Below are 68367 nucleotides of genomic sequence, written 5' to 3' on the forward strand. Positions count from 1 at the left end.
GCAGCTCACATATATCAAAGGAGAAAAAAAAAAACAAAGAGAAGAAAAAAGACAAACAGAATCTTCAAAAATGTACTGTTATTACAGACAATTTTCTATTTAATGCAAAGAAAAAATATGTATAGAAAGACTTTCAGATAGACTGAGGATACATGCTGGTTTTCTAATGGTAAGCACTGTCCTGGGCTGATCTCTCCTTTCAGAGAGATACATTCAAAATTGCACAACAGTCAAAGCATTGCATCAGGAGAGCAAACACACATGGATCATTCATCAAAGAATCTAGGATGCAGGTAAAAATGGTTGAGCTCATATTACAGGCTCCATAAGGGTTATATCTCACTGCACCATCCAAAAACTGGGGTTTTGCCCTCTAGATAACGTCTAAAGAGTAAGCTCGTGACCCTCTGTAAAATCAGTGGGGCTCACTACTCAGGAGCCTAATTTGACCATTCTCAGAGGATCAGGAACTCAGACACATATGATGGCTGTGACTATTGCAGGCCATAGCTACTGCCTCCAACTGAACCATCATCATTGATAGTGGCATCCAGGTTATGAAGATCTACGATTTATTGATTCTCCTCACTTTTTAGTATTGAATATACATAAATGTATGCATAATCTGGGGGGGGGGGGGGGGGAAATGCAAACTTTCCTTTGTAATGTGAGGTGTTTCTCTTAAAAATATTTTTTCTCATATTTGCATGATAAACTACATTTGTGGTCACACATGGGACACGTTTCCTTTCACTTGAACCTAGATAATACTTTAATATGTCCATGCTCACTGCCCATCCTCCCCCACTTTTAGGCTGGTGTTCTGTTGCATGAAACAGAATGCCCTACGCAAAACTCACATTTCTGTTAACAGCTCTCAAGACAGGAGCATGCCCTGTCTTGCCCCCGAGCCTCCTCAGACTTCTTTGTTTCCTCTTCAGTGATCTCACCTTTTTGTGTTTCTTAAGTCCTCATCTGAATCCCCTCCAGAGCAGCTCTAGGGATTGCCTTGTCTGTGCATTCACATGTTAGAACTGGCATCTTATTCCTATGGCTCAGAAAGCCCATTTCTGTTGTCTCTCTTCTGTTGTCTCAGACCACTGCCACAGGCTCTCCACACACCTCTCAAAGGAGGGCAGATGTTGCAGGGACACCAAGCATAGATACAAACAATGAACTCTGAGCTCTGATGCAGAGTATCAATTTCAGTACTGCTCTTAATACAACCTGCAGCAAAGCTCTCACAAAAAATAATCTGTAGGCCCACCAGGACCTTCACAATTCTGTCATGAACACAGAGAAATTGGCAGTGGATATTTGGCATCTGAATCAACAATATGAGTCATTAAAAGCCTGCCGAAGGACCCTTATGAAGGACAGCTTGCATTCACCAAAATTCACTTACCACTCTAACCAAGCACTGCTTTAAATAGGTAAAGCAGAGGAGGAGCATGCTATCCATCTTCTGAAGGCCACTCAAGCACCGCAACATCTTTCTGTCTCTCTTAGTGAGGTCTTGGGGATATATAACCTGCTGGGACATTTTATAAAAGACTACAATCTCCTTTACCTTCTTGCCAAGGTGACTATTGGCTGTAAGATCTTTAAACTGCTTTATGCACTGTGGTCAGTTGCTAGTGGTCAGTTTCTATCTACTGGAAGAAACTCAACTGTTTGGAAACGTTACCTGGCTATCTGACAGCAATTCATGTGGAACAAGTTCTCAGCCATATGGCTTGAGTCAGGCCCACACAGGAGGGAGACAATCCCTTGTTGCAGAAAGCTGCAAACGTACCAAATCTTACCTAAATCATTTATGCCGTTTATTTATGACAAGAGCTATCGGTTTAGGCATTCTGACAAGCTTAAAAGAGAACATTTGGATATTCAGCTCCTGAATTGGTTAGTGTTTTGGAGCTACGTCAGGTAAGTTGCTCCTTCTGTGGTTTACATCTCCCCAGTTTCTCTTGGCCCAGTGATGTTCTTTGTTGGCCAAATCAGTTCTGGTACCAACAATTTCTAAGCCTTCTAGTCTGGAGTTCAAGATTTCTGCCCCTCCTGAAATTGCTGAAATGACACTTCAGTATACTTATGAATCTTACTGTTACCACTTTCCTGGTTATATAACGGCTGTGTGGCTCTCATTCTCTCTTCAGTGAGAATTTGTGATTAGTGATGAAGAAGAAAATAAGTCTCTAGGAAACCAAGCCTGGTCTCTTTCTTACCAAAGTTGTGATTTTGGACCAATGGTCTGCAGATGGAATCCTGTAAGTAATTTAACAGGTTGGTGTGGTTAAAGTGTCACTACATGTGAAAGATCCTGTTCCACAATGGCATTCATCTTAATGCTCTGGACTTCTATCCGACTGCATCTGTCTCTGAAACTCTTTCCTAATTTGCTTTGTATGAAACTAGGAAATATCTAAGACTTATTTTTACTGAGGTTAAATTCTATTTCTACTGACAGACTATCAAAGCAGAGAGTTGGCAAGATGAAAAAAATGCAGATGATCCACCAGCATGGAATTGAGTCCTGTCCACAGGGGACATTACTCTGAACTTGAGATAAATCAGTGGTCTCACTAATAAATATATCTCTGTCCCTAACATCTGCTGAGACACCATCTGGAGCTTTATTCATACCTTCAGCAAGTATTCTGGCTGTTGAAGTCGACAGGTTAGGTTTGTCAGGCCTGAATGAAGAACTTTGCCACCCAGACCCAGTGAGATGGGAATGTGCAGGGAGTAGGGTTTGGTGTGTCACATAGCTGGTAAATGTACTGTGGCTTATTACCTGAAGGTAGAAAAATAACGTGATTCTCACTGAGCCCTTCAAGCTGGCAGCTGGGTAAGAGACAGTACATGGCTATCCCAGAGAAGCACATACGCTGATTACTTGACTAGCTGGGAACGGATAGAAAAGATAATGTCCCTCCCTTCCCAGTTAGGAGAATGAAGAGGCTCTCTCCTTTGCATGACTGTCAATTTCACAGAACTTGTCAGCACTCTATCTGAAGACCTCCCACCCCTCTCAAGTTTGACTGAAATTAGTAGATGGACTCCAAATTTAGGGGGAAGGCTGACAGATGTGGATGAAAAGGCAGAGTGCATTATTCTTCTTTGCCTAAGAAACCAAATTAAAAGTGATGCTGGTTGGAGGGAAGTATAATTTAAAATATAAGCTTGCCTGAAATCAGGGTAGATCTTGAGGATCCCTTGTGGCTCTTGTTTCTCTCAGCAGGCTTTGAACTCTTTGTGACTCTGTAATTACTGCCTGAAAGTAGGAATAGATTTCTTAGAAATACATCAGTAAGTCTCCAGTTCTTTTCCTTCCTTCTTTCTAAAGCTAGGTAGTGTGTTTGCTTTTCTGCATAAATTTGGGAGACAATTTTAGGCAGTCATTTAAGAACCAATACGAACACACTGTGATATTTTATAGTTTGTTCTTTCCTTATTTTTTATTAGCATTCATTGTTTAAGAAATGAATATTAATATACTGTGTATTATATGCATTATATACATACAGAATCATAGAACAGTTAGGGTTGGAAAGGACCTTCAGATCATCAAGTTCCAACCCCCCTGCCATGGGCAGGGACACCTCACACTAAACCTTGTCATTCAAGGCTCTGTCCAGCCCAGCCCTGAACACCACCAGGGATGGCGCATTCACAACCTCCTTGGGCAACCCATTCCAGTGCCTCACCACCCTAACAAGAAAGAATATCTTCCTTATATCCAGTCTAAACTTCCCTTGTTTAAGTTTTAACCCACTACCCCTTGTCCTATCACTACAGTCCCTAAAGAAGTGTCCCTCCCCAGCATCCTATAGGCCCCCTTTCAGATGCTGGAAGCTGCTATGAGGTCTCCATGCAGCCTTCTCTTCTCCAGGCTTAACAGCCCAAACTTTCTCAGCCTATCTTCATATGGGAGGTGCTCCAGTCCCCTGATCATCCTCGTGGCCCTTCTCTGGACCTGTTCCAACAGTTTTATGTCCTTTTTATGTTGAGGACACTAGAACTGCACACAATACTCCAAGTGAGGTCTCACAAGAGCAGTGTGGCAGGATCACCTCCTTCTACCTGCTGGTCACGCTCCTTTTGATGCAGCCCAGGATGCAGCTGGCTTTCTGGGCTGCAAGCGCACACTGAAGCCGGCTCGTGTTAAGTTTCTCATCGACCAACACCCCCAAGTCCTTCTCCGCAGGGCTGTTCTGAATCTCTTCTCTGCCCAACCTGTAGCTGTGCCTGGGATTGCTCCGACCCAGGTGTAGGACCTTGCACTTGGCATGGTTAAACTTCATGAGGTTGGCATCAGCCCACCTCACAAGTATGTCAAGGTCCCTCTGGATGGCATTCCTTACCTCCATCATATCAACTGAACAACACAGCTTGGTGTTATTGGCAAGCTTGCTGAGGGTGCACTCAATACCACTGTTGATATGTATATGTTATATATATATGATAATACTAATAGATATATAAATATATGTTACTCTTCATCCAAGACCAGTACAAAAAGAGGCTTTAGGTGTTTCATCATCCTAATTGAAATCTGTTAGTATATTTCCTTTTCTGTTGAACAGAAAGATAATTTTTTTCTTGATCCCTCTTCTATTACTGAAGCATCTCTAGAGTGAGTTCTCATTACTCTTAATATTTTTTATATTGAATCTCACATTGTGTTGTGGCCTTTCAGATTTTGAATGTATATGCTCACACTTCTCTTTTCTACCCTGACAGCATGTTTCACTGATGCACTGCCAGTTCTCCTTAAGTTATTTTTCCTTTTAGATCCATTTCCCATAAGACTTTAGTTCCTTGAAAAGGTAGAAATCTACCTTTTTTCACTATTCTACTATGTTTCTTTTACAAGTGTCATAAACACTGTCATTCCACAACATTCCTGCCTGAGCTGTATTTCACCTTTTCAAGAAGTTTCTCTCTGTTAATTAGGATAAAATTTAGAAAGACTTTCCCTTCACTAGATTTTGCAGCATCAACAGGATGACACAATCTGATAATCTGCTGGACAACCTACGTTCTGCTGCAATCATTACCCAACCAATTACAAAGAGCTTTCTCTTTTACTTTTTTTTTGTAAAATTCCAGGATCTTCCAAGAACCATAAGGATGTCCAGGTCCCCTTTTCTATATCATGTTTCTTACATTCATGTACTGACAGCCAGCATGCTTGATCCATTCTATTTGGCTTTGTCTGTTCTATGACCCTGTAATGTATAACCCTACATCAAGTAATTTTAGCTCCTCAGCTGAGTGTCTGTTAATACCTTCCTGTGAGCTTTTATGTCAGCTCATTCCTTCAAACTAGTCTAAGGCTTTCCTTCAAACTAGTCTAAGGCTTCCCTAGTATTTTATAAAGCTAGTAGATAAAGAGAGCTTTTTGTGAATAAACCCCTGACAGGGAAGATGGTCTTTTAGATGACATCCTTCAAGTAACCATTCATTTCCAGAACACATCCAGCCTTTGTTTCAGTCTTGAACTTCAATAAGGAGGAAGGATATAAAGAACATTTGAGATTATCTTCATCACCTGTCCTGTAATTACTTTTTCATTTTCACACGGTCATTCATGGCAAGGCCAGTGTTGATAGGCAGGAGAACACAATAATCAGTGTGATGGGACAGATAAAGCTGGTGAAGTTTTGGCAACCTCTTGCATTCAGGGAAGATAGCAGATATCAGAAGACTACGTGCCTTCAGCAGATGAGTCCATCTAAGAGACTCAGAAGGGAGTTACCAGTCATTGTCATCTTTTGATCCTTTTGGGAAGGCTTAATCTTCTGTGTGCTGCTCAGATCAAAGTAAAACTCTTTTTATTAGCATATTTTTAGAATAGGAGTTAAAATCCTAAGATTATCTTCAAGTTTAGGGAGAACTGTAAAACACACTTAGTAAATCTATAAGGTAAGACTGCTGAGTATTTCTGCATTTTGCTTATATGGAAATACATCCTTTAAAATTTGATGAAAATAATTGTTCTAACTTTCGTTTTCATGGGTTATCGTAAATCCATTGCAGATATGAAATAGGTACAAGTGGGATACATTACATGCCCTTTAATTTAAATTCTTTTCTGTCTTTAAAAGCTATTAAATACTTAATTTTTATTTATTTTAATGTCTTATTGATGAAGGTTGTGGTATCTCAACAAGATGAATATGTAGTCTGCATCTATGGACTTTTTATAGGGCCCAAGAAAGAAAGGTATTCTTGTCATTCCTCCAAAGGGAAAAAGTGTGGAAGCAATTTATTTGGAATCCATAAAAAGAGAAAATGTCATAAGAGATATTTTTCCTTTTAAAGTCAATGGAAATATTTTCATTAACTTTTTTCATCTCAGCTTAGCCATCTCACATTAACTGAGGAGGAATTAAAGGACAATGGTGGCTCCTTAGCTGATGTAGAAACTTGGGCTCATTAGAAACTAAGCCTGTGATTTGGAGGTCAAGGATCTCTATTTTCAAAATAAATACTTCAGAGCAATATTAATCAATTTTTTGTTTTGGGTTGTTTGGAGGTTTTTCCCTTTTCTGTAAAGCAAGCAATACATAAGAAATGTTTGCACAATATCATAGAATAGTTAGGGTTGAAAAGGACCTTAAGATCATCAAGTTCCAACCCCCCTGCCATGGGCAGGGACACCTCACACTAAACCATGTCACCCAAGGATTCGTCCAATCTAGCCTTGAACACCACCAGGGATGGAGCATTCACAAATTCTTTGGGCAACCCATTCCAGTGCCTCACCACCCTAACAGGAAAGAATTTCCTCCTTATATCCAATCTAAACTTCCTCTGTTTAAGTTTTAACCCATTACCCCTTGTCCTATCACTACAGTCCCTAAGGAAGTGTCCCTCCTCAGCATCCTATAGCCCCCCCTTCAGATACTGGAAGCTGCTATGAAGTCTCCATGCAGCCTCTTCTCCAGGCTGAGCAGCCCAAACTTTCTCAGCCTATCTTCATACAGGAGGTGCTCCAGCACCCTGACATCCTCATGGCTCTCCTCTGGACTTGTTCCAACAGTTCCATGTCCTTTTTATGTTGAGGACACCAGAACTGCACACAGTACTCCAAGTGAGGTTTCATAAGTGCAGAGCAGAGGGGCAGGATCACCTCCTTCTACCTTCTGGTCACACTCCTTTTGATGCAGCCCAGGATACGGTTGGCTTTCTGGGCTGCAAGTGCACACTGCCAGCTCATGTTTATTTTCTCATTGACCAACACCCCCAAGTCCTTCTCCACAGGCCTTGGAATGTTTTTCTCTCTATATATATAATTAATTATATATATTATATGCTATATTTTATATATATAAGTATTATTATATATTTTATATATATAGGCCTTGGAATCACTATCTCTAACTTGACCAACCTTTCACTTTGTTTTATGGCAAAGAAGTTTCTTCAGTGTCTACTCTTGTTTGTCATTAAAGCAGTCTTCTTCATTATTGCTGATTCAAATGTTTGAAACTACAAAAAATAAGTGACTTGTCTTCATGTACAATCTTTCCATTTTAGAATCAAGCAGATTCTTCAAGCAGAAGCTAAAAAATGTGCCCAGAATAGAACTGTTGATGAAATAATTAGAAGGCTGAAGGACAGTGATACAACAAGCAGCAACTACTAAAGACAGCTTTTTTGCCTGTAACAAGCAATTACATGGGAAAATTAATAACACTGGCTTGCCGAAGGTAAGGAAAGTGTTAGCTATTTTTCTCTCCCATACTTTCCCAGAAAGATACTTCTAGTCTTGGCAAGGTGCTTGCTCACACAGCTAGAGTTGAATCCTCTAGGATTGTTTCTGTTACAGATGAGCTAAACAAGTCTCATGCAGGTTGAATCCTCCAGAAATCATTATCAGTCACTGATGAGCTAAACAAGTCTTATACAAGTTATTGTATCAGCAAGAATCCCAACTTGTCTTTAAAGATTTAAAATTGTCATCCTGTAGCAGCACTACACCTTGAAAGCTTCAACTGCTTCTATTCATTAAAAGGAACACGTATGAATTGGGACTGGCAAGATACAGTTGGGACATTGTCTAATATCAATCAACAACACACCTCTTATGTGAAGTGAGTGGGCGTATCTTAAAGAATCACCTAAGCCTTAACTCAGAGTCCGTAAACTGACTTTGAACCTCTGGAGTGGTAGCTGGTAGGAACTGGGTATAGGTAGGTGAAGCATAAGATTCTTAATAGATACAGCATGATACTTCAGGGAGAATGATTAAAACTAATTTTTATCATCTTTTAGAATGCTGAGCCTTAGCTTCCTCTGGACTGCTCTTGGACTGCAGTGTGGCTCGTAATCACACTGGGTCTAGGGGGTACCCCTTGGGGTCCCCCGCTCTCTTCCTTGCTCGCTCTACTTTCAAAGAAACCTACAGTGATTGTTACAGGGAAATATCCCCCAGACATCCAGTAGCATTTCAGGGCATAAACTGGTCCCCAACAGGAGAGAGAAACTTTCTGTAACTCTTACTTGAATTTAGTGAATTTGATCATGTTGCAAATTTCCAACATAATTATTTGATGTTGGGTAGTTTTTGAAGCTGACTTAGCTGATTTGGGTACAGCATCTCAGTGCTGAGAGGATCCAAATAATACAAATGTATTGAAATTGTATAGTTTTTACTTGCCAAGGCTTCCAATTGAATTTTGTAGGTGCCTTTTTTGAGGTAGGGTTTTCTGAGCTATTCCCAGGGCACACTGCAGACTTGATGGCTTATCTGAGTGCATGTTGTGCTTTGGATGGACTTGTGAGGGCATGGATTTGGGATTGTAGCTGTGATGCTGATGGCACCCAAAAGTACATTTTTTTTTTTTTCACATTTCAAGCAAAATTCTTTGCTGAAAGTTGAGACTGAGCATAAAAAGAGACATGGTGGCAGTAATATTTCCCTAGTCTTCCTCAGTGTGAGAGCTGCTGCTGAATAGTGTTATGACAGTAATGCATACTCCGCCTTTTGTCCAGGTGCTGAAATAAAGGAAGAGTCAGCAAGGATTAAATCAGAACTGTACCTCTGAAAGTGGCCTGCATAGTCCCTTGAGAAAGTTTGTCCTAATCTGTTTTCACTTTGGTTCAGTAATAGACATAATCTCCCCTCCATGTACCATGGACTGTACAAGTTGTCACCAGCTACAGTTGCAGGGCCAAATGTACTGACTGTAAGGAGATGACAAGCTGTTGTCTTCTCCCCTTCTCAACATATTCCCATGAGGTATGCACTCCACATCATATGACAGGACGAAAGCCTTTACTATAGAGCCTTCTCCCACAAACACTATACCTGCATTCAGGCACACATCTTTTTACCCTCAGGTGGATATCTTTCTGCAGTTGGTGCAGGAAGTGAAATTGCTTTGAAATGAAGGAGAGGGTGTCCTGGGTTTAGCAGTAGCAGTCATTTTTTCTCTTTCTTGGTATCTGGTGCAGTGCTGTGTTTTGACTTTCGGGCTGGGAACAGAGCTGATACCAATGATGTTTTGGTTTGGCCAAGGACTTTGTGAGCCTCATGCTCTGCCAGGGAGGAGGGGAAGCTGGGAGGAAGCAGAGACAGGACACCTGACCCAAACTAGCCAAAGAGGTATTCCATACCACAGCACGTCATGCCCAGGATGTAACTGGGAGTTACCCGGAAAGACGGGGGGTCTTCTGTGTCAGACTCAGGTTTTTTTTTGGCAGGTGGTATTGTACTCTCTTCCCTTGTTATTTTCTCTTATCATTGTCGTTGGTGGTAGTGGTGGTGATTTGTGTTGTACATTGGTTGCTGGACTGTTCTTATCTCAACCCGTTGGAGTTGCATTCATTCGATTCTCCTCCCCATCCCTCTGGGAGTGGGGAAGGGGGGGGGAGCCTCCGGTGGGTGTGACGTGGGCCTCGACTGCTTCCAGCCCGGCACCACTCACTGGGAGCGACTGCACAAGCTGTCTGGCTGAGTTTAAACCATGACAGAGGGAAAGATGGAGGACAAAGCACATACAAAATTTTCCATTTTTCTTACAATTTTTTTGTTAACAATATTCTTACTAAGAATGTGTAAAGCTGCAACCCATCTTCCTATAGAGATCTGACATCTGTGGCACCTACCTTTGGGACATTAGCTTTGGTTGCTGCAATTCACACTACAGTGTGATACCTAAGAGGCTTGTATGTTGCCTGCAGCTAATGCACTAACATGCATTTTGTCAGTGTTAGGCAGAAAAAAATCATTCTACCTGCTGCTTTTTCTTCTGCATTGGCTGTCTGTGTACAGCTCACATTTAATGTATTTGTATGGCACCAGAAGCTACTGAACAGTTAGTCTTTGTGATTTCATTGTTCTTTTATTACATTACAGATGATGCATTTCTCAACATTTGGCAATGCACAAAAGATAAAATATCATCATGTATCTGCAGCCAGGTATATGCATCACTGCACTGTGATGTTCTTGGACCCTTCAAGCTCAGCAGAGTCCAGCTGGGTGGAATATTGCCCTGCTGCTGCAGCTTATGATCATTCATAAGGGGCATGCTTCCCTGCTGCAGTCCTCTTCTGCTTCTCCTTGTGCCAAGTGAAATAAGCCTAACCTGGCGTGACTGAGGATGAGAGCTCTTTGCAGATAAGGAGGTTTAAAAGTAATTCTTGATCAGAACTGAAGTGACAGACAACATACGTCTCTGTGAACTGACTGGGCATATATGTTTGCAGGCTGAAACTGGTTATCCGTCACTCATAGTCTATAAAGATCTCTGCACCTTTTGCTAAAGAAAGGGTTTTTCCTCATCATCATATAGGTAGAATTCCAAGTTAGACTTTTCATATTCTTCCTTCTTTGATTTCCATGACAATTCTACAGAGTTGTTCATCAATCCCTGCCCTGGGAGAACAGCTGCTTTTCATCCCAGAGCTGATGGAGTCTCAGTGGTTGATAAAAAACATTTGGAAATGTGGTAGGCATTGTGGAGAATCTACATTGTCTTCCAACTGTTGTTTCAGAAGGAAGTTGGATTCTCTGTATCACATCTGCCAGCTTCATATAGATGTTTTCCGATATATTAGTTATTGCAAATGATGCAGGCAATATGACTCGTCCAAATGCATTTAGGTGGGTAGATTGTGAGGCATACTGGGGTCCCACCGAAGTTAAAGTGAACTACAGTGTTTGGCTGTTCTTTGGATCCTGACTCTGTAGCTGTAGGCAATGTCATTGCCCTCCTTATTGGGACTTTTGAAACTGCTCCTCTGATCTACAGCTTTGTTTAGAGCAGCCAGGTAGCTACCGTACAACTGAGCAGAGTTGCTTGTCCTTAGAGGTGGAATAGGTTACTCAAACAGTAATAGTGTAGTGTGCCAGGGGTAAACATAAAAGCATACTTGATTTCTGATTTGTTATTTCAGGACAACCCATAGAAGTGGGAAAATCTGACTGCTCAACTTGGAACTGGATAAGCTCTGTTTATTTGTAAAACATTATGTTACAACAACAGCATTAGGGGCTGGGCAGAATGCACCCTTTCACTCCTGTGAAGGCTAATTGATCTTGCTGTGCCTGAATAACCAAAAAATGCAAACATAAAATCACCAGCTAACCTTTGCAGGGTTATACTAACACTGCTGGTTCTCTGTGTTTTTCTTTACAGCTTACAGCATAAGGACACCTTTTAGTTGCTTGCCTGTGAAATACCAAAGGTGTGAGGCAGGTTAGTGAAGGGGGATGCTGAACTCCACCTCCTTTAACTCTGGCTTCACTGGCTGGAACAGGGAGAGTAGGTACAAACCCTGCCTTTGCACTTTTGGACTACTTTTTAATTGGACTAATTTTCATGATAGTTCAAAATCAGGAATATGGTAACTGAAGCTCTGTCAGGGGTCTGCAGGTAATATCCAGAATTTGTGTGTGTGCCTTCACTTTTGTGAAGGATTACAATATTTCCTCCATGTAAGGTTGTCATCAATCCTCATCCTTTAAATAAGACTTAGAAACTATGACTTTTGTGAGCCATTCAGCACAGGTCAGTGACCTAGTTGTTCAATTTAATATTACTTAATCTTGAATGCAGTTTTCACAGAGTTTTATCACTTTTTTCTCTAGATGAAAGTGCTAATAATTGAGACTGTAGCCACCAAAATTAGTATTACAACTAATTCTCTCCAGCTTTGATTAGATTTGTGCAGCCAGATTTCCTTATCGCTACTATTAAGCATTTGATCTGATGGTAAATACTTGTTCAACAGAACATAAAATGTACTTGCTTATTCAGAAGCTTTACATTCAGACAAAGGAATAATAATTTCCTAATTATTCTCACTTTTTTAACACTCCTTATGCTGTTCAGCTATTTAATGATTTTTTTCTTTTAATCTCTACAATTAGCTAAAATATAATGGCAAGAGGAATAGCTGTAGGAACACTTGGAAAGTCAGGAGAGAGTGGTGCAGGACAGTTACAAAGAAATACACCCAAATCAGGAGTTACAAAGCAGCTGAAGGAAATGGAAGGTTTGCAGAAGGCCCTCAGAAGCAGCAGGGGCTGCAGCTACAACTGTTCAGGGAAACAGGAGGTGGGAGTAGAAGAAAACGAGGAACCCCTCCTCGGTTGACTGCCAGGTAATGGTAAGAAGGCACAATGTCAGACTGCTGATACTCTGTGGTGCTCCATCTCTTACACACAGTGAGGTTAGAGGGTCTGAAAAAAAACCCAGAAGGGAACATGGGAGTTCCCACGTGGGAAGATCAGAAAGCTCCTTGCCAAAACAGATTACCTAAAATGGATCCCCAAATCTGTTTTGAAGAGCAGCAATGAAGAATGAATTGTGCTTCCACCTTACTGCAGCTGTATGTGGTTCATGGGCCTGAATCCATTCTGTGGCATTTGTTGTTCAGCTGGTAGTTGTGGCAGGCTTCTGGGGAAAAGTGTTAGCAGCAAATTCTACAAACGATAGTTTTCCTCCAGTGTGCTAAATGAGCTAATGTCACTTTTTATTCTCCAGGTGAAGTTTAAGCTTAGCCTGCCATGCAGTGTTTTTGCTTAAAATGTCTCAAAATATAGTCAAATTTTATTCCCTATCTCTTTCAGTATAGAAATGAAGTTGTACGGAATACATCTATATTTAAATGGCTTCCTATAAATATAAGGAAAAGAGATCTATTTTCAGAGTAATTTCAAGTTCAGCCATAGGATAAAACACACAGATATTAACTATGCAAAATAGTATATTAAGCAAGAAAATATGCTATTATATAACTTATTTTATTTCCCTTCTAACAGGTGTTGGAAGATCATGACATGCCAGTGGATGCCAGTCAATTTAATCTACTAACAGAAAAGCTAGGGTTACCAGATGGAGGGTTGAGTTATCTGGATTTTGTGACAATACTGAAACATAAAGGATTCTCAACAGCAATAAAGCATGACAGAAACCTCTCCTGGAAGATCCAGAACTTTTCTCTTCCAAGGAAAGGCTGTTGGTGAAATTAGGAAGAGATCAGTGATAAGATTTTTAGCACCCAGATAAACTTCCTGTATGTAGTGCTTTGATTCCTAATCCAGATAAAATGCCAAGTATCTAACTGGAGAGAAACTGGAATGTGGGGGATGTGAAGTAACTATACACAGGTAGATACCATGGAGTTGTCACTAACAGATTGCAAAAAGTAATTTACTGATTGCTCTGTCTTGAGTAGAACCTTGTCCTCAGCATTTCTCTTATTCACAGTCTTGGAGTTATGCTGTATCCTAGATTACAGTGGGTGATTTTACAGTAGTGGTGTCCAGCAACTTTTTCTGTTGTGAGTAAAAAGCCAGAAGACAGCAACTAGTCCTTTCAGGAAAGACAGATATGTTAGGAAGACATTAGTGATGTGTTTTTGTGGCAGTATATACAACTGGAGCTCTGTGGTGTGGTCTGGTTACTTATTGGTTTGTGGGTTTAATTTAAATTACTGCTTTTGAATGTTAAAGCTGTTAAGGGACATTGCTGCTAGAGAACACTGAAATGTTGTTATCTATAATGTAATTGACATTTTTATTAGAGTATCAAGAATCACAGCGAGAGAGGAAGGTTTACTGTTTGCGTGTCTACCCCAATAATCAGGATGTGGTCTTCAGTGATTTACTATTGTTGAGGAATGAATACCAGAGGAATATATTCATAATTTGGGAGTACAATTTTTTACTGGGCTACTTGCCTTACCCTATTCGTAATTTCACTGATTTCAAGGCACTGTAAGGGGTTTGATTTTCAACTCTTAAAAGTGAAGCTGATGGAATATGAACTGATTGCATAGGGGGGAACCCTGAGTGCAGACTAAAGCTAGTAAGTAATTATTCATTTCTCCTTTCTTTTATACTCATGTTTTAAGTCCAGATTTTACAGGTGAAATTCTGATGCCACTGAAGACAACCGCACTTTTGCCATTGGCTTCAAGGCCTATTTTAACTTCTGTATTATGCTTCTTATTTTTCCTCAGAGGTGCACATTTACCTTTCTCACACTGCTCCTATTATTTTCTGCTGCCATTATTTCTTTTAGAAGTAAGACAAGAGGGAGAGCTGACTTGTGGCTGGCTGACATAATATTCAGTTTTTTTCTGTATTCAGTCCTAGAAGCTTAGAAGTTTGTGAATATAGTCAGCTAATCATCTGTCCACCAAAATATGTGTGCCTTCATCCAATAGCCTAATAAAAGATGTTTAAAACAGGTTAACCTCAGGAGAAATGAGTGTGCCAGCTCTTTGATTTAAATCAAGAATCAACAGTATTTTGGCTGTATTTAAAGTTTTTGCTTTTGCCGATCATGAGAATCACAGCTTTTCTTTCGACACATTACTATATCTCATAGCTGTAAAAGGAAGTGTGACCCACATTTAACATAAAGCAAATCTCCAAAATCAGAAGGCAAAGAAAAAAACTTAACTTCTATTTCCAATGATTCATGGTTCACTGGGGTGGAGGGGTAGTCTGAGACCTGATTTTCTTCTTACAAGCTTTAGTGGGAAGGCAACAGGAGTACAGATTTTCTTGACTAGATTTCAATAGAAATTGAAATTTAAAAAAGGAAAGGACAGTGCATGTCTGTAGGAGGGAATAGGACTTAAAGGGTAAAATCAGGAGGGATTGAAATGATGCAGTGAATACTATTTAGTGATTCTTCACAGTAGTTGCAAAGGCACTCATGTGTCACTATGTAAATCTTAAAAAGAAAATAAATTTTTGTTTAGAACAGGCCATTAGCATTTTTTTTTATCAATCAGCAGTAAGGTGTAGTAAAATGTTAGTGTGTACATTTTTCTTTGGAAGTTTTTCCCATTTTAAAATCTGATGTGAATTTCTTCAGTTTCCTATGGCTTATATGTTGCAGAAAAAAAATCTAAAATGCTCAAGAGACTACAAAAGATGCTTAGTCTCTTTTCCCCAAGAAGCAAGGCAAAATAGGTTCCTAGAGTATCACTGCACAATGAGAAGAAGGAATCAGATCTGTAACAGTGACCAAAATAGCTTTTCTATGGCCTAAAAGTAACTTAGCTCTTCAGGACTGGAAGTATATGATTGCTCTGCTGGGAAGCTATCTCCCTTCCCTGATCCTGCTGGCCTTTGGGACAAGAAACTTGTGACAATATGAAGCTGCCATTTGTGTAGGGCTGAGTCTTGTCAGAACAGAACATCAGGCAAAACAGGTTCAGGGGTGACAGTCTGTTAAGTCAGGAGCGTTTTCATGGCAGATCTCCTGAAATAACTCACATCGGTTCAGACTGGAGGAGGGCTTAGCCAGGATAGAATTGCTCCAGGGAATGTGGTCTAGTGTGCAGTGGTTGTGCTGTAGAGTCAAAGATGTAAAAAACTGCTTTCGTTGACACTGTCTGCAACTCCTGTGTTCCCTCACTGAGACAGACGGGCAATATGACAGCAAGTCGTAGCTTTCACAGGGCTCTTTTTCTCTCCCTCCAGTCTGATGATACCTCCCTTTCTCAAAGCAGTCAGGCACCAAAGAAGGCTAAAGCAAAAGAAAAAGGTGTGTCTTAGCTGTGATTTCTTCAGCTGACATTACCTTCTTCACCTTGTGCTGAGAAAACTATAGCAGCTGAGTCCATTATTGTAAATTCTGTGGACACCACTAATACTGCATACAGCTACTGGGCTTCATCATGTTTGGGCTGTAAAGAAAACAAATGCTTTTTTTGTTGTTGTTTTATTTATGTTATATTACTGTGCTATTTTCAGATATGTTTAATATCGTCTTTTTGATGTTTGCTGTACTTTGATTTCATTATTGTAGATGCCAGTTTAATTGGGCCAGGAGCTGTGCTATGTAACAGCCCAAACCACAGAGTAAACGATGTTAAATTCACTACATGAGTGCTGAAGAATGTCTCAGTCAACTTAATGATAAGCTGATGGAAGTGTATGGGGTAAATACGTCGAGCCACAGTTTGCTTTTGGCAGTGAAGCTGGTTGTCATTTTGATACAAACATTTGCTGGTTTGGAGGAGCTCTCAGGAAAGTTACTCTAAAATTATGTTGGATATCTTGTCTTCTTTTTTCTCAGAAACTTCCAGTTCAAATATATTCAGTTTTCAAGGCAAAAAGTTTGGTTTGTTTTGGGTTGGGTTTTTTTTCACTAATTGTCTTCTCTATAGCCTTCACCAGGAAAATAAGACCTTAGTTATTTTTTTCCCATCCTTTTGTGAGCATAGCTATTAAAGCTTCCACAATTAGAAAATAATAACTGTGTTCTACTCAATGATGGAATGATCCATCTATTCATGAGAATGATCTTTCAAGAAGTTCTTAGTCCCTAAATTTTGCCACACAGTGATATTAATCTAAGTTTGCTCATTATTTTCTGCAATTACTATTAGAATGTACTCCTTGAATTCCCATCATGGATATGTACAGAGTAAAAGAGATCACATTTTACAAAGGAGAGAAGACGCAGTCCTTACCCTTTTGCTCAGTCCATCCCATCCCTATTTCCTGGGAGCAGTGGAAAGATCAGCATTCAGGAATGGGATCCTCTGTGCAAACCAGCTTGGACACCCCTAGCAAAGTTTATCATATTGAGCAATACTACTTCAGATTTGTGAAGAACTACTTTCTTTTTTTTTTTTTTTTTATCATTTTGCAACTATTTCAATGGAAGCAGCTTTGCAGTCGGTGCATCAATAGCTGTGAACTCTCTCTTCATTACAGGTTTTCTAAGGGTGCTCACAGGTTGAAATGAGGTACCTCTTAGTATAGTACTGATGGAAAGTGGAGGTTAATTTGCAAGTTTGCATGAGGGTGGCTTTTTGATGCTCTTTTGCTCAGTTCTGTACGTGCTTGAGATGAAAGCAGAAAGACTGCAGTTTAACATGGACTTTCCCAAGTGTTTAGTAAAGCAGTATTATAAATGTATTCTCAAATGGCATTAAAATACTTGCTTGTTGTCAAAACAAGTCTAGAACAAACATTTGTTATTTATGTTTAAAACCATGTAGTTTACATGTTAAACATATTTAGTTAAATATTCCTTGTTAGGACACCTATTCTGCCTTCCATAAGACAGACAGTACTTATGATGATATCATCAACATGCCTGACTTTCAACAACTCTTGGGCAGCCTTATGCTTCACCTTAGAGATGAGGAATTCCTTTGCCTCCTTGGTGTGTCAGGAATGAACCTGACCTCCATGTTAAATTACCAAGAATTCTGTCAACTGTTCCACAGCCAAGAAACTGTGGAGGAATCTCCTCAGCTCATGCCACCTCACAAGTAAGATAAAGTTGTGTAGTACTTAAAGTAATCTGATGTGTTTACAGAAAAGAATATACTGTGTGAAAATTTCTATTGGGTATAACTGAAAAAAATATAGTATTAAAATATGTCTTTATTAAGCTGGAGTTGGGTGGCTTTACCAAGTTCTCAGTGATTTATGACTCCATTAAGCCAGATATTGAATCCACTACTGGGTTAAAATGCCTGAACTACCTCTGGGGACTGTTTAAGTCTGTAAGTTCAAACATGTATACTGGTTCTGGAGTTGGAGTGTTGGAGCTGGGTTAGCCTCCAAACTGGACAACTTGGTGGCATCTTCCAAGTAGCAGAACTGGGGACGTGGTTTGGGAAATCAGATGACTTTTTGGCTGGAGGAACAGCCAGGGTATTAGGTGTCTAGCACAATATCTGTCAAATCTGAGACTCATGTTGTCAGTATACATTACAGTAGCCCCAAGCTTCATCGTCCAGACCTTTTTACTACCAGGGCACCGAGAGCAGACAGGCTCGGGGGGGTGCATAGTAGCACCAAGATACAGTGAATTGGGTGGAGGATAGAAGAAAAGTGCTGCAGCCTCCCTTCCTGTGAAAGGCGATCCTGCTTAAAATGTCTGGAACTTTAAAGTCTGAGCTCAACTTTAATGATAAACAGTGTTTAGGCACTAAAAAATTCATTATAAAAACTCAGTGTGAAACTCTGTTTAACTATGCAAACAGATAAATTCATAAAAATAATGACAAGATACAGCAGGACTGCAAAAAGCTCCTGATCAGCAACTCATCTCTGCTGTGTCAGTGAAGATGTGATATATACACATAGGATTATTTCCCAGTTTTTATTAGTCTTTTACAGCATTGCTGTTGGCTCTGATGTTGGTAACATTTATCTGCTTGGTTTGTTTTTCTTTTTTCCTAAATTGGACAAGTTGGTGAATCAAGGACATCAGCCCAAAATAAGAAAGGAAACTGATGATGATTGAGTCCTGCTAGCACTTGGAATGTGAGACCAATTACTGTTGCACTCTTGCTTCTGTTTCAGTTTGGACTTAGCAAAAAATTGAAACATTCTGAATACAGTTCCAGAATTTCCTCATTTCAAATATTATTACTTTTTCAGAAGTCCAGCAAATAAAATAAAGTGATTGATGCCTTAAGAACGATTGCATTTCCCTGCTAAGTTTTTAGACTATTTTTGTTGATCAGTTGCTTAGGCTTATGGAATCTTCTGTCCAGCAGTGGGAGTGGGTAAAAATCAGAACACTCCCAGGCACCTATAAAACAACAGTATGGCATTCATGTTTCTAAATCCAAAGGGAGCCCTCAGCAAAACCTTTCAAGGCCCAGAGTCCTAGGGGCTCAGAAGTGCATGATTTTGCAGTGCTGCAGTTCTCCAGGACTTAAGTTCCTGTCTGCACATGCCATGGGTGGTACAGGAGCTCAGTGCGTAGGTCAAATGTAGTTACCACATTTTGCCTGGTCTGCAGACCCAATATTCCTCTGCCTCTTATGTGAGAATCTTTGTCAAGGAAGCATATTCCTGGAGGGTGGCTGAACCAGGCTTTGAAGCCCTATGTCTGCACTGTTTCCTTGCAAATCAATAGCTGGAGTAGAAACAGGTACTAGGATGCAGCATGGTGAGGGTAGCTGTGTGTTAAGAGAAATAACCAGCCTTTCCTCAGTTTTCTAACTGGAAGTGCTTTGAAAAGCTAAAGAGAATTGGGCACCAAAAGAAGGGCTGCTCTTCTCAGGTGAACGTAGGTGTATCATTGAGACGTAAGGTCCCCTTGATTCTCAAGAAGGTGTGTCCTTATGTAGCACATCGTTTTAGTCAGCTTTCTGTGTACTGCAACAGCTATGCTGGATCCTCATTTGAGGCACCCATATTCCTCTGCATGCTTGGACTCAACCAGAAGCACAAGGGCCCCAAAAATTAGGCGCTTGTAATGGTGGCTGCTTTTGAAAATGTAGGTCTTACTCCCCAGACTCACAAGCCATGCCTTGGTGACTCATAAAGAGTTTTGATCTACATTATTGACGTAAATCAAGGATAATCTTGCTGGAGTCACTCCAGGATATAATTGTTTCTGAGATAATTAACATTTCCTTCTATGCGTATAAATGATCCGTGCTGGCTCTTGAGTTTGAGGGAGAATTGAACAACATTGATTTGAAAATAAATAGGGAATTACAAAATTTAAAACAACTTCGCTAACCTGCAGCTAGGGAAATAAGGCAGTATTTAAAGAATTAAGTTTACACAGATGTGAAGTAACAGTCTTTAATGGGTATCTTAGAAACTAGGAAACAAAACCACCACTACTGTGAAGAACAACAAAAGGGAAGAAAACTTGTGGAGATTAAAGATCCCACTAAAGTAAAACATAGTTAGTCGTTATTATATTTTTTCTTTTCTGAGAAAAAGCCAGATGATAACGGATGCAGAGCTAGCTTGTGATCACGCTCATTACTACCTTATTATCAAAGCAAGAACCAGATGGCATGACCTAGCAAGGGTAAGAAGAATGTTTTCTTTATATAAATAAGCAACACTAATAGTTTTCAGAACATTATGCAATGTTGATCTTCAGATTCTATAAATATTCAAAGAAACCCTTGCAAAATAGCTCATTAATGATAAAAAATTACTATGTGATTAAAAAAATCAACAGTTTCAGTAATATTCAAGTTTTGTTAACGATTCTGTTGTATATGTATATTTCTAAAACTTTCTTCATATTTTACTATTGTTGGGTTTATTTAATATTATTATAAAAGTAGTAATAATGGGCTTCATCTGAGGCCAGTTTGACTATGTGTTGTACACAGACACCTACTCTTAAGCTGATACCCAGTGTTGTCCAGTACCGTGAATCATTGACTGCAATGCTTACACCATCCAGAAAGAGTCTCACTAAACTGTCCTATAAAAATTATATCTATCTTTTTATCTTCTTCAACTTGTTGAATAGTTGCAATATTTGAACAAAAGAGTAGCACATGGGAAAAGGAATATAATTTTCATTAAATGTTTCTGTAAATCTTAGAATCATAGAATCTTAGAGTGGGGATTATGTTTTTATAGAATCACAAAATCATGGAACGGTTTTGGTTGGAAAGGACCTTAAAGATCATCATCATGCTCTGCCACGGGCAGGGACACCTTCTATTAGACCAGGTTTCTCAAAGCCTTGAACACTGCCAGGGATGGGGCAGCCCTAACTTCTTTGGGCAACCTCTTCCAGTGCCTCACCACCCTCACAGTAAGGAACATCTTCCTAATATCTAATCTAAATCTCCCCTCTGTCAGCTTAAAGCCATTCCCCTTTGTCTTATCTCTACATGCCTTTGTAAAATGTCTCTCTCCAGATTTCTTGTAGGCTCCTTTTGGTTACTGAAAAGCTGCTATGAGGCAGGCCTGGTAGTCTCAGTTTGCAAGACGAGTGGTAAGAAAAACAATAAACCCAGCCAACCAGCTAGAAACTAAAGCAAATTCAATTCATGTTAGGTATAGCATAAGCTGAGGAAAAAAGTTGAAGGTCTCCTATCTACCAGTGCCTTCATCCTCCACTGGCATGCTTCAGCAGTGGGCATACCCACAGCTGCATGCAAGCTTCTCACAACCATGTCCCCTGTGTTTGTCATTAGTAAGAAACTTTGTGTGGCAAGTACATCACATAAACACCTGTGATGACAATCCTAATTCAAGCTTTTGTGAATTTCACATGCATAGCAGAAAGCAGGAAACAGTAAAAATCAAATGAAAACACATTAAAAGATTAAACTCAGACATGCATGATTTTCCGTATTTCTCAATTCCCATTATTCATTAAGCTTATAGAGAGATCAAACGTTTTGTCAAACTTGTTGGTTCTTATTAGTGATGATTTATTTTACAATCCAGAGTTTCCAGGAATTTGACAGTGAAGGAAATGGCATTATACAGCCGAGGGACTTGAAGAAAGTCGTGTTCAGATTTGGCATTCCAATCACCCTGGAAGAATTTAAGCAGCTTTGGGCAAGGTATGACAACTCTAAATTATTAGCTCTTGCAATAATACATCTTTTATAGGATTACAGAGCCTTTGGTAGTGCAGCGACTGACAATAGATTACACTGCATGAGAAATCTTTTGTTATGATTGTGACCTCAGATCATGACACTGTTACAGGAAGCTATGTTTTATCATACTAAGCTCAAGGATACAGTTAGATCCATCAGTTTCCAATTAATTCAAGCCTAGGTCTTTCTCTCTGCTTCAGCGTTACTGATCCTTTTAATTCAACACACATTTTATTCTTGAATGGCACCTTAGGTTACTGGTTAAATTAACTTGTTTTTCATCAATTTTGCTTATACACAAAAATGCTTACCTGAGTTTGTGATGGCGGAAAGTCAGTTCCAGGTGTCTTGGGTCAGGTTGGAACTGCAGACAAAGCTTCCATAAAGGAGGTGTGGACAGTCCACATTGCATACCTGTCTGAAGGCAGTGCCACCAGCCTCTCATCCTCAGAGCACTAAATTTACTTCCAATATTTTCAACACAAATAAAAATCATTCAGTCAAAAGAAAAATGCTACATACCAAAATACATAACAAAAGAAAGGTAATTTCATGCTGTGTAAAGATGGCAAGTAATATCATGACATGTTTTTATAGACAAGTAATTTTTTGTGAAGTGGGGGAAAATATTTGTCTGCCTACAACAGAGGAGCTGTGCTACAAACTGTGTGTGAAATGGCATAGATGTCAGCTGTATGTGACATCATATAAAAAGCTACCTTCATTATGGGTCTGTTTAAAAAAATAATCACTCTCTCAAACATACAGAACCTGAGTGTATTTCATTGGGGTTCCAAACTGCATTAACTACGTAGATATTTTAGCATAGATTCATCTCTGAATTATTTTCTACCCCATTAGATTTTACTTTTTTTTTTTCTCTTATTCCTCATGGATGCCACAGCACATTGAATAGTATCCTTTTCATGCAGTTTTCTTCTGCACAACTTCACTCCCATCAGCCACTCCTTTTATAGAATAGCTAAAATCTCTTACGTGCCTGATATGTCTGTAACTTGAATAAAGGAACTAGAGTGGAGCTGTGTCTAAATTAGACATTACCATGCATCAGAGCACTAGCCGGGGAGAAACTGCAATGTAAAGAGCTTATGGAAGAGTTTATACCCAAGAAAATACAGAAAGTGTTTATGAAGCTAAACCTATGTTTCTGAAGTATGATTACAATTCTGAGTGTCTCAGACTTGTGTGACCATTTTGAGACACTCGAAACTGTATTTTTAGGAGCCCAGTTCTCTGTATCTCAAGCCAGACACTGAAAGGCAGCAGTACTGAGAGCTGGAGAATAGTCCTGACAATTTGGTCGTCAGGGTAGTATTTTCAGAACCGACTCTGTGACTACAATGCATATGCTCTATCTTTCAAGTCTCATATAAAGAGACATATTCATTGATATTCTTGGTGTGGTATGGCGCCTCCATAAGGAAGGGAAGACAGTGAGATTTAAGCTGCTAAGTCACTTAAGGACATCTGTAATGCTTCTCTGTGAGGAACACATGAATATTTAAAAGGAGCATTTTTTTCTTTCAAGGTGTGATACAGATGCAAAAGGATGTCTTACCAAGGATTTTTACAGAATCTGGGGATAGAGTTTGCACCCACTGACACAGGACTCAGCAGACAACTATGACATGCATTGTCAGCAGAAAACACAGCAGACATGAATGGACATTCACAAGCCCAGTATACTAATCAACAGAAGAAGCAGTCAAAGCAGAAACAGCAAACTAAAGCTCTGCATGTAAAATACATTAAAAAGCGGATCAAGTAATTTATTTATGAGCTTAGCATATAACTTTCTGTTGTTTGTGTTCAGTTTGTTAAGATGACACAAGATTACTATGCTACAACTGTAATTAAAAACAAGACTCTGAAAAGCAGTCTCAGAAGGTCCTGGGCCAAGCTTATTCATAGTGTAACTCTCTTGATTTGGGCAAGGTACACCTAGCTCAGTGTGTACTGTGAGACTTTTTCACAGACATTCTCCATGGCTCATATGATTTATTTTACAGACTTTATGGCAGCATCTATACTGACAATAAGAACACCCAGAGACATTCCCAGACTCAGTCACCTATGCTGCTAGACTGCCAAAATGGTTATTATCATGCTTGCCCTGTCTCAGCTCATGTTTTCCCTGATCACTCCGAGCCATAGTTTGGGAGCAAGAATACTTCAAGGACTGTTCCTGATAGGCAGTTTGCAGGCAGCTGCTCTCTTTCAGCATCTCTGAAGGTTCACAAGCAGAGATGTGCCAGCTGGCCTCTGTGCCTGGAGCAATCCCTGGCCTGTTTATTGATATCCTCTCAGCTTGTGGTTCCAGATCTAACACTGCTATCAGCTCAGATTGAGGCAGAAGAGCAAAAAGAGCTTTGTCACCTGCAAATTTCTTCTCAGACTGCTCCAGGCAATGTAGACTTAGACCTACCTAATTACAGGGGCTTTTCCTGCAGCTGGGCTGGGTGGGGTGTAGGACATCTTGGTCCTATATCCTACCCTGTCCCTTGGATGAAGGCTAAGTAGCAACCACAGTTGGTTTCACATCCCTCTAGCAGCTAGTTAAATTGTTAGTAAATGGCTTTGTAGATGCAGCAAAACCAAGCCTTAACAAGGGTGGACCCTGGCTTCACGTGACAGAAATAATCATGTTGTCTCCAAGCAAGAGGACTCTCTGCCCCAAACAAAACCAACACTCACCAAATTAATAGGTCACTGCTTCTGAGAAAAGTATTTGACAAACATATGACAAAATTATATCCCACTCACAGTGAAGTCTAATGATCCACGCTTGCCTTTGTGAGTTAGTAGTGATTAGCCCGTTGCTGCTATAGGATTCCTGTACCTGCCAGCAGATTGAAGCAGCAGGAGAATCCTCTGCCCCAGCACAGTGCTGATAAAATTATTTTTCCAGGTTATGGATAGACACCACCTGGTTACTTCTGTTTTCCGCTTGTGCTTTCACTCTTCTCCTGAACAGTTTCTTTATTTATTTGCTTGTTTGTTTATTTAGGAATATAAACCCTCAGGAGCAAAAAACCTGCACAAACATGCCCCCAAGAGCACAGATTTGCTTTTGTTTGTGCTTGGGAAGTGTCTGGAAGTTGTAGGAACTAATAAATTATTATTGATAAAAATTGTAATTCCCCATGACATTGTTGGTAAAGGTGATACTCTCATAAACAAAGAGCAGCCTTGTCTTACAGATAAAGTGGCAGCTTGGGAAATCATTACACGAAAAAACCCTCACGAAACACAGGGAGAAGCCTGTGAGCTTTTTTACCCTGCTTCTTTAAATTCTGGCTTTCAGTATCCCAAATAGGCTGAAGGAATGAAGAGCAAGATTGTCTTTTCTGCACCACAACTCACCCACCTGCATTGCATCTCTCTGGCATAAAGATGCACTTATGACACCCACAGGTACCAACGAGCTTTCCACAACAGAGATGCTTAGGCAGCTGCTGTGCTGTCGGCATTGCTTATTCCTGTATTTGTAGCTGCTTGATGTGAAACTTAGGCCTTAACTGTCTCATACTGGGTTCTTCTGCTCTATTTGTTGTACCAGCCAGTTATCTCTAGGCTTACACTTGGATGAAGAGCTCTTTTGGTCAGAACCTTCTATTTCTTTCCTAGAAACTTTCTTTTTTAGTGCAATGCCAAGTACAAGGCAATGCTATAAATAAGAAGCAGCTCTGCAAGTTGGGAAGATGCTGTGCTGCAAGCAGAAATTATGCGGTGTGGCTCAAAGATGCAAATACTCATCCTGAAGCAGCTGGAGAGTAATTAAACAAATGGGGAAGACATGCTGGGTAAAAATAAAATAGTCATGATATGGCATGCTGGCAGGTCCACATCCTTTAGAATTATTTACTTTTGAGAACCTATCACAGCAACCACTATGAATAGAACTATGTATATGACAACTATACACACAAATACATACATGCAAGTGCAAAGCAGTTGCTTAACCATAATTTGGAGGAAAACAGAAATTATGAGACTGAGTCAAGTATAACAATTCAGTTACCTGCTAGCAGCCAGAACCAGATGTTTCTGGTAGAGGTGGAGCAGCCTTCTAATAGGAATAATGTGGAATATTCTACCCCCTGCACTGGGGCTGTCTCATCCTGGGCAATGACAGCATTTGGCTTAACTGTGCAGTTAGGACTTATATACCTTTCAAAAATTATGTTCTAATTATTCATTAGATTCTGCTTGTCTTGATTAATATATAGGACATCCAGTTCTGTTCTTAATCTGATGAAATTTCTGGCATCTGCAGCTTCTCCTGGGAATGAGTTCACAGCAATAGCTCGTGGTCTGCAAAACTATGTCTTGTTATCGATTATTGCCACCTCTCAGTTCTGCTGAATGTTCTGGTTTTGTCTCCCACACTTCCTCACCCACCTCCTGGCTGGTGGGAGCAGTCCTATGGTAGCAGTTCCTGTCTGGTTTTCTCTCTTGGAAAGCTGGAAGTGCAAGAAGAGTTGAATCCAGGCCTCGTGACTCCTCAGATTTCACATAAGGCCCTGGAAAGACATAAACGACTCTTAAGCCGTAGTCATTGTCCACGTGGTGGCTGTGAAGGCAGAGATCCAGTCGGCTGTCAGCCTTCCACTCCAGGACCACATCAGGACTGCTGAGATACAGGAAGCGCATGTGCACACCATACCTTCCTACTGTAAAGGTCAGTGTAAGGAGAGCTTTTCTCAATCAGGAAAATGGATGCAGTGGCTGCAGAACCTAAGCATGGTGATCCGCCTGGGTCTCGGCCCCCATTTCATTCTCAATGAGTTGGAAAACTGACTCCTTCCACCTGTTAAATTTGGACTGAGAGAAGGTATTCACCTGAGGTGTGAACTTGGTGGTTATAAGATCCACTTCAGCAGCACTGGGAAAAGCACACACTTCCCCTTCTGTGATCTTGCTTAAGCCCTATTTACACAGTGGCTGCATCCAGCCTGTGTCCTTTCTTCTGGCTTTCTGCAAGGGCTGTGAACCTCACCCTAAAAGCTTTGGAGCAGTTTCAGTGCCCTGTGATTACACACTGTGAGGCAGACAAAAGCTCTGGACATCTTACAATTCAAAACATACTGCTGTGCACTTCCTTTTTTTTTTTTTTCTTGTTTCCTTTTGCTTTTGTTGTAACTCACAGGAACAAATTGCCCAAATTAGAAACAGACATTGAACAGTGGCTCTCCAGCTCTTCAAGAAAAATACAAAACATTTGCAAGAAAATTGTATTTTTTTAGCCTTGTAGCTTGATACATGGTTTTAATCCTCATTTTCTCCATGCACATATTTACTGCTGTGAGTGGAACAATTACTGCTTTGAAACCTTTTATCAGCCCAAGAATGTTGAATGCCTCAGTTTTCCAAAAATATGAATTTAAAAAACTGTTGTTATTTTACTCAAGATTTCACTTTCTCTGGGAAGATTTAAGCAGAATATGACAGCAATGATGAAGACTGACACTAAAGGTAATATACAGTTGAGAAGGGTTCCAGGATTTTTCTGCTGTGAGGATACAATGTGGACCATATGACACCTTCAAGGCACACTCTTGAAAGATGAAAGGAGCAGTGCTCAATAGTCTTCTGGGGCTGGAGGAGATCGGTCTCTCACTGAAATCACAAAACTGCCTTTAGTGTGTTCAGCTGGTTTTGGCTTTTTTTGGCTGCTGTATCCTGCTTCTTATGTGTGACTGTCTTGGCCTCTTGCTGGGCCTCAGCACACATCTTTCCCCACTATTGCCACTGTAAAGCCATGATTTTTAAACTGTGGCACATTACAGTAACTCAAAACAAGAGAAAACCCTCTGTCAGGAGATTTTAGATTTGTGTCTCTGCTGGAAAGTCTGTAGGCTTCTGAACATAATAAAAGTTAAAACTCAGAGATGTAATTAGCAGATGTTGGATCTCTAGGGTCTCATATCTAAGAGGAGGTTGAATGAGTCTAAGCTGGTTAGTCAGTAATTAGATACATAGAGACTAAAGACAGTAAAAGGAGCTTCGGTGCAATGCAAGTGCTCTTTGTGTGATGTGCACCCTCTGCAGAATAGTTCTATGCTCTTTCCAATACAAGCCTTGCTGTAAGTGTAAACCAAGTACCACATGGTAACAGGAGAATAATGTGAAAAAGAGGAAGGAATTAACTAGAAAAAAAAAAAAAAAAAAAAAGATATTTGAAAGTAAGAGAAAAGGTGATAGCTCTTTAGGGGCTTTTAGAGACTCTAAAACACACTGGCAATATTGCAGTTTCCCTGAAAAGATTCACATCATGCTTCAAAACCTATATACAGTGGCTAGATTAATCATAAAGAAGCTCACAACTATTTTCTGGAATATTACAGGAGTAGGAGCTATCAAAGTTTTTAATGGCATGAAACCAAGCCAGGGTGAGAGGGCAATCCACGCAGCTACGAAAAGTAAGTTGAAGGCGTATTGCACTCCTAAGGAACCTTGAACTTTTGAAAGGTTTCATATGAGAATGCAGAAGGAAGAATCCTTTGAAGAATTTTTAGCTGATCTTAAAATAATGGATCAGTCAAGTAGGTATGCATTTTCAGAGATTCCATTTTAAGGAATCAGATAAGACATGCAGATGTGGTTAGGATATGCTTTAGTGGTGGACTTGGCAGTGTTAGGTTTATGGTTGGGTTCAGTGACCTTAAAAGTCTTTTCCAACCTAGACAATTCTATGATTCTACGATCAAAGATCCAAAGACACAGACTGCTCTTTAGTCAAGGTAGGACAAAACTGGTGCTCGGTCAACATTACCTCCAAACACACTGTAAAAATTTTGCCTGAGGAATATCTACATATGAAGAAAGTCTGCTGAAACTGGGGGCATCTACTGAGAATTTAAATCCTACTAAAGGATTGTGTGGATTTAAATTGCAAAGTGAAGATAAATACTGCAATTTAAGTTTATAAGCAGAAAGAGCTAATATTTGGTCTAAAATATGCCTAGCCTTGGGCTTGGTTAAAGCAGTGAGTCTGATGAAGGAACATACAGGAGATCAGTACCCAGCAGTGTCAGAGATAAAGTAGCCACAGAATATAGAGCTGTATTTTCACAGCAATGTGTGCTACTAGAAATATTCCACTGATTCTGAGAGAGAAGCTCATAAAGGAGCTAGATTATGTAGGAGTAATGGTGGGAAGTTTAAAAATGGAAGAGCCATTTAGCAACAGCAAGATGAAAAGACAAGTCACTAATATTGTTCTTACATCCAATGTGGCTAAATATATGTTTCAGACAGACACTGTCTTATAAAGAATATTTTTAGGCAAAAGGACTGCATATGTTTTTACAAATATTAATACGTTTTACAGAAATTGCAAATTCAAGTTCTTCTGCTGTATCCAACCAAACTTCCTTTCATGAGAGAAGTTAAGACCAAGCATTTTTAGACCACTGTACAGGAGATTCTGCCTTCAAAGACTTCATATAGGCTTAAAGCCCACTCTTGAGTTTTCACAGTAAAGTGTAGGAAAAGCCATTCACTTGAAGCAGCTGTGACTGTTTAAACAGATACTGAAGATATCAAGTAGAGAAAAAAACAGTAGGGAATCTGGGAATATAGTATCCAAGAGGGCCGGGGAAGTAGGATTAGACAGAAATGCAAATGTAAGGGGAGAAAATTAACGTAAAAGATTAACTGCCAACAAGGTAAACCAGAGTCATTGCAAATATGCCATCCACAAAGGTAACGAGTGTCCAGAGTCCTGCTAGCATGTAAATGCTGTATGAGAGTTTGTACCGCATGGGCAATCTGTACAAGCCACTTTTGAGTTGCTTACACAAAACAGACATACTGGGCAGTAAACCTAGAAAAAGAATTCCCAAATTAAAGGCATCAATAAAGCCAGCTCTTGACCTTAGGTATATTGGCACTAGAAGATGGCTTATAGGCAGTATTATTTAAAAAAATCCATGAATGGAAATGTGTGGCCTGCGTTTCTAGGGCACTTGTCAACACCATGATTCGAGGCATAAACCAAAAGAGCAGAGCTCTAGCTGTGCACTCAATTGTAAGAAATATTGCATATTTGTCTATTGATATGTTATGGTCAGAGACGAACCACTTTGTAGGCAAAAGGAAAAACAGCTTCTAGAACATAAAAATAGTGTGACTTTTAGTGGGTATTTTTAGGTAAAACCATTCAATTTGACAATAATGTTGAAAAAATAATTACTAATCAAAAACAACTAAACAAAAACATATTTTATAGAACATTCAAGGAGTCTTCTCTTAAAAACAACACAGAGAATGGCAGAACTCCTGGAAATACAATTATAAAAAAGTAATAACCTATTTTAGAAGAAAGTGGTGAAAGAAAGGTTTGTAAAGCTGTACAGAAGATGACACAGTGCAGAAAGTCATGAAGGTTACCACCTGTGGGTAGCGAGGGCATTGCATACCAAGCCTATATATACCAATCAGATCAGAGTCTTCTGTGTTTAGCAGCACACACTTCAAAGGCAAGAGCATAGTAGTGTCAATGTGTTAAGACCTGACAAGCCTCACAGAGAACAGGACACTCACAAAGCTGCTAAAAAATGTGAAAGGAAAGACCATATGTTGGCTCATCTGAACCTGTTGTAAGTATCTGACCAGGGCATTAGCCTGAAATTGCATTTGGATTGAATTTAACATCAGAACATGTTATGGCATACGTTAATGCTCTATTTGTTTGGATATTGAGTCCCAGAACTTCTGTTTAGCAACGGTGCCCTGGTCAGCGGCTCAGACATGAAATGATTTGTAAGGAATGAAGGATAGCCTGATGTTATGAATACAATGGTGAGCTGAGTTAAAACTGATAAAAGGCAGTTCAAGTAACCTGTGCAGCTGAGAAGTGATCCATACTGTCACTGAACTTGAAAGAAATACCATTGAAAAATGGTTTCTTGCCAGCTGAAACTTGCTTAAGCAGAGATTCTGGTACTCCCGATTTAGTTCATAACAGTATAATGGGTCTGAAGCATATAATAAATTGCTAAGAACCCTCCTAAGTCATATCATAATTCAGATTTTTTTAATGTAGGTGATGATGTTTGCACACACAATGGCGTTTCCTGGACCCCGAGGGCTGTGGGGAAATTACTCTTCTTTCATATGAAGTGCAAACTCCAAAAAGACAGATTCCTAGGAGAAACACTGACATGGAAAATGTATTGTTCTTGTAAAGGCTATACTGAGCTTCAAGCTTCTTGAAAACAAATGAAAAACCAAGGATTCTGCAATGCTCTGAGAGGAAAGACAGCATCAATAACTGGAGCTGAGAACAGACACCTCTGAGTAGATCCGTGAGAGTTTGTAAAGCTCTGAAAAGACTCAGTATTGCTAAAAGGCATATGAAATTTATTCTGTCCTATGTTGGTCTTATAACAACTGATTGCACATATTCATGCAATGGAGAAAATGTAAGGCTCAGATACTGACTGATAGTGTAACAGGCAGTGAAGTGAACTGGTCTGAGCTGTTAGATCCACAGATAGGCTCGATGAGAGGCTGAGGCAATGAATCATGAATGATTATTTGGGTTACACTGTTGAACTGTTCTATCACTGTAATAAGCCTTTTATACTACAAATGCTGACCCTCTAAAGAACCCAGACTCCACACTCTGAGCCCTAGAGCTGTCAGAAAGAGCAATCCCAAAGCAAATGGAATGTGGCTGTAGGTATTAACCCAGATCCAAACTTGTTATTTTTGCCATAAGGGTAGCATCTTGTAAGTAATGAATATATGTAGATAATTTATGTATACTTGGTACTCTACATCAAGACATAATTCACGACTATTCTCATTTACATTAATCTTAGGCCCCTTTGCTAGTTGAAGACATGCTGTAACTAGAGATATTTGTGCCTGCTTTGTCTTCTTGAGCCACAACGTGGAGAAGCTTGGTTGAATCAAGAGGCAAAGAGGTATATTGCTTGGGTTTCTAAGGTTTGATCAAGAGATCCCTGATGTCACTAAAATATAAGTGACAAAATAAAAGTAGGATGAAGACTCGAGATTTTTTTACTTAGTTGTGGGCCAGGGCTAAACCACAACAGGCCTGAATTCAATTACGCATAAGAAACGTAATTCAACTACATGTAAGGTGCTGATCCAAAGTCCATGAGTCCACAGAAGCTCTGCACTTGTTCCCTTGGGCAGGGATCAGGCCCTGTGCTAGTTCAGGTTTCGGTCAGATCTAACTGGTTTTGTTGAAATAGTTGTTCTTGCTACGTCAAAGTTTCAGGGCCTCAAACTGCAGAAAGGAAGCAGCTGAACCTTTACCATTTTAATGGTTGTATTAAACATTTTGTAACTCTGCTCAGGCCAGACTTTAAGAGGGAGATCAATGGGGTTGCACCTGCAGTTCTGAGTAGGCAGTTAATCTCCCAAGAAGCATTTCTTTAAAACAGGCGCTTGAGCCATGCAATTCTATGTGCAAATTAAATGGGAGGGGGAGGGAGTTGGGTTTGAGGTTTATTTGTGAACAATTTGGCAGTCTTTGAATAAATTATACGAACTTACCACACACAAATAAGCTCAAACTCTTTCTCTGCCCCTCTACCCCTATTTTTTATATTTGTTTATATCCTTTTTATCTGATTTAACAAAGAAGCTAAAATAAACATCTGCTCTCTTTCAGGGATAAATTTAGGGATTACTTCCAAGATTTCAAGAAGGCCTTTCATAAAGTAGATAAAAATAGAGATGGCTACGGCACACTATGTGACCTGCACAGGATACTACAAAAATTCAACTATTACCTTGATCACAATCAATTCAACAGTATTCTAAACAGGTTTGTATGATTACCTCCTAAGCACCTCTTTGGTCACACCCAGCAAAGCCTTAGCAGAACTAAGCTTCTATTTAGTGTTAAGCGTATAATCAGCTCTGTTAAAACAAATGGATACCAGTATGTGTCGAAACTGCACAGGCATGGAAAATCCTGATTAATTCTGCAGGTAACAGGAGTGAAATGGCTTCTTACATAAGAACTTGTATTTGTTTGCTGGTTTGTTCTATTTATTTAATTTCAATTTAGTAGAGCAGGTGTGTGAAACATGTCCTATTCAACACAGAATCAGAATTAATTCAGGTTATAAAATAGCAATAATCAAATAATCCGATGCTGTTGCTATGCAAGACTGTGCTTTTAATTGTCTGTGTTAACATGAGTAAAAAGAAAAATCTTTTGTAGAGGCTGAAGAGCAAAAAGGGCTTGCTCTAACATTAGGTACTGTGGTTCTTTGCACCAAATAGTCCCCTGAAGGTTATATGCCTGGCAGCACTGGGTTTTGTTCTCCAGAGCCTATGAGACCAGACTCTTTTTCTGAAATAAAATTAGCAAAGTCTTTTCACAGTTCACCTTTAATTGGGTGATCAACTTTTTATGAATTGAAACCTTAATAAGAATCTGCTGCTTGTTTCTTTCTCAAAGACCTCTTGATGATAAACACCTCCATTCATTGTAATTTTGTGCAGATTATTCCTTTCTTGATCCAAAATAGTCTTTTCTAAATAATGCGGAGTAGATTAGCATATGCATTTAGTTTTATTACTAAAATTTTAATGCCCACTTGGCAATTTATTTCTCTGCTGAAATGGTGTTGATTATTTCCTTTTCCACACAGTCTCCAATATTGGAGCCAGCTTGACACGGGTAGTATGTGGGAGTGCTGTGCAGCTGCAAGATGCAAAATCAGGGCTCTTGAATATTTTTTTTTCTTACTAGCAGATATGGGGTCTATAGTTAATTTATTTTCCAGCCTGTTTTATAAAGCTTCTCCTTTGTTTTACTGGCTCTCCCCATTAATTAGGCATTCTTGTAACTGGATATGTTGGTGATTGGTAGCTGAGGCATTGGTCCCCAGTGATTTACTGTGGAAACAGATGATAAAAGTACATTACAGTAACTCAGATTTAAACAAGAAAATCGAGGTTGTGTAGTGGGGCCATTTCCTCTGTCAAGTCTTGGGTTACTAGGACTTGCTTTGACCATAATTCTAATAAAACCTGAATACAAGACTAAAAATGTCCAGCCTTTCCCCTGCAGCATAAGAGTTGTTTAATGTAATACATGTGTGAAAGGAACCTACAGTTCTTGCCATTGACTATGAAATTATTAAAGTCTATTAGAAACCTCTACATAGATGATAACTCTAAGGTCAATCTGGAATAATTCCACAGGATTCAATGGTTCTGTACCAAAAAAACCCTAATATATACTGTGCTCTGGCGAAACTGTCGTTCAGTGGTAGAAAATTCCCCAGACTGACTGCATTAGCTTTATACTGGCTTTATAAGCAAGAGCAGGGCAAGCCCCTACTATCGAATCCCTTGTGGTGATGAACTCTACAGGCTCATTAGGTTTGAAGTCCTTGTTTAAAATATACCAGGTGTCTTTTCATGAAGTGGTCACAAGTCACAGGACATTGGAGTAAAGTAGCTTTTCATATAATGGTTAGTGCTATTCATCTTTTAGTGTTTCATCCTGAATAACTTTAATAATGTTGTATTTTCTATATATGTGAAACTTGCCTTAATTCTGGTCTTTTTATGGTAAAATATATTTGAATTAAAATAATTCAGTTTGGTAACAAAGTCCTTTGCAAAAACAATTTCCCAAATCATATGCAAGAGCTCGTCGTTCCCCACACTGATATTTGATGCAAAAATATATTCAGTGTTTTTACCTGGAGCTATCATAGTCAGCTCTGCAGCCCCCTGAATTTCCAATGTGAGAGAACATGAAATTCCCCAGCGTCTGTGATCCAGCAGATGTTTCAGCTGACAGGCAGAAATTCAGCAAGTTGTGAGTGCAGCCTGCAATGCCCATGGGCTGGGCTCCCAGATACAGCCTGGCCACAAGCCATCAGAGGAGAAACCCTCCCAGGACACTGCGTGCCACAGGTCAATGGTGGCAGCAGCTGATGGGCCAAATGTAGCAGCCCCTTATGCGGCTCAGTGGATGGGTGAGAGGGAAGGAAAGGCCTTCCATCACAAACATAAGGAGAAGAATTGAATGGAGGCTGGTTTGGTTTCCTTCCATGTGGTAGAGAAATCGTGAGCGAGCATAGAGCTGTGCTGGTACATCCATGAAACATATGGTGAAGTGGGACTAGATGTCTTAGTTTGTGTCTGGTAACAATTTACCAGACATGGAATGTGGTTCTGCTTCTTTCTTTCCAAGTTGTAACAACCACAACGTATTGGGAGGCTTAGGCAGCACTTCAGCATCTGTGAGTCTAAGTATTTTTGTAAAGTCAATGCCCAGAAAGTCAAGGGAAAATACCAGGACTTGGCACAATGAACATCTACTCCTCAACAGAGTCTGTTAGACTGTGTTTGCACTGTGACGTGAAAAGGAGATTCAAGGACAAGGTTGAGACCTACGGTGACCTCCAGCCACATTTGGAACGGTAAGTTCCGCAGCAGATTGTGATCAAAGAACTGTGCTGTGTTTAAAAACCACCAAGTTAATGCTGATGGACTGGAAGGTTGTGCACTTGGGTCCAGGCTAAATCAGGGCTCCTCTTGAGCATCTGGAGATTAGCCTAGAACTGCATGTGCGAGTATGGCTGCATTTAAATTACAGGATTGGTGTCTTAGACCTGAGAAAGAGCTTGGGTTGTAACTAACAGGATTTATACACTGACAGCACAAGCATATCCTGAAGTGCTGCTGCAGTACAAATAATACTTCATAATAATTAATGAGCACAGACAACAGTGGGATAATTATTCAAAATCATTGATATCTCATTCTGTGTTTTTCCTTTAGCTTAGGAATCAGCATTCATGACAGCAAGCTCTCTTATTTTGATTTCCTAAGTGCAATTGATGATGGCAGAGCATCTAAAAACCAACAGAGACAAAAGCAGGATGCACCACCTGCAAGTTTTGTAGTGCTCAGCTTAGAACAGACCCTAATTAAGATAAAAGAAATAGTTGCATCATCTCATGATTTGTTGTACAAGGTAAGTTTCATGTGGTCACCACATCTTATTTAATGTCTATTTTTTCCTGCCTGGCTGGGGACTAATACAAAGACTTCAAAACTTTTCTGCTATTAATTGAGTGCTACCAGCAACCTCAGCCTATGTAGAAATAGCATCTTCTGACAACTGCAGACTTCTTGATTGTATTCTAGTAACTCCACAAAACAGGCATATCAAATCATGCCTAGAGTTTTTGTGAAGGTAAGGATTGGAAATGAAAAAGTGAACAGCACATTATCAGGACCTTAATCTCTTCCCCAAACCTCTTTTCCTCTTTCAGTTGCCTCTAAATTGTGTTCCAAGCATGTAAATTATCACGTCTTTCAAACAGCTCTGTTAAGTTTCCTAAGCTGAGACTTATTATAGGTAGATATAATGTGCTACTGCAGACAGGCATTATGGTTTTATCAGACAAAAGGATCATGTAGCAACTGAGGGTAAAGACAAACGATCAGATGTGAGCGCATTATAGTGGCTGCAGAAGTTAGCACCTGTCAGCTGGGGCTCTGTAGCTATCTGCATTTATGCTCTGGGCCACTTCTGATTCTGACACAGACAGATAAGGTGCATTAGCTGTCGAGCAGCAAGTTTCCTGGTTTTCCCACCTGTAAAATGAGAGCAATAAATATAACCACTTCTCTGCAGAATTTTGAAAGCCCTGAATGAAAAAAATGCTGTATATTAAGTAGTCTTAGGCTGTTGTGTTGGAGTCTACTGAAATGCAGCAGCCTCTAGAGTAAATAATTCTTGATGCCACAGCAAGATTGTTTTCAAGCATAGGAAAGAAGAATCAAAAGTACCTTGAAGGAAACATTGCTATTGCAAAGAACTGTAGAGCCATCTCATGTGCGCTTGCAGTTTCAGGTCTAGTTTAAGCTTATGGATTTAGAGACAGGCTTATGCCTGCAAAAGTGGTCTCACTACCCCTGTATCCCCAACAGTGTGGTCTTCCTGCCTGCCTTGTGTCAAAACCAGTGCTTGTCTTCCTGCCCAATGACCTGGGTCAGGGAACTTCAACCTGACAAAAGCCTGATCAGTTGTGTGTGGCCATGGGGGAGCTGATACCCGCACAGAAGAGGGGAAGGGAACAGTGGCTGGGGGTAGAAATTCCCTGCCATCAGTGGCTGTATTTCCTAAATCTCAACCTGAAAACTCTGTCCTGCAGTTAAAGATAACACAGGTTTCCAGCAAAGACATCACTAGTGGTGTCATTTATACAAACACCCAAAATAGTAGTACCATGGGAGGTGCTGTTTTTTTACAGAAATCTCTTTTTTTCACACTATTTGGAGACTTCTGTGATGTTTGTAAATTTGCTGGGGCCACATTCCTATTTTGGCCAGATAGATTAACTGTTGAACAGGATATTGAAATATTTATATAATCACTTTACATTTTTCACAGTAAGTGGGGGAGGGAAAGCCTTCCTGTGCTCCATGTTATTGGAATAAGAAATAGATAAATTCAATAGCCCAGGTTAGTGTTAGCCACAGGTTAACAGAAGATAATATCTGTCCTGTCATCCCTGGGTATCGTGGGAATCACAGAATGGTTAAGGTTGGAAAGGACCTTAAGATATCCATTTCCAACCCATTTGCCATAGGCAGGAATGCCTGGAATTTTTAAAGGTCATAGTTTTATCTGCTGAGGATATGATTTAAAAATGGCCTTCAGCATGAACAAGTTGGCCATTTAGTTTTTTAGGATACCAGTTGACAGTTAATATAATTTTAGGGATCAAGGGATTTTCTTCATGGAGAGCCAGGCTTTGTCCATGACACTATGGAAAAGCAGAACTCTTTCTCACATCTTTTCATTTGTTAAGAGGCAGACCTGAAAGCACAGTTCCCAGAGTCCAGAGAGTTGAATAAAATAACCCAAAACATCGCATCCCATTCATGACATTCTACAAATGAAAATTCTTCTACTTTGAAGTTTAAGAATTCAGATGTGTCTCTGTCAGTATAATCATGTCCCATGCAGTTTCACCACACTTGGTGGAGTGCATGCTATATACTCAGTGCTTTTGGTTTCCTGTAAGACTTTCAGTAAGTAAGCAAAGATCAAACTTTCATGTTAAGAAGGTACAAAATCCTCTTTAGTATCCAGAGGATTCCTTTCCAATGACCTTTGGATAAGGTAGCATTTGTTTTGCCAATAGACACAGTTCAGGTTCAATAAATACACATTTTTAAACCCATTATTTAGAATACTTCTAATGATAAAACAGAAATTGCTGTATTACACCAATGTGCAATAGTATTAGCAAGCTAATAGGACTTTAACCTGACATTTAGAAAGGCATAATATTCCTTTTCATTTATGGAATCAGTGATTTATATGTGCAGCATCATAAGGGGCAGAATAAAACAAGGGGTCACAGTGAGTCAGTAGCAGAATGCGAGGGGATGTGACCCACACCTTTTCTAGACCTTTGTATTTCTGCCACTCATTTGAACTACTCTCCTGTATGCCTCCTGCTGCAACTGTGCTAAACCAAGTCTGTTTCCCCTGAGAAACCTTTGGAAAACTCCTGTGAAGGATAGGTTGGGTGTTCTGAGCAAGGAAGGACAAGAATAGAGCAAGTAATCTTTCAGGATGAGGTGAAACTGATGAGAATGAAGGCCTATAAAGTTCTTTACAGAGTAGAAAACAAACTTGTCCCACCAGGGACAATGAGCTGAGGAGAGAACAAAAGGCAAATTGCACATGTTCAGGTGAGCTTAATTAAAACCACCTTAATTTAAATTATTTAAGGCAGCCGTCATATTTTTGTTTCTTTCCTTTCTTGTCTTAACCACTGCCTTTTCTGGAAAGTTTGGGTACTTGTTAGAATGCCTTTTTGCTTTTACTGCAGGTTGTTGTTCATTTCCATATTTATATTTACATGTGGCACAGAAATACAGCCTATTTTTGTCTTATTTCAACAATTACATCTCATTTTTTAAAGAAAGGAAAGCTTCAAACTAAATAAGGTTCCGAGAAATGTATTTTATTTCTCCCTGTATAAAATACCTGCAAGTAAAGGGCATGTGGGTCTCAGGTATTTCCATGTGAAGTGCTAAGTAGTTGCTAAGAAAGACTTCTCTTCTGAAATGTCTACGTTTGCTTAAATAATTTGAATTCTTGCTTCTCAGGCATTTCCTCTATTTGATAAAGAAGGTACTGAAGTAATTAAAACACTAGAATTTCAGCAAGTACTTGACCATTTCTGCTTTAAATTATCAGACAAAGCAGTTCAGGCACCTTCTCAAGTACCTTACCTACGTGAGGACTTCATAGTAGACTGGAAAGTTTTCCTAAAAGATATGAACCACCTCACAGAGATAAGAAGAGCTATCAAGCTGTAATATATTTCTTTAAAATATAGATTTAAAAAACTGACTAACTAAGCACTCACAGTTCATATATATTTCTGTTAAACTCCATGAAGCCCTTATCTCCTAACAAACTGCCCTAAGGAGTTACATCTTACACTCAGGTAGATTTAGGTCTGTCCATGGGGCAAGCTGAAAGTATGCAGCCATACTGCCCCAGCTGAACAATGCAGGACATGAGATATCCAAATATGCCCAGTGATCCCTAAACTGTCTAGATGGACTGGCAGTGGCAGGATAGAAAAATGAGTAGAGTAGGAAGCCCACCAGGTTCTTGGTACAAATAATAATAGCAGTGTGGTTGTAGCAGGAATGTCAAATACGGAGGTTAGTCAAGTACAGAGCAAATCTTGACTGCAGTCATAGAGAGTCTTCTGATGCTCTGAATATGCATGTTGCAACAACTCAAATTAGAGTTGCTGTTTCTCTGTGGCAGAGGTTTGCGTCCACAGTGCCTGTCTTGGAGTCATTCACTTGGTACAGACTGCAGGAACAGATCCTTTAGTCCATAATCACATCCTTTTATCAGTACAGCAATCCCTACTCTATTTGTAAATAGCAGGAACATTAGCAAAAGTGTAAATAAAAGAATCCTCTGTCCAATTTTAATTTCATCGTCCTTCCTTTCCTTCTGGTTTTTCCCCTCTTAGTCTGGCTTACCAGTGGGAAGAGCATGTAAATACATCTGAGGGTGCAGGAGTCCAAACAACATTACCTTACAGCTCATTTCTGAACTTGGCTAAGGATGTGAAAGCTGGTTGCTAGCTGGATAAAAACTGCTTCTAATGGAAAAAAAGAAAAAACCACAAAAAACACAAAAACCACAAAAACACATTAATTTGCATCTTATATTCTGAGAAGTAACTATGTTTCATTTTCAAAAGTATATGCTCAAAGCACAAATAAAATGAGAAAAATAATAATCATCATCCAATGGAAAACCGTATAAAAAGCCTACCACTTTATTGCCATGGCGATAATAGAATGTTGTGCTAAACAAATCTGTATGGAGCTGTATTGTGATTAAGTCTTGTGTCATAAAGCAGAAGCTGGAAAACCAGTGAGATCTGCTGCAGCCTCTTCATGTCCCAAGTCCAAGTCTGTCAGGCTTCAAATAATTGCAGGACTTGAGTGACTCATGGGAGGAGAAGAAGGAGGAGGAGGGACCACAGATTTCGAATAAAGGAGGAACCACTAACAGCTCCAAATGTATGTAATGTGTTATAGGTTTCTGTAGCTGGTTAGAGACTTTATCTATACATGTCAGTTACCAATAGGCATAGCTTCACCAAAGTGCTTGTTGTAAGTGTAGCTTTAGTAAAAATTTTATAAGGTTGCTTAAATGTATTTTATTCTCTGCAATTTTAGCATTAATATTTATAGTAGTGCAACTGTTACTTTGTCCTTAGTGGCAGGGCTACATTTAATTATAGTTATTTAAAAAATAGTTGGGGGGGATTTTTAAACATTTATATTTTCAGCTTATTAAAATTAAAATGCAGTCTTAACAGATATAATAGATTACATGGTTCTGAAGTGTGAAACAGTGGATTACTTTGTATAGGTTAGAAAATGCAGCATTTCCCCCTTTCCTACTTTTATGCTGATACAAATTTGGTAAGTTTCAACTGAGTCATATCAGCACAAAGACCAATTGTATGAAATATCTGTATAATTATTCTAAGAATGTATTTGTGTGCTGTAATATTGACCTGCCAGCAAGCTTCCATTTTAACTTTAGAATAAGTAGCTGCTTTTGTTAGGGAAGGGTTTGCTGTAACGTCTTCTCATGCTCCAAGTAGGTGCTAAGCTTCCTTAATACCTTGTCAAGCTGCACAATTCCTGGGATCAGGTTCTGCAAGAGTGTATGCTCAACATGAACTCTCTTTAACAATTAGTCCTCCAAGACCCCAAATACCTTCCACCTGAACTTAGCAAAAAAATTAGGTACTTGGTCCATGACAGGACTGGCGCCTATACTGCTTTTTCAGTATCAAGCATTCATCTTGAGCAGTTTTCTGTGCTGGTTTAGAGGTAGAAGGGATAAAATCATCATTAAAATCCCAAATTAATCCACAAGGGAACATTTTTGAAAAGACAAAACAAATACAAACCAGGTTCACAGTGCTGGTTCAGCTTCCAGATGCTCTCAAATCTCATGCTTTCATTTTGGGTTCAACCCAAAATTTCCCATGCCTTTGCAATTTCATCCCACCCTGGGTTCACACATATTCCTGGGCTCCTGTGCAGGTTCCGAGAGAAGGGTGGTTGTTAAATTATTCAACTTCATTCAAACACACTGCAATTTTGGCCTGTAAAGTATGTATCTAAATTAATGAGGTATGCGACTCATTCAGGCACGTTAGGAAAACTGATCATTATGCTATACAATTTGATCACTGAAGTATATTAAAAAGTAACAAGTAAAGTATGCAGCTTGATCATTAAAGTATGGAAAATTTACTGAACTAGTAAAGTATGAGCCTGGGATGACTTTTGTCTCAAATGGCACCTCATAAATAAAACCCACAACCACAAAGGCAAACATTCACAAACCCAAAAGCTATATAGGTTTAAGTTGTATTTTTCCTAGAAAACAGCTGAATAAGGGGACATGAAAAAATTCTTGTGGAAATTATTTCTGGGTGTTTTATGCATCGTGTGGATCTTTTGATGGCTTTGACATATGTTGATGAGCTTTACATTCTGATTAACTCTCTAAAATACACACTACAGCATCTGTATATGAGCAGGATGTTCACTGAAATACGGCTCTATAGAGCTTTAGGGCTACACTGTACAAAAATAGAATTAGGGATGCAGAGTATTTTAAGCAATATGACTGCAGCTTAATATTCAAATAAGAAAAAACCCACAGTTATTACACTTAGCTTGGATGTTGCTAACCAACTGCAGAAGAGCAAAGGAAGAAGACAGAGAGGACATTGTCTTAGATGGGATGCTACTAACCACAGGTGGACTCTATGAGGATGTTTGTAAAAGCCCAGACCCCAGAGCTAGGAATATGCATTGTGAACTTTCGGCTGGCCTGCCAGTCTTGTGATCAATAAGGCCTGAATGGAGCTCTTCTCCATTAAAGTAAGCGGCTAATGCATTCTGGCCTGCTGAAAGCTGCAGATGGGAATCAGACTCCCCCAAAAGAAAATGTACTCATCTGTCCTTCCCCACTGTGAGCTATTTCAGATGCAGAAAGGGAAAAAGTAGAGAAAGTGTAAAAAGCAATAGTTCAGGTCATGCTGGTCAGGCCTAGAACAGCAAGATATTCATATAGCATCGGCACAGCTGCCTCTAGGGGGGAATATATGGGGAAAGGATGGATTATAATCAATGTCAAACAATTTGTTGTTTAGCCTTCCTGCAGCTGAGGTCACTGAGTGATTTGCTGCAAGCTTACTAAACCTTTACCTGTCAAGTCCAGTAGGGAGGAGAAAGAGGGCAAGGCAGGTTGAGGTGATGTCAAGGAGAAGAAACAGATTACCACTTGCACCTGTTCAAGAGCAGAAACTGAGCTAGCTAGGGGTTTGCTGACATGTGTGTCTCAGCTGACAAAGGGAATGAGTAGAAACATATTTAGCAAAGTTTTTTTCTTTTCTTGTTTTTTTTTTTAGTGATTTAATCTGAAATTATGAAATTTAGAAATCAGATTCTTTGCAGAAAAATTTGCAGAACATTTCAGTATCAAATCAAGCATTTGGTTTAGCTTCATCCTGAACTTTTTGTTTTCAAACTAAATTCTGCATTTTTTGTTTGTGCTTCCTCTTTTGAGTTTCTCTGCAGTCTCATGCTGCAGAGTGCTTTCATCACCAGCTGAGTGCATTTTGTTTCCAGCCACTTCCATCTGATCAACCTGCCTGCAAAACTGCAGGCTTGTTCGTTCATCCTTGGTGTTCTTCCTGCCAGAGAGAACATCCTGCTCCTCCTTGGACCAGTACCCATGAGAGGATTCCCCTGAGTACAGCAAGTTTATGTATCTCTCTGCAGAGCTAAAGCCACTTGCTTTCACATTGCTCTCAGCAGTGGTTGCTACAACCCCTTCCTTATAAAAACAGGTTCCTTGTGATCTTGGAAACTATTCTTGTATCTACAGAGGGGACAGCACTGACACAGCTTACCAGTTCTACAAATGGAGAGTGGCTGCGCTGTGGCTCCCCAAGCACTGATTTGCTTGCAAGTGATGGAATGCACAGAGTGCAACTCTGTAGTGTATCTGTTGTAACCATAAAGTTTTAGAGCTCAAAAACCCTATGCAACACAAAAGTTACATCCTTGGTCTTTCCACAACCCTGTTTCCTAAATCCAACAGTGTTACTCACCCAGCCCTTGTGCACTGTGTTCAGGCAGTTAAGTTCATTTTGCTGCAACGATCTACCTGTGAAATTGCAGCAGGACTACATAATGACCTCCTCTACAGAGGTGGTGCTTTTCCCTGTCTTGAGAGTGGGTATTTTACAGGTTTATTCATTACTCATTGTCCTCATATGTTGAACCTCTTGGCCTTCCTGTTCTGGGCCACTGATACAACCAGATAACTGACTGTTATCCGTCATGATACACTGCACCAGTATCAGAGATTGCAGGCCTGCTGATTATGTCCCTACTCTGTCAGCAGCACCACAAACTTTGTCTGAGCTCATGTAGAACAGCTGTGCTCCAGAGAAATATCCCCTCTAGGGTGCCTGCATGTTTGCATCTATTTCTGAATATTTCGCCTGCTTCAGGCTGAGAAACGTTAAAGCTTTCCTTACACCATGATTTAACTCCATGTTCCTCTTTATCCATTGCAAACCTGGTTTGAAAATTCCCCTTCCTTGCCCTGCTCTCCTGTGCAGTGCCCTTTCCAAGACTATAGCATGCTGTCCCTTATTGTGCTAGGGTATCTGATTTGGACTCTTTCCTCAATGATGAGTGAATAAAAGGTTCTAATGGAATTTTAAAATGGCAAATTCTTCTTTGGGAAGCCTTTCACTCTATATTTACTAAAAGTAGAGGAAAAGGGAAAAGAAGGAATAACGGAAAATAGGGAACGTAATATTAGGCCATCAGCTGTACTGCTGATGGGCTAAACACTGTTGGGAAGACAGAGGAGCAGGGAAGTCTCGCTGTGGCTACTGTTTCTTTAACAAGTTCTATCTAGGCTTAATATTTCATACTCGTTTAATACAATAGTTATTTTAATTACATTTAGGGGAATGTGGCTCTTCTTTTTTTCTAGCCAAGGCAGAGATTGGCATGTGGGCCACCTCTGACTTGTGTCAAATCATATTGTCAAACCATTTTATACCATTACGTATTCTAAACACTACCAAGGGTATTTTATCCTACAAATGTGACCCCAAAACTTGAATCTGTTTGTTGCAAACACTTGGTCAAAAGGAAAATGGTAACACTACAGAATGCCCCTCGATGGAGTTTTCATATTTTGTTTATAATTGGGTTTATTGTTGCAGGCTCCTGTTACACATCAGCTATCAAATCCTCAGCAGGCATAAATCAGCACTCAGGTAATGGAGCTAGACTGATCACGGCCAGATGAGGATACAGTTCTACTTGTAACCCAGGGATAAAATATAAGTTTTTCTATAGTGCTGAGAGCTAGAACAGGCTGGCTGGTTATTACTGGTTATAACCAGGAATTCACCAGTGCATTTCCTCCCCAATCCATGCTCCGACAACTAACTGCTTCTTCCACACATCTTTAGGGAAGAGCATTTATGGAAAATAACTTGAAGATATATATTGTAAGGATAAAGACCTATGGGCTGAGCTCAGAAGCCTCTAAAACTGTGTAAACTGTCAAAAGGATGATTACTTCTGGCAAAGGTCATTCCCATCTACAAAGAGGGAAATATACATGTCCCCTTTTTCAGGGAAAGATACAAGGGCTTTCTTATGTAAGCTATTTCCCAAGACCTTTTCTGTCTGAGCCTTCCCAGAAAGGGATGGAGGTCAGACTTGTGGGAGGGTAGGGAGAAGGGCTAGAGAAACTGTAATTTTTCTTGATGTACTGATTTATTTTCTAATTAAGAATTCCTCTTAATAGAAAAATCTTCCAGAAACAGGAAGGAGCTGCGGGAATGGAGCTTCACTAAGCAGGTGTGGGTGGCAGAGCCTTCTTTTATTACTAATCAGCATAGTTATGCCATTTATAGAAAAGGACATGAGGCTCTGAAGGAACTTTCTAAAGAACAAAAATACAGCCCTGCTTTGCAAAGCAAGCAAGCTACATAGAGTAGCCCATAAGAAAAGCCTCCTAATAATGCCTCCCCTTTCTTGGTGAAAGCAGGAGGCGAAAGTGGATTTACATGGTCCCCCCAAAGCACCTCAAATTCTGTTAGGAAGACGAAGAAAGCCTGTACAGAGCTGAGCAGTACAGCCAGGTAATCCAGACTTCACAGCCAAGGACATTTGGCCATAGCGTGGGACAGGTACTGCTCAGAGGCCATGCGGTAGTCTGAGAAGCTGTGAAGCAGGACCCATGGGGGTTCTATGGGTGGAGCACAAGGAACCAAGTATCAGGAAATCACTAAAAGAGAAATAACTATTTTTCTATACAACAGAAAGTCTTCTGTAAACAATCTGTAAGTGTATGCTAGGGCATGTGCTACACAGCTCTGAGACAGCTTCATTCCAGTTCCCTTTCACTCATGAGGTTAAGTCAGACACAGCAAAGCTAAGAAATGTACCCGCACTGTGTATACGGTTAATTTCAAATGAAGAAATAACACTTAAATGTCTAGATACCCAGTCCAGAGTGTGAGATTTTAGGTTCCAGCTCCATTATTTCAGCTAAAGGTGATTCTTTTAACAGCAGATGATAGTGTCATAGATACACACTGGATGCACTAACTGCATGTGGTAGACGAATGTAATGCAATAACTGAATATAAAAGCTTTCCTGTTTTTCAATGTGTGGTTTGCAAGAAGAAGAAGTGATTTATTTTTTTTATTGGCTCTCTAACCGTTCTAAGATCAAAGTGCATTAGGTCTTATGAAATAAACAAAAAGCTCTTGAAATTAAATAAATTAGGAAAGCTTGCACTTACAAAATATGTTCCTTTAAAAGGTTGCAGGGTAGTAACACTTTCCCTGAGCCTTTGGCTTCATTAGGATAATTAAAACCAGCAGTACAGTGCTTTCTAGTTGCAGTAATATTAGGCAGGCAGAAGGTGCGCCCTGCACTGGACCATGCCTGGCAGTCTTCATTTCCTGACTACGGCACAGTCTGGCTTCTGCCTCTGCAGCCGCAATTCCACTTCTCATATTTCTTCCCTTAGTAATAATGCAGCCGCAATGCCTGTCCCACACGTATGTTTTATGTAAAGCATGGTTAATATTGGAAAGTGTTATTTGCATCTGAAGATAGTGGAGTCTTTTCTGATTAGGAGGCAGGTTTCTTGCATTTGGGTAAGAAACATGTTCTCTTTTCCATCCAGTTATAATGATCATGTGAGATGTGACAAGGGAACAGGAGCGCAGGACCAAAAGCCATCTGTTTCTTTTTTGGTATTTCATATTGCATGGAGCAAGAAAGTGGCAAGGCTTAAATGCTTAAACATGGTGGTATAAAACATGATAGTAACATTTAACATGTTGTAAAGAAATGTCTGAACCTAAACCAGATTTTCTTTTTTGGTTGGTTTTACCACGACATCTTACCACAGCCATAGTAAAACTGGCTGCTACTTGTGCTTGTGAAAACTTTGCTCTCAAGATATTTTACATATTTAGTTTAGGCAGTGCAGTGGGTGGAAAGCCAGCTTCCACTCCTGAAAATAAGTAGTTTCATCTTCAAAATTCTGAAACTGCCTATTATTATTATTATTATTATTATTATGCACTGTGCCATTCTTTACACTAATTTTATAAGTAAAACTTGGTTTGATTTTAAAAACTGCAGTTTACTGCTAATTCTGGAGGTAGAATGTAAATGTTGAATAGACTTCGCTGATATTTAACTTTATTAAATGTAGCCTTTTGCATGCACGGCTAGGCTTTTGGCATTTTCAGGTATGTCCATACCAAAGCCTACCAGCATTTTATTCTGCATTTTTTTCCAACCAACTGGATTTTGTCATTTTTATTTCTGCTTGCCATATGACCTTCTCCTGTATTTACCCAAAGTGTGCTTTTCCCTGTGCAGAATGCATAATGGGAATTTAATCAGTAATAAGCTCCAGTGGTAAAGTTTAAAAAACATACACTGCTGTTAGATTTGAAATCAACACACTGAAAAAAAGGGGTTTGCACACACCTTGTGCTAGCATTAACACTCTTGCACCCAACCCTTTCCCTGCTTTCCCCTCACACATTCTGTACCTTTGCAGCCTTCAACTGCATCATTTAGCTGTAGTACCCCTGCTGTGGATGACCAGATTAAAAAGTACCGCCATAAATATGCCTAGAACTTAAAAAGGAAAGGAACATAATTGCCCTCTCTTTCATCTCAGGACTGAAGTGCCTTTTCAATCAAAGAGATTTCCACTGCTTGCTAAAGACTATTCAGATGAGAAGAATACGTTTGGGATATTTGGGCTAGTTAGCGCTCACTTCCCTTTTTTCCGTATTAACAGAATAACCCTCTTTGTATGATCACCCAATTTTTTTAGACCCTTGCAAAAGTTTAGGTCAGTCTTGGAATCCTGTGCTTTTGTTGGCCTGTCACCAGTTGGATCACATTTGTAGTCTATTTTTTCCCTTAACTACTTTCATAGCCCCTTTCTTTTTTGCGGTGCAAGCCAGAGTTCCTGGAAGCAGTTTTTACTGCCTGTGGGATCTCGAAGGCCACCTTCTCCATGGGCTGTTTGACTGGCTGAATGCCACACCACAATTTATAATTTATTCAGTGGATCCATTAGTGATTCTCTGTGTATGTTTTTTGTCTAGACTGAGGAAGGGCAAAAAGTCACTCCTCCTTAATCTGCTTGGGAGCTGTCAGAGAGAGGCATCTTCTCACAGATAGAAGTAGTGACTGCTGGCTTTAACACAGTTGTACAGGAGTTTAAAGATATTTACTCTTCAAAAGATACTACAGTATATCAAAAAAGGAGTTCTGGGATATATGTAGCCAACATTTTCAGCACCTGACTGAAGAACAAGTAAGAAACCTATATTATTTTGTCTTGTTAATTTAAGTGTACAACTGGGTAAATTGGCTGTAGCTAGAGACATGCGTTTGTATAATGCTGTGTATAGGCAAGTAGTTTAAAACTGTGGATGAAATGAAAATGTTTTAAGGCTATCATTCCATGAACATTTGTTGCTATATTTGTGGGAGATTATTTTTTTCCTTATCTCTGAGAATGGTTATGAACTATAATAATCGCAGGCTTTCTAAAGCAAAGTCAGGGAGATGCTATTGCTAATAGCGAAGGTGTGAATTTAAAGCACAGTACTTCTCTTTCACTAGCTCTTTATCTGTATATTTGCTATTTCAAAAGTTTCTTTTTTTTTTAATTTTAAATTAATACACTTCCAGTTGATGGGGGAAAAAAGCCTTCTCAGCATGGAATAAAAGGTATTTCCATGGGGAGCTAATTCCTTTAATGCAAATTCCTTTTTCTCAGTAGCTATTTTGAACTGCTTGGACAAAGACAGGGACAAGCATTTGACATTTCCCGGCCACCTTTCAGCTGCTTTTCTGGGTAAAAGATTCCACCAGATTAGTGTTAGCAGAGTTTATGTAACCCTGAATTTAGCTTGAATGACTGAAGTCATGGCATGAATCTGCCAGTACAAACCATCTTATTAGCCCAGTGCTAGTCTCAGGGCAACCTGAGAGGCCAGTCTTTCATAAGATTGCGCTTCTGCTGAACTCAGAATAAAAAGAGCCATATTTTTGTCTTTGTTAATGCTGGTTCAGTGTGGTCTTTCCTAGTCCAAATATGAGGTGAGTAATAAAACAGAGGGAACCTTGACTAAAAGATTTCAGATTTTACTTAGCAGCATTCTAACCTTCAGGCTCATGATTGCATCAGTGCCATTTGGCAGCAAACTGAAAGACAAGACACAGAGCCTCCAAACTCATATGCATGTCTGCACTACAGAAAGATATTTTGGTACTTTGCTCATTACAGGTATTTTTTACTATAAATTGCAGACAGGAGCAGGGCCTGCTTGGGATTGCAACAAAGAGATTGCAGAGTCTGCCATGTTATCAGGTGCTGCTGCACATGTGTAAAGTTGCAGACAAAAGCACACTAAAAATTAAAATATCTTCCATTTCCCTCTTGAAAATAACAGAAAACACCAAATGTCCTACGTGCTCTATTGCTGCGTACTCTGTTCCTCACCACACTTCTCGTAAGCAACTAAGTGCAAGTGCTTTATTTGAACCTGAAGCCTCAATGCCAGTTGAAAGCAGAAGTGAAAATGTGGTGATACTCTTTCCTCACCCCTGTGAATCACTAACCAGAAGTACTGGGGTGAGCTCACAGCTGAGCCCTGGCCAAGGCAGGAGAGCACACACCTTCCTGGGATGTGAAAAATATCTCCATTTTTTCTTATTTGCTTTTTTTTGGAAGCATAAGACAAGCATCTCCAGCTGAAGAGTCCTCCAGACTAGATTCTGTCTACACTCAAGAAGCAGCAAAGGGACACAGGAGCTATTTTATACTTAAAAGAACCTCAGGCAACTGAATAAAAAAAATCTCGATAGAAACTGTCATCCATAATAGCAACGAGAAACAGTCCTGAGGAGCTTCATTTATATAAACAGCAGCCTTTGTGTGAGTGAGACTCAAGCCCTGTATTTCCAGAGATATTTTGATTTTGACAGGCTTCTCAAAGATATGCCTACGTATATCTATATGAAGATGCCCCAGGAGAGCCTTCCAATCTGGGTACAGGTTTTGCCACTGCTAATCCAAACCCCTGCCATTCTGGCAGTTGTCACTGCTTAGAGTTGTTACAGAAGTGTTTCTAAAGTCATAGTCTGGACGACTTCACAGAAAACATCTTCTTTTATCCTGTCCTGGATGATGGCCACTTACTGTTTGCTATTAGCATGGCTCAGCTGCAGTCCACATCAAGTAGTGGGAGAAGAATTAAGACTGGGTTCTTGGTCTTCTTGGTCTTTCAGAATTTCTGATACTGTGACCTTTTTCATAAAAGGCTAAGGATGGCAAAAGCTCTCCAAGCAAGGTGTTGATTAATATCTCACCAGCTGGCGTCCCCTTTTTATCACAGGCACTTTTTTTGCTTGAACTCCCTTGACTTGCTTGAATGATATATCGGCAGTGCCCCAAATGGCTGAACTTCGTTGGGTGTTAAAATCGTTTCTATAGCTAATCCAGCTCATCAGGGTTTTGTTCTATTTAATTAAAGTTTTTAATACACTTTGAGATCCCCGTATAAAGTGCAAAGTATAATCAGAAGCGCAAAATAGGATTGTTTATAATTCATAATGTGGTAGCAGCCAGGCCAATGGGGGAAAGTTGAAAGGAAATTCAAAATGTATCCTTTGCCCTTTGAAGTTTGACTGCAACTTGGCACATGCATCAAAGAGGTGACTGGTTTCCTTTAGGGTTTAAGTCTCTGCCAAAAAAGATCAAATCAAAAGGAATCTGAGGTTCCCAATTAGATTTATATTAAAAATCAATAATGAAGACCCTATAAGGGCATACTGATGACTCTTGAAACACAAAATGAGTGCACTTATTTAAGGGCAGGCTGTGCTAATCCTTGCTTTGATTTGTAGTAGTCCCATTTAATTCAGTGCAGCTACTTACTGAATAAATGCTGCTCAGCAGAAAATCGACCCAGCTGATTCCATAGGATTCCATACAAAGCCCAGAACGTGGGCTACCTGCCCTGTGCCAGGCCAAGCAGCCACATGAACCTCCATGGGCAGCAGAAGCAAGGGTATCAGCAGCTGCCCCCGTCTTCTGTAGGCTGGCTGTACATCATAACTATATGTGATTCTCAAGGCTGTAAAGATTTCCTGCTATGTTCTTTCATGCTGATTCATTTTTTCCCTCAGGGTGGAATAATTTGTTGATGCAAATACAATAACTGAGGAACCTTAATGGCCTCCTGAGATGGTGATATAAACTTAGGTGCACCTGATAGCATGAGAAATTTGCCTCAGTGGTACTTAACCAGGATATAGGTGCATCATGTATTTGATTTACATCTCATGTTAAAGCATTATCCTTCTATACTGCAGCTCAATCACTGTGTCTAATCACAGGGTTTAGTAGTTGAAACAGCACACTAAGGGCCCAATTCAATTAAAAAATGTCCTGCAGAAATCCTCTTTTTTTCATTGTTTTTCCAGTGTTGTTCAGGCTTCTGCAGAGAAGCTTTGATTTTATTTTTTTTTTAATAAGATGGGCCCTAGGATTCCTTCTATTCCAAAGCATCCTCACGCGTTTTTAATGCATGTTTTGTCATATTATTAGCACATAAGGGGATTCTGGTTTTGTAAACTAGAATTTACAAAAGCCATCTTTTTCTTCATTATTAGTTTGAGAATCTTTGGAACACCTTGGATGTCTGTGATAGTGGACAGTTAAAATAACAGGACTTTCTTGAAGAAGTTCAGCTCTGAACTTGTAACAATACCATCAAGCACTCCCAACAGCCAACTCATTCTGCAACTTCTACCAAGTCAGCTACTACTTGTGCAGTGCATGATCCACACATGTCTTCTCAGGCTGAACATCCCAAGACGTCATCTTCTCCAGTGCAAAACAGCGTAAGTTTGCTTTTCCTGTGAATTTTCTGGACTTTCATTTGTGTGAATAGGTTGAAAATAATATCTGTGGAACTCAGTGAAGGTATTCTTATTGATTTCCCATGAAATCAGACACAACCACCTGCCAATAAGCAAACAATGTAATTTGCAAAACTGTGTTACAATGACGAAAATTGGGCTAGACAGTAACTCTACTGAAGTCAAAGGATATGTGTCAATGTTTACTAATAGCATTCCCTGCTGTTACCATACACATAGCCGTCAGTGCTGTGCAGCTAATAAAATTTCTGTCTTTAAGCACAATCAGGCTTCTGAAAACAAAGAAAATCCAAACTCCAAGTGCCCAATAGCTGCAAAAACAGCATACAAAAATGCAGACAGCTTATCTGTGATCATCTGACAAAGCTAGGCAGGATTGGCAGTTGCAGTTTTCCAAAAGGTGTTTGCTGGCCTGTCCTAAAACATTCTGGTGGTCTTGCCTGCTTTCTGGTAGATACCAAACAACAGCTGTTAATGCCTGATGGTCTGACTGATAGACTTACCATGAAGGACACTGATCCAAGGGAGGTAGCAGAAATGGATTAGGAATGCAATAGTTTTGTTTCATTTTTGCATCCAAACCTACACTTCCTGTCAATAATGCAATTTGGCTCTCTCCACTGCCAATTCTTACCCAAGTGTTAGAATTCACAGAAAGATGGGGAAATCACTACAGGAATTGAAATATCCCACTTGCGGAGCTGCGCTTACTTATTCTAGTTCTTCAGCTACAACCAAACCTACCACAGAAAAATAAAATATTTAGAATTATTCAGTGCCTGGAACATACTTGGATTTTCTGACTACTGCTACATGGAGATGTTTAGCTACTGAAAAAGAAATAACAGATTGAGCAAATTAAAGATGCAAACAACTTGTCAGGGCTGGTAAAACTAAACATTGTCCCATCTCTGGCTCAATTATTGCATTAAGTTCTTTCTCGAAAGCCCGGACAATTGCTTACATGCATCCTTTACGCTTTGATCCAGTTCCCAGTGAAAGCAACAGAAAATTCCTTGTTACTGCCTGTGAATGTTAGATTGGGCAGCAGGAACAGAACTTAATTCTTCCCAAACTTACAGCTGTTGGAAAGACCCCAGCCAGCCTGAACACCAATCAAGATGAATGTTCCTGCTGCATTCATTGCATGCGTATACGTGTGAGGCCTCAGCAAGTCTGCACCAGTGAGACCCTGAAGTCTCACTAAATATGAGATTATACACCGGATCTGGAAGCATAAATACCGCTTATGCATGTATCATAGGCTGAGACTGTGCTCCCAGCTCACCTACAGTACTTCTGAGGCATCAGTCCAAAAGACGCTGCTCACCAAGATCCTCTCACATTACTCAGTCTGTGGTTCTACATAGGACCACTGCAGAACCGAGTCCTCCCAGTAACAAATCAAAGCAATGTTATTTCGTAATTCAGTGACTGTCATTGGTTTGTGTTTGGTCTAAGATGGTTCTACATAGCTTTTGTTGACTATGGTATCTGTTGTTTAATACAAAACATCAAGCCAAATTAAGAAAAAATGATCAAGGCCCGCTAAATGTACAGTGTCATTTTGACACTAAGAGTGTTCTCATATTTTCACCTACAGTTTTGAAGACCAAATTCAAACCAGACTTAGAAGTGACCCAAATGGTACAGTAATCTCAAGTCTGGAAGACCAGAAACTGGATTTGTCATCTGGTGATTTGTCTACACAACCAGTAAAACTCAATAGAAAAAAAACCTAAACAGCATTATCTTTTGCTTTTAGATACCAGCATCCAGTTGTCCTCAGAAAAGAACTTTTTCTGCGTGTGACCTTAACTGCAAAACAATAGAAAATAAGATAAGAAAGAAAATCAAACATTCCTGGAAACGGATACTGAAAGTGTGCAAAGAGAAGGATATCAGCAATGTAGGAGAAATCCCAGTGTCAGACTTCCTAGGTTTGTTACCATCTGAAAAGTGCTTTATCCATTCTCAGATGTGTTCTGTTGTCTTTTTGGTGTCCCAGCCATAGGAACATCTGGCCTGAAGTTAAATGCCACCCACTGCATGATTTCTCCACCTTTCTATTGCAGAGCAGAATAGCCTTGGGTGCAATACATTCACATTCCTATTCAGAATTAGCTACTCCTTGAAAAAGGAGTGCACGGCTTTGCTTGTGGGTGTGTTAGCATGCATACATGTTCCTCATTACCTTCCCCATTCACTATCCTTTCTGTGCCTGGGGATATGTCAGTAAATAAATCCACCAGACTTTTCCTTGTGAGCTTGTGTGTGTTTCTATTTGCACTGGTTTCAATGCTCAACACCTGCTGATTTGAGAGGACCCTGGATTTTACTCTTAGAAGCACACACATTTGTGTGTGTGTGATGAGTGCACACCTGTATAATCAAATGTAAAGTCATGGCTACAAGAACATGTTAGCTTTTATCTCAGTTAACATCAAGGAATACTTCTTGTGCATTTAAAATCAAAATGATGTGTTATCAGTCCGCTGAAACCATGTAAAAAGTGAACTACCACCCCATAGGTATATGCATATGCGTATACCTGCATGTATCAAGCTCTGTATAACACACAGCAGTCACTGCAACTGATGACCTGGCAGCATATCCCAGGTAAAACTTGTGAAGATATGACAATGACTGGCTATTTTTAAGAATGACAAAATTAATATTCTTTCCTTGCATTTCAGATATAGCAGGGAAGTTCAATTTGGATTTAAGCGAAGGGGAGAGTAACCAAATAACAGCAAAATATGATTCCAAGAAAAATGGAACATTTGCATACTATGACTTTCTTCAGAGTTGTGTCTTGTTCTTAAAACCAAAGGAAACCTCACTGATGAAGAGGGTGATTATACAGAAGCCACAAAAGCCGGTAGGTACACAGCTCACAAAAATCAAAGCAAAATTTGTTTTTTTCAGTTTCTGCTATACTGACAAGTTATTTCATGGCCCATTTTTTAGTCACTTTTAAATAGTGATTTTCCTTTCTCTTATTTAATACCATGGTACCAATTGCCTAGTATTCATTTGGTATCTCTTTCAGTTAGAGGATTTAACTCCCTGGGAACATATTTGGTGTATCCAGGTTATAAGGTAAATTGGCCAAATTTGCTAAAATTTGGATACTAATTCCAAATAGAAAACATGGGAGCTGACAGTTCAGGAGCTTTTGTTGAACTAAATGAAATCAAGCTAGAAATCAGAAATGCATGGGATGTGTCTTAGGATGACCCCAATTTGTCAGTGCTGTGCCTCTGCTCCACACCCAGCACCCTAAGAAAAGTCCAGAAGAAGCTCTCACTTGCAGTGCTGTTAATGGACATTAAAAATATCTGTTATCCAGGACTGGTCAGCACATATTGTGCCCTTGCAGCTCTCCCTGCCACATATACCATCTCCCTAAGCTACAATGAAGAGGCAAAAGAGTCCCAGCAAAATGGCTACACACAGGCTGTTTTCCTCTGCCTGCAGTACTGCTTTAGGGCAGAAAAGATCAGAAGCGACACTGAAATCTGGCTCTGGTGGGCCAGAAAGGAAGGCCTTGGTAATAGCATCCCAATCAAGTTATGTAGTAGGAACGGTGCCAAATTCCAAATCTGCTCATTCAGCGAGCCTGCTACATTTTTAGGCTGTTTCTGACTGTGCCTAATTAGTTTAGATATGGTTAGTAGCAGCATTTTATAGAGAAATTACATTACTGAACTGTTTTCGCATGTGGAATGAACAGATTGCTACCAAGGTATGAAGAGAGTGTCATTAGGAATTACCAAGTATTCACTACCAATAGGGACAGTAAGGTAAACCCATTAAGTTTTGCATTAAAGAGCTTCATTATCTTCCATAAGATCTTCCTTTATACACAAACTTGATGTTGTAGAATTCCATCCCAGTGTTCTGGGGTGTATAAAGCAGTAATTATTAAGTCCTTACGTAGTTGTCTCAAATAATTTTTATTTTATTTATTCTATTAAAAAAAAATAATGAAGGTCTAAGTCCCTGTTCTGAGCACCTTTATATAAGGTAATATGCAAAGCAGAATTTCCTCATAGATTGTTCAGTCCATTTCACCTAATAAGTGTACAGATACACATCAAAAGGAATCATAAAACCCAAAAATAAACCATTTTTCTTTCAGTGGCAGGCACAATTCCTTATCTTTCTCAAAAGCCTGAGAGAATCAATGGCCTAGGGCTTCATGGAAGCATCCAGGCTCTGAGCAATGAAAATAATCTATGTTGCAGTCACCATAAGGCGCTCTTTCCCTCCCTTCAGCCCACAAGGAGGGCTCAGTACTTTGGGTTGGAAACTGCATTGTTCATGTACCCACTTATTCCTTAGCTGCATAGTCTGTCAGAGTAATACCCCAAGAGCACAGAAAGATGGTGCAGCTGCCTCCCAGGCCTCTTATAGCACATGTAGGTGCAGCACAGCCTCTGTGTATTCACAAAGCAGATGTATAAAGTCAACTGTGTGCTTCCTTCACACGCAGATGCTTGTGGAGGCTGCAGTGGCACTTGCAGCTGGCACCCAGTTACCGTAATATATACCAGGAAAGTGAGATGGAGATGGGTTGGTTTATTCTTTAAAAAAAGGTAGTGGAGCAGGTCCAGAGCCTGCAGGTGGGCTGGGGCTTGCTGGCTTTGGGAAAAGCCCCTTACTCATCACACCAGTGTTAAAGCTTTGTACAAGTGGAATTAATTTTGCCTCAATGAATAGTCCTGCAGTTTTGGGGTGTTCAGGGCACACCAGTGTAATGAATTTAGCCAAGCTAAAAACAACGGATCACAGCACGTCCTAGTGAAAGTTAACCTTATGGACTTGTGAAAACAAAGGCTCAAAAACTGGTTACAAGTTATTTTTAAACTGGGAAAAGTGTATAGTAAGGTTTTGGGTTTTGTTATATACTGTACTGCTCCCACAGTTGGCTTATGCAGTCACTTGGAAAAATGAACAGTGCAGAGAATTAAAAATGACTGAAAGAAGGAGTTGAGAAAAGGCAAGCTGAATACATGTGAAAACACTGAGATCTGAGCAGAAGTAACACTGACTTCGGAATCAGTTTCAAATAACAAAAAGTTAAGGCTTTGACAGTGATTAAGTAAATATACCATCTGCACTTCCCAAGAATATCAAAATGTTATAGGTTAAAATGATCTTGTGTAAACAGTATCTTGCAATAATTTGTAAACAAATTATTGTTTACAGTATTAAGACAGTATTACAGTCCAGCATCTTTTCTCTCTGCACTATAGTTCTTTTTCCCAGTTGTGTCCATGATCTGTTACTAAATGTGAGTCTTTCTCATCCAAATTCACTAGCTGAGTCCTGGACCACAAACCACATCATTTTTCAGTGCAACGCTGAGAATTCAGCCCAAGATCCTGCACTGCTGGAGACCAATGGAGCGAACTTTTAAATCCCATGATGAAACTCGTAGCGGTCTGTTAAATGTTTCAGATTTCAAACAAGTAGGTTGCGGTTACAAAATAATGATCAGAAATTTACAGCTGTCTAATCTAAGCTTCCAGATTGATTTTTTTCTGGAAAATGGTGCTGAACTGGAGCATATAATTTCATTCTGGATCCTGTCTGTGACTTTAGTTCTGAACATCACTCACAGTAACCTTTCTCTACATGTAATTACAGTTCCTTGAGGTCTGAGGTCTTGGTGGGATCCTGGCTAGATATAACAGAGAAAAACCTACCTTAGCCCTTACACCAAGTTTAAATGTGTATCTTTCACAAACAAATGGCAACAAAACACAAGCGTACTTGCCGATAGATCTCTGTACAGGCACTGCTATATCTGCAGGATCCTGTGACCCTCTGACTGCTGTGGCCGCTTCTAAATTTATAATGGACTCAAGTAATCCTGATTTGAAAGCCTCTGTTTCTGTTTTCTGTTTCTGTTTCTGGAATCCTTTCTCTTGTGCATGCAGCATAATTCTGTATTAGGTAAGGGATCCATATCCTCTGCAAATATTTAGGCATCTCAAATCTCCTCAAACAGCAAATACACACCTGTGTATTCTGGATATCAGTGATTCTTCCTCAAGATCAATGGGTAGTTTGATTTTTCCTTAGCTTTACTGATTTAAAAATCTTTGACACTGTTTTAACTAATAATAATCATCACTGTTCTGAAGTAATTCTGACTACTTTCTATCCAGTTGCAAGGAAAAACAAAAAACCAAAAAGAATAGACTGGGGCCTGAACCCATTAAATGCTGTGTGCATTAGGACACCCCTTGGTATCACTACTACTGCGCAACTAGCAGACAGGATGCTCACAGTATACAAATGCCTGGATGCAATAAGCAACAATAAAGTGTGTTTCTGACTCTCCTCTTCCCCTGGAGCTGCAGGAAGGTGTGTTGTTGCCTGATAGGTATAAACCTGTTCAATATACTGGTCACAGAAATGCTCTGCCAAATATTTACTCATTTAGGACAGGTGGGAATGTGGTATGTTCTGGCACTGCCACATAGCTGAAACCCGAGTACCTGCCTGCTCTTCTACAAAGGCAGAGGAGCTAGATGTGTCAATGAGGCCATATCAAATTCTTGCCTGAGGCTCCCTGTCTATTGCTGCAGCTTTCTGACTGCTTGGGCACTGCCTCAGCAGACTAGGCTCAGAGGAGGAGGAGTGAAGATCAGGCTCCTTTGCATTTGATTTTAATTTGTTATGTTCCTCTAGGACATATGATGATTACTATTTGTAGTTAAAGCAACGTCAACGACTTTCATATCAAGCTTCCTAACATGATATAAACTAAGCAAAAAAACCAACAACAAAAAAAACCCCAACCAACAAACCCACACCAAAAAATTAACTCTATGTGGATCTAGATCCCTGAAGAAACAATCCCTGATTACACAGTCCTACTACAAAGGTGTTTGTTAATCTGCTGTTTGACAAGATATCAAGTGATTTATGGAGGTACAGATCCCTTTATCTCCTAAGTAACTTAATTTACTGAAATGGGGAAATCAGCTCTCTACTAACTTCAGTACCACTGCTATTTATGGCTGTACTATCTTGCAAGGGGTCATTAGTGATTTCTGATGCTGAGCTGCTAAAAGGGAAATGGGCAGACTAATCTGAAATTGCCAAAAAACTAATGACAACTGGCATAGCACACAAGGACACACCATGTCGCTGGTCATTTTCAGGGTTTAAATTCTGAAGTGCCTCTAAACCCAGAAGTAACCCTCAGAAATTAATGATTTTCTTTTACATCGGGGCACTGAGAACACTTCAAACCACTGAAGTGCTGAAAAACACACTGGGTCAAATATTTGAAAGATGCAGGTATCTAAACCAGCTTTTACCATCAGGTGAAACAGATGCATCCTGCTCAAGATGGGCTCTCACTGAAGTGCTAGGAAGCTTTCAGGCTGAACATTTGTTCCATGGAAATTAAAAGCACCGAGTGCATCAAGAGCATTATCATATACATCGGGGTTTGTACAGTTTGAGGGACTTCTGTTTCTCTGGATGCAAAGGCTTCAGATCACCCAAGAAGGATAGAAAGGAAGATTCCACCCCTTCATCTCATCTCCAGATAGCAGTGGATGCCTTTTAAATATGTGCTTTCTGTAAATTACCTTCTATGCATATAGATGCTACGCATTTCCCAGTGTGTCCTCAGACAAGTGCTAGTTGGGCTAGTGGACAAAACCCCTGCGTATGCAGGTTTTCAGACACATCCGAGGGAGCCAGTATTGGCACAGACAGTGTAAGGGATAATGAAGGAAGGTTTGATTTTCTAACTCTGAGAAACCTAAGACAGAGTGGAGCTGAACCATCAAGATACTTTGCAATGAAATTATAGCAAGATAAACAAAAGTTTTTACTTCTTGCTCACCCAAAGCACTGAAATAAATTTTAAAGTTGTCTATGTCTTTTGCAGGTTCTTCATGACTACAACATTGACCTAGCTGAAGAGGACTTATTCAACATTTTGGAATACTATGATAAAAATTTGACTTCAAAGATATCCTATTATGATTTTCTCCAGGCATTCATACAGTAGGATTTGGTCAAAAGCAAAAAAATCCAGATAAAGACAGTAACTGATTTACAATTTCAAATTTCAAACTAATAAATTATTTGACTATAGCTTTTTGTTTTTAATCTTTTCATTAGAAAACTCAAAATACTTCTAAATTCTGACAGTGGTCTTGTGTTGTGGATTAAATCTACATAGTGAGAGAATTAATTTTGCATAATCCTTTTATCACAAAAAAGAAAAAGATGACAATTAACACTGTCAAAATAATGCTTCCGAACATGTCTCCAAAAGTAATTCATTTAATTGTATGCATTTTATTAATGACATACTCTTAACTTCAGTAAAAAGGTTTACAAGACATATTATTGAATTTCCTCAATTGTCATTTTCCAGATTTATTACTTTTAATACATTAGCCTTCATTATAAAAAAAAAAAAAAATCATCCTATTTCTTGGAGCATCGTTTTCCTCTCCTTGCAGTGCCATATGTGCATTGTCAAAGAACACATTCATAGGGACTAGCCGTTGAAATCTGAGCAGATGCCAACTGTGTGTGGACACCACACCTTTCTCTGTTAAAACTATCCTTCTTCATCTATCAGCACAGTTTGGAAAAGAAACTACTTTACTATTAAACATTGGCTTCTGAATTGCAGAGAAATATTCCCAGTGCTAGCCATGAGGTTTATTTTTTAAGGTTACTACATATATATTTATACAGCAAGCAGTAAACTGCAAATAAAATCCCTGGTTGGATTTCCCAATTTTAGAAATACTCTGGTTTAATATCATCTTGTGAAGTACATTGATCTTGGTGAAAAAATCAAAAGATATCTGACTGTTGAACTCTTGTGATAATTAAAGGATAATATGATCATCAGAGCCTGCTTCCTAAGATTATATTAACAATTAAACACATACCTGCTCTGAAGAACTGTTAGATAAATGTTCCACTGTCTGGTTCCTGAATTCGCTTTCATCAGTACACGAAAGAACCCTGTCCTCACCACCTGAACCGATTTGGTATCTTCCTTTCTCCCAGGTAATATATAAAGATAAGTCAATAAAAAATAATTTTTTAAAAAGAGAGCAAGTTATGGGTGTACAAACACACATGCACACACACACACACACACACACACATATATCTCAAGGGAAGTCTTTGGAATGGGAAAGGGTAGTAGAACGTAACCTTGGTTTTCTTATTACTTCTAGTGAAAGTGTGAACCATTGCGATGAACCTGAAAGATTCCCAGTGCAGAACACTTTACTGCATGTTTTTTTCTGAGAAAATGTTTCTTTGCATTTGGGGCTTTTCAGGAGGTATTTTGAAGATTTTGAGTAAAAAGCATTGGGGATGTTTCAGGTTGGATGTTCTGTATTGTTACTCGTTTAGCTTCCAAGATTCATGTAATTTGTACTCTAAGAGAAATACATTTGGAGTTTAATATATTTGAAATAATAACATAAAGAAATGCTTCCTACACTTTTTTTTCTTTTTTTCCAAAACTGATCGCTGTCTGTAAGCCACTGAAATTGCTGCTTAGATATTTGATTAACAGAGGAGACTGAAATTACTGGTATTAAAGGATGTTCTCCCATGCTAAATCAATACAAAATAATCCTAGTTCAATTAATAGAAAACAGTAGGTTTTAAGAATACACGTACATATATAGCAAGTGACTAAAAAGAGCTTCTCCTGGTTCAGTTGCAGGAACACAGGCACAATTTAGCTACTCCCACCTGGCTACCCTGGCAGGTCGTGTGTTAACCCCAGCTAGCCCCACAGGGCTGTCTCCAGTTTCGAAGGACTTTTCAGACAGCAATAGGTAACTGTGCTTCAGCAATTGACCTGAGCCCAAGAAGGGGTCAGTTTAGCCCCATTTATGATCCAATTGGGCCATCTTTGTTTCATTTTATCCTTGTAACTGGTGCGGAGCCTCACGCTGCTTTGTGCTCTAACGCCAACTTCTTCCCTCCTCCCCACTCATTCCTAATTTAATTTCTGTAAGTATTTCATACAATTCATGTACTGAATTAATCATTCATATCAGTTAAAAAATAATTGCTATTTGGAATACCAATGATTAAAACACAAATACAACATTAATTATTTTAAAAATAGTGGATTTCACTGCACTGATCTAGGTGAGGAGATAAAAATAAACTACATAAGTGATAATCCAGTAGTGTTGTTGCCGGGTTTGGTAGCTTGTTGTTTTTTTTCCCAAAAAAGTCTTCTCCTGTACCTCCTGTTTGACAATTGGGTCTAATTTTATATCAAATACAGACTGCCATCCTTGCGCTGCTTTCTGGCACAGAGCACGGCTACTGTGTTTCACAAAGGGATGCAGGAGTTGTGTCCCTTGCCCTGCCATTTTCAGGATACCCACCGCCATCAGGAGAGGTGATGTGGCAAGGGGATGGATGTCTCTGGGTTTCCTCACACATCCTGACAGAGGATTTTTCATTAGTTCAACTGGCAGGAGTATCAAATCCAACAACTCCGAGGGGATTAAAGAGCAATCTTTTTGCTGTACAAACAAATCAAATCACACTGGGGTTTTTTTTTAGTGAGTTCTTACCAGCTATTTCTCCAACCTCAAAATCAAGCCAAACCCAAAACAAACTGAATTTTAACTGCCAGTGTTTTGAAATAACCAAGGTAAATTTTCATATTAAAATTGCAAACTGATGGATGGATAAACTTTGTAATAGAAGAGGGCTTATTTGTTTTGCAGCCGCTCCACCTAACCAAGGGTCAGCCACCCAGCTATGGAGGGCTGGCAGAGATCCCGTGTTTCCACTGTGAGGCAGATAATGTCAGTGGGATTGAGCATTATCCCAGGGTAATGCTCTCCTGCTGCTGTATGTAAACACTGCAGCAAAGCCGAGGTGGCTATGAAAATAAAAGCATCAATGCAAAGCTCAGAAATGTAATCTCCAAGTGGAGGACAGCGATCCTGTGTCTGCTCCAGCAGGACAGGCATTTGCCCTGTTATCCCTGGGGGCAGCAGCACAGGCATATGGACTGCTGGTTTGGAAACTTGGGAAGGGGGAGCAAAGAGACGGATTTTGGCAGCACGGGTCTCTGCCAGCACTCCCTGTGAGGCAGCATCTGCTGCCACTGAAACACAGCAGCAGGTGACAGCCCATTGCTGGCTGTTCCCTCCAGACATGCCCCTTCTGGGCTCAGTGCAGAAAAGCCCTTAGGCAAGGTCTCTCACCTCCCTCCCCAAGGGTCCTGCTGCCGGTGTTGGGAAGAGATGCGCTGACTCTCGCACACCAGAGTCAGGGCCTCCTGATTGCAGCCCAGCCCTTGCACTTGGCTTAGCGGCAGGTGGCCATCAAGCATCTGACTGGGCTGATCACGATTAATGCATCTTGTGAGGCGTGAAGGAGGCCAAGCACATCCCATAGTCAGGGGAGATGTCTGCCTTCAGCAGCCCCTCCAGCAAAGCCTGGGGAACAGCAGGCATGGATCCCCAGGGGTTAACTCAACTGTGGATGACAACCTGCATTGCCAGACCTGCCTTAGTGCTTCCCTGCCTCTCTGCCCCCGGACCCAGTCTCTGTGACTGCTTATTTGCCTCTTCTGAGCTGGAGACAAAGGGCTTCTTAAGGCTGGAGGAAAATGGGTTCTTCTGCAGTGCTCTAACATTGGTTTAAGTTTCATTTCCTTCACTCTGAGCATAATAAGCTCACTGAATGAGACTGAAGACATTAACAGATCTGCTGCTGCACAGGAGCCCTATGTCACTGCCAGGTCACCCACAGTCCTGCTAGACCCATCTTGTTTTCCCACCTGCACAGCCAAGTTTGGCCCATTGATACATCCCTCAGCAAAACAGCCAGCCACTCACATATGGCACCTCTGACTTAGGGGTGTACTGCAATAAAGCTCACATCAGACAAGCACCACAATGGTTCCAGGGAGTTAACGTACAATGTAAATACCCATCACCACACAGAAAGTGAATATCAGGTAGAAGCAGACTATAGAAGAAGACAGTGTCTGTCTCTAAATTTTCTTCTCCCCCATTATTCCTTTCAGGTTTTTCTCACTTCAAAGCCCCAGTAAATATGGATGCTCACCAGAAACATGTGCTGCTCATTAGCACATCCCCAAGCCCACCTGAGCTACTTGGCCTCTTCAAATCTCCTGCCCTGAGGCCAGCCTGCTGCTATTGCCAAGAAACAGGGGTTGGCTTAGGGGAAGGAGCAGCCTCACAAGAGCCCTTTTGGAGCAGAGTAGAAAGACATGGCACAAAAGCTGTTTGCTAGAAGCATGAGGAAACAAGGGAAATGAAAGATGGGAATCAGTCAGAGGAGTGGAAGGAAGAAGAGATTTGTAGACTCTGTACCAGCTATTTCAGTCCTAGGGCTTGGTGTGGAGCCTGCAAGAGTGGGAACAGAGTGTGCTCAAAGAATGAAGAAGTAGGGAAGGGCAGAAAGAGGGCTAAGGCTAGGAAAAGGGACAGAAGCGAAAGGAAAGAAAGAATAGATTCATATGGGCCATCTTCTATACTGGCAACTGGCATAAAGCCCGCAAGGGCAAAAAATAAAGTGTGCTTCAGGGAAAAAAGTCAAACTTCTTCAGAATGCAGTCATTTGATTAAGGCATTACTGTGTGAAGTGCCTATATCTCTGTGCAATTACTGGTTTTATCTGGATGATATGCAGCAGGTCATGAGTACTAAAGGGATGCTCCAAATAGGGGAAAATGAAAACCAGGTTTAAAAAAAAATCTGTTTCCTAAAAAATAATTTTATTCTGGTTTTGTATTTTTCTATGCTAAAGGCTGCCATGCAATGGAAGAGTATTATTATGCTCTGAAAAGAGTCATAAAGAGAATTTATATATATCAATACTTAAAATATGCAAATATGATATCTTCACAACGCCCCAAAATTATGCTTGGCATGAGTTCTTAGCAACAATACAAATATCATCATCTTCAAATAAGCAGGTATACCGTGCTGCTCAAATAGCTGTAAAAATAACCTCATCACAGCTCTGGGAGCATCCAGATTTCATCTTTGATGTAGATAGATTTTAAGTGGGAAAGCGAAGAAAGTTGTCTTAAACATCAGGGTGTGTAGGATTGAGCTGTAGTGGAGCAATCGTATATTCAACATGGAAAGGAGACCTGCTGGCATTCATTTACAAAGCTGCTGTTGTTATAAAACCCCAGTTCTGGTACTGTGTGTGCAGAGCTACAGGGGCTGAGTGCTGTGGCACAGCCTCTTCCTTCCCTCCTGAGTCCCCACTGGAACAAGGTTAGCCCCAGGCTGCAGTCCAGTATGCTTGAGTCTTAGGTTAGGCAATGGTTACCTAGCATCTGGCTTTACCACTGCATGTAAATTGGCTGTGATTTAATAAAGAAAAGGGCGCGATAGCAAAACTAGTATAACATAGACATTTCCTTGTGGGGTGAATACCTTTTCTCTCCTGCTTTCAGTGTGTTTATACAGGGCTTGATTTTGATCTCGTTAAATCAACAGTCTACCATGACTGCTTTGACTTCAGTGGATTTACCCCGGCATCTGAGATCAGGATCCGACCTTGGCACTTTTTTTCTTTTTTTTCTTTTTTTTAATCTTTTTCTGTAGTCAGGTTTCTAAAAAAGTAGCAGCTATTTCTGCTCACTCCAGAGCGAGAGTGGCGGGAGGGTTTTGCCTGAGGAACAATGCATCTTTCTCTGTACGCTGTGCAGAATTCCCATCTTGTGCATTAGAATAGATGTTGAAACAGTTCTAATTAACATTTATAATTTGCATTTTAATTGCCTGCCAGGGTGTGAAATGACATGTCTGGGTAAAAGGAGCGTTCTCCTTAGTTCCAGTGGTTTGCACAGTCCCAGCGAGGCGACGGGGTGGAAGCACCCTGGCCAATGGTCCTTCTGCACCATTCCTCCTAATTAAGGCAGAGCCTGATCCAAAGCCCAGTGAGTTAAGCTGAAAGAGTTCACATGGGTGTGTGTTTGTTTGTTTGTTTATTTTTAATGAATGGGACTCCCATAATTAATTTTTGTCTGAAGATACATATCAGATCTTGATTTTAAAATTGCCAGTTACAAAGAATCAGCGCAATCATTTGAAGGTTGTTTTAGTGGCTAATTACTCTCTTCTTTATGAAGAAAACACCATGTACATACATATGAATACATATATATGTATTTTTAAGATGTTCTTTTAGGTAAGAATGTGCCTCTGTGCAGCTTTCAGCTTGTGCACGCTGCAGTTACATAAAGGTCATGGTGAAATCATAGAATCACAGACTGGTTTGGGTTGGAAGGGACCTTAAAGACCATCAAGTTCCAAACCCTCTTCCATGGGCAGGAATACCTCCCATTAGACCAGGCTGCTCAAAGCCCCGTCCAGCCTGGCCTTGAACACTGCCAGGGTTGAGGCAGCCACAGCTTCTCTGGGCAACCTGTTCCAATGCGTCACCACCCTCACAGGGAAGAATTTTTTGCTTAATATCTAATCTAATGAACCTCTCTTTCAACAGCAAGACAAAGTGAGCTCCCTAAATTTTCACCTCTTAGAGCAAATTTTCCAGTTCTTTTCCTATTTCCACAGGTCCTTCTGGTGTTGATTCCAACTTCTCAAAATCATCCTAGAGTCAGTGATTTATGAACTCGGAAGTTTTCAAATCTTAGCCATAAGGGATGCCAAATACAGAGGACATGTAACCTCTTTCTGACAGCTTTGTCCACTCAACTGCTGCATTTGCTCTTCTGGCCATGGCACCAGCTGAGCACACCAGGCACTTTTTGCTAACCAGACCCATCTTCAAGTCCTGTTCTTAGAGCTCTTCTCCCTGAGGCAAAGTGACTCTGGCCCATGTCCTTGTGTTTAGTGATACGGCTTCATATGTGGCCATACTGAAATGTAGACCAATTTGCTGTACCTCATTTTCTAAAATAAAAACATATAGATCAGACTGTACCTGTGAGCCCTTGTATTCAGTATTCCCTGGGGTCCAACACTTGGCTCATCTGTAAAAAGTTTCAGTAGCACCTTTTTTGGCAGGGTAAGGAGCAGGTTTCCTGGTCAAGATCTAGCAGCTAAATCATGTCGGGACAGAAACCACTACCTGGAGGACCCTACAAAACATATAGCCTCTTAAAGATAATTCCTCATTTAATTACATTGGTTAGGTGGTTTTTAACTCATTTAACGTGTGCCATGCTGAAATTATATCATTCCCGTTTCCTCCGCAAAATACTAGGCAATGGTGCCAAGTCATGTGCCTTACAGAAGTCTATTACCTTAACACTATTTCATTTGTCATCCAAATTTGTAATCTCATAGAAAGATATCAAATTAGTTTAAGAAGATCCATTTTACTTAAACCCACCTTGATTAGCATTTAATTTTATTAGCCCCTTTTAATTCTTTATTACTTCAGCCTTGTACAATCAATCCAGTCACCGCTTTTTTCCAAGGATCAAAGTCAGGCTAACACTCTCTGACTTTGACCATCCTATTTCCCTTTTTCATAATGCTGGCACTGTTTCAGCTTTCTATGGACTGCTGAGATTTCTCTCATGTCCTAAAGTGTCTGAAAATTCATTATTAACAGTTTAAAAAGCTCCTCAGCTTTTCAGATATAAAGTTCCCAATTCATAACATTTGGTAATTGCTATTTAACATGCTGTTCAAGGACTACTGGGCTGAAAAGCCAGCAGCACTGGGTAATGCTCACTACCACCTGGCCTTTTTGTCTGCCCACTGCAGAGAGATTTATTTTAAAATTATACCTTTTTAATAATACTGTTGAGGAATCTGCCATTTCCATCGTTCCCATTTGATTTTGTATTCTTATCATCACTATTTCAAGCCATTGATACTCCCTCTGCATGTTTGCTTTCCGCATCATTTTTAACACGATTTTCTTCCTTGACCAGTTTGGTATACATCTTTCTTTTTCATTCATTTTGCATTTATTTATCCTGAAAAATGGATTTTTAGGTTGGGTTGGTTGGGGTTTTTTTGTTTGATTGATTGTTGGGGTTTCTTACCCACTTTGGGTGTTCTTGGATTCTGGGACTGTTCTCTGGCAAACTTTCTTAAATAGTTTTCAAATACCATCTATGTTTTCCTCTTTAAGTGTTTTTTCTCCCCATTGATTTGTTAGTTTTTGGCTTTCTGAAATTCCCCTTTTTGAAAGACAAGAAGCTTATTTGACTTGTTCTATCTCCTTATTTTACATTCACACAGTGGATGTGATCAAAGTCATGGCTGCGAATGCCACAAGCTGCATCAATGTCCTCATTCTCTGAACCCATTCTTGTCCATCAAAAAGAGAAGTGGTGACATCCTGCTGAAAGTAGCCTTTTTTGTCAG

The 68367-nt window shown here is 39.9% G+C and overlaps 1 protein-coding gene across 5 annotated transcripts; it reads left to right on the forward strand.

Moving 5' to 3' along the window:
• Window positions 1-32747: 32747 nt before the first annotated feature.
• On the forward strand, window positions 32748-60118 carry EFCAB6 (EF-hand calcium binding domain 6). Of its 5 annotated transcripts, none has more exons than XM_061356785.1 (8): window positions 32748-32822; window positions 35641-35836; window positions 48139-48350; window positions 51719-51949; window positions 53754-53928; window positions 54685-54869; window positions 57316-57465; window positions 59910-60118. In XM_061356785.1, the coding sequence occupies exons 4-8, from the start codon at window positions 51896-51898 to the stop codon at window positions 60030-60032; spliced, it is 687 nt and encodes a 228-aa protein (XP_061212769.1). In that variant the 5' UTR covers window positions 32748-32822; window positions 35641-35836; window positions 48139-48350; window positions 51719-51895; the 3' UTR covers window positions 60033-60118. The 5 variants fall into 5 exon arrangements, with proteins under 5 accessions (XP_061212769.1, XP_061212751.1, XP_061212760.1 ...); XM_061356767.1 differs by lacking the exons at window positions 32748-32822; window positions 35641-35836 and adding exons at window positions 40258-40443; window positions 49776-49979; XM_061356776.1 differs by lacking the exons at window positions 32748-32822; window positions 35641-35836 and adding an exon at window positions 40258-40447.
• Window positions 60119-68367: the final 8249 nt, after the last annotated feature.

The sequence above is a fragment of the Neopsephotus bourkii genome, unplaced genomic scaffold, assembly GCF_033783945.1.
Source record: "Neopsephotus bourkii isolate Nb327-2 ecotype Australia unplaced genomic scaffold, CSIRO-AGI_Nbou_v1 NB_107, whole genome shotgun sequence".
In the NCBI taxonomy this organism is placed as follows: domain Eukaryota; kingdom Metazoa; phylum Chordata; class Aves; order Psittaciformes; family Psittacidae; genus Neopsephotus; species Neopsephotus bourkii.

Coding starts and splice junctions, on each gene's coding strand:
- EFCAB6 (XM_061356785.1), top strand. CDS start 51,896: ATGTCTTCTCAGGCTGAACATCCCAAGACGTCATCTTCTCCAGTGCAA. Junction 51,950..53,753: donor CTTCTCCAGTGCAAAACAGC/GTAAGTTTGCTT, acceptor TTTTGCTTTTAG/ATACCAGCATCCAGTTGTCC. Junction 54,870..57,315: donor TACAGAAGCCACAAAAGCCG/GTAGGTACACAG, acceptor CAAATTCACTAG/CTGAGTCCTGGACCACAAAC.